At 45.1% G+C, this 60,948-nt stretch overlaps 1 protein-coding gene across 1 annotated transcript; it reads right to left on the bottom strand.

The window, feature by feature from the left end:
- Window positions 1-17,814: 17,814 nt before the first annotated feature.
- CNMD (chondromodulin) lies at window positions 17,815-43,606 on the bottom strand. The gene is made up of 7 exons (XM_041731212.1): window positions 43,424-43,606; window positions 42,359-42,499; window positions 37,147-37,287; window positions 30,427-30,540; window positions 25,534-25,687; window positions 21,756-21,922; window positions 17,815-18,358 (listed from the first exon to the last, which is right to left on the bottom strand). Exons 1-7 carry the CDS (start codon window positions 43,493-43,495, stop codon window positions 18,143-18,145), a joined length of 1,005 nt encoding a protein of 334 aa, XP_041587146.1. The 5' UTR covers window positions 43,496-43,606; the 3' UTR covers window positions 17,815-18,142.
- Window positions 43,607-60,948: the final 17,342 nt, after the last annotated feature.

The following is a 60,948-nucleotide window of genomic DNA, read 5'->3' as shown; positions in this document are numbered from 1 at the left end:
ATCATGACCGGAGCTGAAATCAAGAGTTGGCTGCTTGATCGACTGAGCCACCCAGGCGTACCCCTGTCAGATTATTTTACGTTCATTTAGGCTGAGAGGCTTAAATCCTATACTAAGCCTTTTTGTTACAAGTTAAATCCTATACGATTCAAGATTCTGGTTGAGGAAAATAACAGTTAAAAATTTTTAGTTTAATTTTTAAATTTTATACTTTGAAAGCATGAGTTCATAGAAAAAGTCATTAAATGAGTAGTTATTTTAATTCAGCAGAGCTTAAATATGTAAGTATTAGCAGTATTTTGAAAATAATGAGGTGTACTGGTGGCAGAAGATACACACTGTAGGATATTAAGGGACTTTTTAGAAAGTCTTTGGTTATAATTCCATTTTAATTTAAATGTCAAAACAGCAAAACTGTTAGGATCACACTACTTGTAAACCATGAATCCTGTCCTTTTATTTCCATTAGTGCAGAGTTAGATCATCAATTCTGTTTTCACACCAAAGAATGGAGAGTGTCAACCTTAAAAATAAAATAGCCAGTTATTTTATCAGCAAAATGAGTTTACTCAGGAATAGCTGAAGAAATAGAATTTGGAACATGCAAACTATGGTAGATCATACACGAGTCCAGGAATGAAGAGGAAAGACTTGCTTTTTATAGAGGAAAGGAAGAAGTTGGGAGAGGGAGTTTAAGTGAAAGTTTGTTGGAAGAGGGGGAGAGGGCAGCCCAGGTGGGGGTTGCCCCACCCAGGTGGGCCTCAGCGGTTTAGCGCCGCCTTCAGCCCAGGGCCAGGGCGTGATCCTGGAGACCCAGATCGAGTCCTACGGCAGGCTCCCTGCATGGAGCCGCTTCTCCCTCTGCTTGTGTCTCTGCTCTTTGTGTCTCTCATGAATAAATAAATAAAATCTTAAAAAAAAAAAAAAAAAGAAGAATTTGGGGTTGTGGCAACTTCTCGTTGGCTGACCAGGTCAGGTTTTCTGATTTAATGATTTTGTACCAGGAAGGACCTTTTTTTTTTTTAGGAAGGACCTTTTTTGGTAGACCTGTCCCACGGTGGAGAGAAAGTGCACAGGTGGGAAACCATTTAGGCCACATTTGAGTAAAAAGGAGGGAGAACTCCGGCATTTCCCTCTTAAAGTCTGTATCTTAATACATATTTTAAGCATGGGAGACCATCTCAAAATGTTGAGCTAGTATTACCTTAGTGGGCCTGTCATTTTTACAAAGGGCTGATGGCAACAGGTATAAAGCTTAATAATTCTACAAATCAGAATTAAAAGTAATAACAAATCTGTTTTGTTCAGTGGTTGTAAAACCAGGAGCCCAAACATGAAGGGAACCAGCTGAAGAGAGATCAAAGGGTTTGTTGAGTGGGATTTATTATAGCTGGTGTGCTTATTTCTCTATTTTTATGCAGTTGGATTTGTAACTATAGAGGAATTTATCTGTTGCAACATGTGGTATTGGCAGTCTCACAAACACCTCCTCTTCAGCAAGTACACAGTCAAGGGGCTGTACGATTAGCCAAAACTGCTCTAGCCAATGAGTCAAGTGATTGTTGCTGAGCTGCTCTTGCCTTGGCAGCACAATCGGCTAGTGCTCATGTTGGAGAGATTGCTGATTATGCGATCAGTAGCACTTCCTCTGACCTAAGTGAGAAAGGCTTGCTCTCTATGTAGGCAAATTGGGAATCCTATTTGCTTTCTAGAATTTCCCATTTAAGGTGCCCATGGAGGCTTATTGGGGTGGATTAGTAGAAAGCCTCTCATTTGTTATGAAGAGAAAATAAAACAGTAAGTACAATAAGAGTACATTGTCCTTTCATTGTCTGGCTGTCAAGCATAGGGGCGATTCACCAAAACCTCCACATGTAAAGGAGTAGCTGGGCTTTATATGTAGGACTTCTCATAAGTATTAGTATTTATGGACCACTGGTCAATATAGAAGTGTTTGCATCATGCAGCCAAGACACAAATGCTACATTATATATTGAAAGACGAATGGAGATACATGGGTTTGACAGCAAACCTGCAAATGGTCTAATTTACACTGCTCTCTACTATCTTTCCTATATGTATTTGGTGGAACACATTCTCTCATCCCAGGGTTTGGTTAAATTGAGGCAAGGAATGGTGATAATGTAGATTTAGTATTCCTGTGTGAATATTAAAAGGGACCTGTGGGACAATTCAGGTTTATGGTGGTGTCTGGGATTCCAGCAAGTTTATAGAGTAGAGTAAGGGGTCACTGCTATCATGGACGGATAGTGGTTTCTGATGACAAATCCAGTAATTGAGTGGCTTATCCCTCTTTCAAGGTATTGGGAAATGTCCTTCCATGAAAGAAAGGGAGAAGAAAACAGAACAAGCAGGGGAAGCAGGATTACAGGCCTGGTACAGTCTCATATAAGGAAAGCTGTCATCTGCTTCAGCTCCTGGAAATCTTTACTTTCAGGTCACCAGTTGGTACACAGGTCCAGTTGGGGTTGGATGCTTTCTTTAGATGTGACATGAATCCAAGAGTCTGTTCCCTGGAGTTTGGTGGTAATAAGCATTGGGCTTTTCAAACAGGGTTGAAGAGAGTCTTTCTCGTGTCATTTGCAATAGATTGTATTTCTGAATTCTAAGGAGTGATGCTTGAGATCTTTGTCTCTGTGGAGTGTGCTGTGGAAAGATTGTTCTAGGGCTGGTTATTTTCATCAGAAAATAGACCTTTATGATATTAAAGTATATTTTTCTTAGCTGTGAGTCAAAGAAGCAGGAGCCATGTGCATTGGGTGCTCAGAGATTATCTCAAAGGGTGAGAGTTTCCAGATTCCAAAAGAGATGTGTTCCTGAGATTTTGAAGGACTAATGGCAGTGTTTTTGGCCTGAGTATTTAATGAAAAGAGTTTCTGTAGGGGTTCCTGGGGGGCTTAGTTGGTTAAGCATCTGCTTTCAGCTCAGGTCATGATCCCAGGGTCCTGGGACTGAGCCTCACATCAAGCTTCCTGCTCAGCGGAGAGCCTGCTTTTCCCTCTCTCTCTGATTGTATGCACTCACTCTGTAAAATAAACAGAATTTTTAAATAAAAGTGTCTATAAATTTTGCCAGTTGAGCCTTAATGATGCCATTAGTGCATTTGATTAGCTGAGGATTGAGGGTGATAAGTGCAGTAGAGTGGCTAATGAGCACAGGCCTTTAAAGTCCTTGACCATTGAATTGAGTTCCCTGGCCACTAAGGAGTTCTAAGGGAGTTCCCCACGTAGAGACTATCCTTTTTTAAAAAAAAATTATTTGAAGGAGCACACGCGTGTGAGTTGCTAAGGACAGAGAGAAAAAGAAAATTTCAAGCAGACTCCTTCCTCACTAAGCATGGAGCCTGATGCAGGGCTTAACCTCAGGGCCCTGAGATCATGACCTGAGCCAAAATCAAGAGTCAGACACTTAACCTACTGAGCCACCCAGGTACCCCAAGACCATCTTTCCTAATAGTATTTTAGCCATAGGAAAGGTATTTGCCTGCCTAACAAGGGAAAGCTTTAGTCCAGTGAGAAAACGTACAAACCATGACTAAAACATATGGAGGCAGGGGAGAGGTTGACAAATCCCCTCGCCAAATTTTGAATTGTCCATTGGGCAAGTTAAAGTATCTAGGAGCAGGGTGCCTAGGTGGCTGACTGATCAGGGTTTCATAGTTTTCAGAGTATAGGTCCATCACCTCCTTGGTGAGGTTTATTCCTAAGGATTTTACTCTTTTTTGGTGCAGTTAAATGGACTTTGCTTTCTTAATTTTTCTTTCTGCTGCTTGATTTTTTAGTGTATAGAAATACAACCAGTTTCTGGGTATTGATTTTGTATTCTGCAACCTTACTGAATTTATTATTCTAGTAGTTTTTGAGTGGAGTCTTAGAGTCTTCTATGTGTAATATGTCATCTGCAAATAGTGTCAGTTTCACAACTTCTTACCAATTTTTTTTTTTTCCATGCCTGATTGCTGTGGCTGGGACTTCCAGTACCGTGTTGAATAAAAGTGTCAAGGGTTGATGTCACTGTCTTGGAGGAAAAGCACTCAGTTTTTCACCATTGAGTATGATATTAGCTGTGGGTTTTTCATATATGGCTTTTATTATGTTAGAGATATGTTTCCTTTAAACCCATTTTGTTGAGAATTTTTATCATGAAAGGATGTTGAATTTTGGCAGATGGTTTTCCTGCATCTGTTGAAATGACCGTATGATTTTTATTTTTCATTTTGTTAATGTTACGCATCCTGTTGATTGATTTGAGAATATTGAACCACCCTTTCATCCCTAGAATAAATCCTCCTTGATGTGGTACATGATCTTTTTAGTGTATTGTTGAATGCAGCTTGCTAATAATAATAATGGTTGAGGATTTTTGCATCTGTGTTCATCACAGTTATTATTAGCCTGTATTGGCCTGTAGTTTTTTTGTAGCTTGGTTGTGGTATTAGGCTAACGTTATCCTTACAAGGTGAATTTGGAAGTTTCCTATTTTTGGAATAGCTTGAGGAGAGTTAGGTATTAACTTTAAATATTTGGTAGAATTCACCTGTGAATCTCTCTGGTCCTGGACTTTTATTTGTTGAGAGTTATTGGTTATCACTTCAGTTTTGTAACTAATTAGTCTGTTCATAGTCTGTTCAGTTTTTCTGCTTCCTGATTCAATTTTGGAAGGTTGTATGTTTCTAGGAATTTTCTAGGTCATCCAATTTGTTGACATATAATTTTTTCATAGTATTTTATAGTTCTTTGTATTCCTGTGGTGGTGTTATCTTTCTTGTTTCATTTTTGATTGTTTATTTGGGTCCTCTGTCATTCTTGATCAGTCTAGCTAAAGATTTACCAATTTTATCTTCTCAAAGAACTGGTTCTTAGTTTAATTATCTTTTTTGTTGGTTTTTTTAAATCTCTCATTTGTTTCTGCTCTTATCTTGATCATTTATCTCCTTCCACTAACTTTGAGCTTTGTTTAGCCTTTTTCTAGTTTCTTTAGGTGTAAAGTTAGATTGTTGAGATTTTTTTTTAGTGAAGGAGGCCTGTGTTGCCATAACTTTTCCTTTAGAACTGCTTTCCCTGTGTGCTAGAGATTTTGGACTTGTGTTTTTATTTTCATTTATCTTCATGTATTTTTTAATTTCATCTTTGGTTTCTTGGTTGATCCCTTCATTGTTTAGTAGCATGCTGTTTAATGTGTGCTATGTACATTTGTAAGTTTCAACTTTTTATAATAGTTATGTGTATATTTTATGATAGTAAATGATAAAATAGATTAGTAACTATATTTTATGCATTCACGATACATACTTTGTTCTTAATTTTTTCAGTATTTTTAGGCTATGCAGTTTGTTGTTTTTTCAAATTGTTGCAAATCCTCCTCCCCCCCAATTTTTCCAGTATATTTGTTGAAAAAAAAGTGTGTGTGTGTGAGTGGGCCCACATAGTTCAGGCCTGTGTTGATAAAGGGCCAAGTGTACGTTGAAAATGTTTTGTTTGGTATAGCCACCTTCATTCATTATCTTAACTACATCTTCTAGGTAACTTGATCCAACTTCTACATCCACACATGGTGCTTCACTTTGCACTCGCATGTTATGGGGATTACTTGTTTCCTTAAATCTGAACCAACCTGCTAACTTCAAACTTTTCTGCATCTTCCTCACCCTCAGCATTCATAGAAGTGAAGAGAGTTTTGGGGTCTTGGTCTTGATTAGGTTTTGGCTTAAGGGAATGTGTGGCTGGTTTGATCTTCTGTCTGTAGCACTAAAACTTTTCCTCACATCATCAATAAGGCTATTTTGCTTTCTCATGATTTGTTAATTTCCTTCAAGAACTTTTCCTTTGCATTCACAACTTAGCTGACTGGCATAGGAGTCCTTCCTTCTTTCAACCTGCCTCAGTTTTCAGCATGCCTTCCTTACTAAGGAAATGTTTATTATTTCTAGTTTTTCATTTAAAGTAAGATATGTGACTCTTTACTTGAACACTTAGAAGCCATTGTAGGACTATTGATCTAATTTCAGTCTTGTGTGTCTCAGAGAACAGGGAAAAGACTAAAGAAAAAGAGATGGGTGAATGGCTGGTTGTTGGGCAGTTAGAACATGCACAGTTACCAGTTCACTGCCTTAACTGGGTGTGGTCTGTGGCACTCTAAAACTATTATAATATCAAAGATAACTGATCATGATCTCAGAGTCTTTTTTTTTTTTTTAAGATTTTATTTACTCATGCGAGACACAGAGGCAGAGACATAGGCAGAGGGAGAAGCAGGTTCCTTGCGGGGAGCCTGATCTGGGACTCAGTCTCAGGACCCCAGGATCCCCGGCAAACGCTCAACCACTGAGCCACACAGGCAACCCTAGGATCTCGGTCTTGAGATCAAGCCCTGTGTTGGGCTCTGCTGGGTGTGGACCCTGCTTCAGATTCTTTCCCTTTCCTTCTGTCCCCACTCCCCTTCCTCCTGTTCACATGCACATGCTCAAATAAATAAATAAATAAATAAATAAAATAAATAAATGTCACAGATCACCGTAACAAAAACGATGGCAATGCAAAAGTTTGAAATACTGTGAGAATTTCCAAAATGTGACATAGAGACACAAAGTGAGCAAATGCTATTGGAAAAGTGGAACTAGTAGACTTGCCTGGATGCAAGATTGCCACAGACCATCAATTTTTAAGAAAACAATATCTGTGAAGTACAATAAAACAAGGTATGCCTATATTTGCATATTTAGCTGAGTTGCCCTCAGCTACAGTGCAGGCCTGGATAAAACCGTACAGTTCAGCCTGTCGGGTTAAGGCCAGGCCAGTAGTTTCAAAGGGAGTTGGAAATGCATAGCCAGCATAGTATTACTATTTACACCTTTTAAATAAGCACCATCAGTAAACAATGAAGTTAGGGTTATCCAGAGGAGTTTCCTGTAAGTCTTCATGGAGGGAGTCCATTCATAATCAGTCATGAAAAGTTTTATCAGTGGTGGGGAGGAGAAGGGTAGGATGAAGGTTGTTACAGCAAGGAAGATTTACGCAGTAGTTTCCTTCACCCCCTAATCCCTTATCTACATGGGATGCTTTCCCAGGACCACCAGTGGTCCCCTGAAATAGCAGATACTACAGAACCTTGTATACGTTATGTGTTTTTTTTCTTTGTGTACACACCTGTGATAAAGTTTAAAATACATGAGATTGGAGCACCTGGGTGGTGCAGTTGGTTAAGCACATAAGTTGAAAAGTTTTTTTGCCTAAAACTGTAGGAAGAACATTGTAATTGGAATTTGTTGTCCCTTTTTAACTATCAGAGTGTTGCTGCAGAAACTAATCATTCAGGGATCATCCAGTTGATTTTAATCCTGTGTTTGAGGATCATATTCTATAATTTTGTCATTTATTGTCTGTGCAATTCAAAACAGTTAAGCATATTTTGCTAAGGTCCACATTACTGGTTCTGCTTTATTTTCTGCTTCAGTTTCTTCATCATCTTCTTTTGTAAATGATTTAACACGTTCTTTCACTTCACTTGTTAACACTTCTTTGTGTTCCTTCAACTTACTCATCAAATAGGTTGGCTAGTGGCTAGTCCTAATCCACTAATTTATCCTGCTATGAGAAGGATTTTGTTAATAGTAATGCCTGGGAAGCCTTTAAAATCCCTCATGACTTCATAAGTTCTTCCAGCAGTCATGTACAGCTTCTGGTTTTAATTCATTCTTTGCAGCTTTTATGAATGTTATTATATCAGCAGTAGTGAATGATTTCCAGCATTGCATTATGTCCAGATTAGGGTCTGCTGCATCAGTTGCTGATGGAAGGCAGTCAAATACAAAGCAGGTGTGTGTGGCCTTGAAAAACCTAATGATGTCCTGGTCCAGGGGCTGAAGTGCTGAGGTTATATTTGGAGGTAAGACTACAAACCTCAGCATTTTCATTTACATAGCAAACAGATTCAGGATAGCCAGATGCATTGTCTAGGATTAATAGGACTTTAAATTCCAGCTCTCCCTCTTTTGAGTATTTTTTCACTTCTAAAATGAAGCATTGGAATCATCCTATAAACAAGATGGCCGATCACCCACCCATGCTTTCTGATGATGTTGCCAGAACACAGGCAGAGAACTTTTTGGTTTTGCAAGCACATGGATTCTTTCCTCTGTAGACTACAACTGACTTTATCTATAGGCCCTGCAGCATTGTCACATAGTATAAGAGTTCATCTGTCCTTCCATATTTTAAGCTGTAGTGTCTCTTGCATTTTTATTAATGTAAGTTCTGTTGGCCACCTTCTTTCAGAAGAGCCATTTCATTGCAGTTACAGACTTGCTTTGGATACTATCATAGTTTTCTTAACTTCTTCAACTCCTCTGGGAATTGAAACCACGGGTGAGGGGTACTGCTGTATGAGGAGTTGGTTAGCAAGAGGATTTCATAGGAGGTGAGGCAACTAACTGACAGGAGTTGAGTATGACAAGAATTTAGAAGGGCTTCTATTGAATTAGGGTACAGGACTAGTTAGGAGGGATCCTATGATTATTTCTTCAAGGACCTTGACTAGAAGAACAGTGGTAGGAATGGCTCAGAGGCGTAGGGTGGGGTGTGCTCTTGTGCCACAGCGTCTAGATGTTGGCTATAATAATCTATGGGTCAGTGAGGTTTCCTGTGTTTTGGGATGAGTAACCCAAGGGCATTTCTCTCTCATTATAGAAAAAGGAAAAATAGGAAGTTGATCGTTGATATGTCCAAGGGCAGGGGGATTTATTAGGCATTCATTTAAGACTTTATCTTGCTTTTCACCAAATAATAGGGTCAAGCTTGTTGTTTTTTAGTCACCGGTAGGGGTTGGGCCATTTAATTTTGACAGTGGCCAAGAGACAACCTTTTAATTGGTGCTTAGTTTTGGTTTTTGAGAAGTTCAGGATGCCATGACACCTATTTGGATCTGATTGTAAGCCCCTGTTCCAGAATTTCGGTGCTCTAAATATCAAACTTGAGTTTGAGTGAATTGCAGTTGTTTCTTGGAGACTTCATGTCCCTTTAAGGCTGTAAGTTTTAATAGTTGGATGCTGTTATCCTATGAAGAGGCTTGAGAAAACGGAGAAGCAAGGCATCTACATATTGTAATAGGGTAGAGCTTCTAGGAATTTTATATGATCTATATCAGGTTTTAAGGTTTGTGAGAGGTACAAAGGACTTTGAGTAAAACTTTGAGGCAGTACCGTCCAGGTATATTGTCCTTCCCAAGTAAAAGCAAAGAGATGGTGTCTGGCATTATCCACCAAGATGCTAAAGAAGACAGCCATGGTGAAAAATTTGCTTTCAGCAGGGTTAGAGCCCAATAAAGTATGGAGATTGGGAACAAATGGATGTAAGGGATGACAATACTCTTATGGCTTGGAGGTCCTATACAAATTTCCATCCTGCAACCATTCTTTAAAAAAAAACAAAACAAAACCATAAAATAGGGCTATTGCAGGGACTACTACAGGGGCTAAGGCCGTATAGTATTCCATTGTGGGCCTAAAGAACCTCTTTATAGAGTATTGCTTAATTCTAAGGAGAGGCTTTGAGAAACATATTTGGATATTAATAGGTGCACCGTGGCACTATGCCAATAAGAGTTGAGAGTTTTGCCCATAAGGAGAGTAGTAGTTGGTTCAGTAGGGACAGATGATCAGTGTCCTTGTAATTAGCTCTAGTGCCATTAGAGATGGAACAAATAAAACGTATTGAAAGATCATTGGCTTTGGCTGTTGGTTGCTGCTTTCAAATTCTAGAATACTTCCCGTTTCAGGAGAAATTCCAGCATATTTTTCTTAGAAATATCAGCCCAATCAATAGAGGCAGAAGAACTAAGGAGAGAAGGGTGGATATCTGTTGGCCTGCACAAAAGGGAATAGGTTTAGCGATAGGAACCTGTTGAGTTTTATTGGAGACTATATGAACCGTTTTTATATTCCAGGGCAGGTGCTACTTAATAACAGTGGGGTTGAGCACCCGGTATAGCTTCAGTGTCAGTAAGGACATAGAGACATTTATTCCTAGTCCAGAGAGTAGTTTCTTTAAGATAATTAAGGGGAAGGATTGGGAAAAGCCCCTGTAGTTCCTTGGAGTTCTAACATTGGGGATTAGCAGGGCACTGGCAAAGCTGGCCAGAGGGCTGAAAATGCCTGGAGCACTTAAGCTGTCAAGAGTCTTTCTTTCAGTGTCCTGGCCTTTACAATAATGGTAGAGACCAGGAGAGTTGTGTCTTTATTTAGGGGCCTTCAGTTGTTGGAGCTGAACGTTGAGGATTTTAGTGGTCTTCCTTTTAGTTGAATCATTTAGGTGCGAGTGAGCTGGCTTGCTAAATTAACTGAACCTGGAGTGGACATAGTTTCTCATTCTATCCTGGTCCTTTTAACTAGAAGTGTAAGGTCCTGGTTCATCCCATTAATGAACAGGCTACCAAGTGGATTCAACAACTTAAAGGAAGACTGGAATTTTCTTCAAAAACAATTTGGAGCTGGCTGTCATAATCACACATGGGTTTATTGGGCTTCAGTGTATAGGCTTGAATCTTACTAGTCCATTTGTCTGTCTCACAAGTATGTTCGAGTCAGATCTGTTTGTTATGAAGTCACTATAAATGACTCATTTCTTCCCCCATGTAACAGTTGCTTGGGCCAGGGGCTAGAGGTGGGGTTTCCAACTTTATATCTGCAGTATGTGGTGCGCAGGGAATAGGCCCTCAGAATTTCATTGATGATGGATACATTTGCTTATGGTCTTAGTGCTGCATAGAATGGCCTTATTTTCTTCCATCTTTCTTTAAGTGTCCCCAGTGAAAATGTCAGTACTTTTATGAACCCATTCCGTGCCCTCTCCAGGAATTCTTTGCCACTCTGGCTGTGATGTGGAAGTGCTCAGTTATGCCTCTTAAGGCACCTCTCACAGTCACTGGTTTTAGGGTTAGCTGCAGTTATCTTTTTTACCTGTGTGTCCTTTTCAGTTACAGTGTTGTTTCTGTAGCTTTGGATCATTGATGCAGAGCTCCTTGCCTTTCACATAATAGATAATCAAGTATTAGAACTGTTACTTTTCCCAAGCTAAATTGTTTTTTTAAATTTACTTTTTTTTTTTTTTAAATTTATTTATGATAGTCACAGAGAGAGAGAGAGAGAGAGAGAGAAAGAGAGGCAGAGACATAGGCAGAGGGAGAAGCAGGCTCCATGCACCGGGAGCCCGACGTGGGATTCGATCCCGGGTCTCCAGGATCGCACCCTGGGCCAAAGGCAGGCACCAAACCGCTGCGCCACCCAGGGATCCCTTTAAATTTACTTTGTTTTTTGTATCATGCTCTTGAAATTGATCATTAATTCATCAATATAGATGGAATAGTAATTTTTCAGATTTTTAGCACATAGCTGTGAGAGCTAAATCTAACTTCTTAATTTATCTACATTACTAGAGGGAACAGCAGTTATTACATAAATAAAACCAAGGTGACATCCATGTGTTTTTTGTTTTGCTATTTAATTTTCAGATTTCTTTCCTTTTTCCTGATTTTTTTTAAAACCAAAATATGTTTTCTTAAAGAAGGGACTGAGGTTTACTTTCTAGCTGGTTTAGTCATTCTTCCAGAAGAATCTTGAGCCCAGAGAATTTGAGTAGAGTTAGAGGCAGAGAGGCCAGTGATTTATAAAGCCAGGTATGGACTTTGTTTGGGCATATGGAATGGTCTGGAAACCAAGGGTGAGTCGAGCAATTTCATTTATAAACAATACCAATTTCTGGATACAAAAATCTGAAATACTTACTAGTACATTTTTTTTTTTCTGGAAAACCTCCAAAGAAATTTGGAGATACTGAATAAATACCATGTGACCCTCTTTGGTGGGGGTTGCATATTTTATTTTTTAACAGTGTGAACACCTACCCTTAAGGTCTTTCTGTCAAAAGCTATTCTTTTAAAGTGGGTTTTCACTTTAACATAGGTATTGGAAAAAATCAGTAAGTGAAAAATACATAATTCAAGATACACCCATTTATTAATTCATTGAATGCCAAGTATGTGCCAGAGACTGTTGTAAGCTCTAGTGATACCCTAGGAGGAACCCCAAATTCCCTGCCTTCATGTATCTTTTGCTCATGAGAGAGATAATCAAAATGTATTTTAAATGATGTTCTAAGAAAGAAAACTAAATGTTTGGAAGAAGATAAATTTGAGAGAGAAGATCAAGTAAGAACTCAGCAGGTGACGTTTGCACACAGACTTGAAGGAAGCAAAGGAGGAAACTGTGCAGATACTTGATAAAGTGTACTCTCCACAGAAGGGCTAGCAGATGGGAAGGCCCTGATGCAGGAGTGAATAAGGGGTTGAGATTCCTGATGGGGGAGAAGGGGGAGGGGGGCCCTGGATCCTGCAGGACCTTGCAGGGGAATACAGATGAGATGATGGTTGCCAGGTCAGAGCTTGTTCTAGCTGAATATAAAATCCTGTGTCCTCACTCAAAATTCTACTGCCTGTCATTCTTCTTGAAAATTTTCTTTCTTTTATCAGATGTGCATAGAATCAAGTCATATTTATTTTATAAATCCAATAGGGATTGTTGTGGAGTTTTACTCCAAATATCTGGAAGTAATTGATGTGAATGAATTTCAGTTATGGTATATGACTTAATGGGTTTATGAGAAGCCCTCAGTCTCAGTACACATCTCTGCCCTTTCCTCGTCACATGGTAAATTATAGTAATGTCGCATTTTAGTGTAATCTTTGTTTAGCAAAGCTATTTCTTGTCTGGAATATAAGTATAGTTTATAGCAGAATAGATAAAGAGTCAAAATTGAATTAAATAGAATGGTTGTGAACAGGGACTTAAGGTATGGGGTTTTATGTTTAATAGAATTGGAAAATCAGATCAGCAGGGCATGTTTTTATGGCCCATCTGCCAACACTAGAAATAGCTTTGGTACCTATTACTCCCTTAAACATGTATTTGCATTTCATCCCCTGTCAATATGAAGAGAGAAAACAAAGAAAAATGAAATCAGAATTTTGGAGCTGGAAGGAATCTTAAATACTGTCTGGTCCAAACCTTTGATTTTACAGGTGCATTTTTTGTGGAGTGCATAATACTGTTTTGTTTTTTTTTTTTCATAACAATTCGTTGCTATAGTTCACACACATAATTATTGGTGATAGAATCAGAATCTAACTCACCTGAAACTTTATTTCCCCTAACATGTACTGACCTTCTGACAGTTGCCCAAAATATCAGGCAACTGAAAATTACAGTGTTAGTCAGATATTCTATATAATATATAGCATAGTGGTTCTCAGTGGTGAATGACCCTTATTTGGGAAGCTTATTTTTTAATATGAAGGCTTTCTCGACTTCCCTCCTGAGATTTTGAATCTGTAGATTTGGAATAGGGCTGGGAAAATCCATGTTTTTAATGACATGATGATTTTGAAATGTGAAGGGCACTGCCCTTAAAAAAAAAAAAAACAACTAGTTTCAAGGGGTAAAGAAGTGATGTTAGCACTTACTGTTCTCCAATGCCTTGTTTCCTATAAATTTCAGCAAAGACTAAAAAGCTGCTTGGGTGTTTGTTCCTTTGAAGAATTTCCTTCTTAAATGGATATAAAAGCAGAGGAATGGTGTTCATTGATTGCTTTTGTCCTCTGTCATTAGAACCTTAGGGTCATTATGATAAACTCATTGAATCTATATAACTGTGGTATTGCACATGATGAAAGGAAATCTGTTTCAAAGTGAAACAAATTGAGAATATTTGGACAAGATACTAGCTTATCAGTGCTGAGATATTATTAAAGTCGAGCAAAGAATATTAGAAAATTCAGTATTCATGGAGAGCCATGGCATAGTACTGGTATTTAATGAGGCACTATTTCTTCTTTAGCAACTGGAGTGTTCTCAGATGCTACCCGTCTGATTATGCATGGGTGCTAAGTGAATATTAAAAATTACGGGGCTGGTTGAGTATCATGCATGTTAGGTTGAGTATCATATGTCCTTTGAAGATCTTTTTCCTGTGTAGTTGTATAGCTAACTCAGTAACAGGTAGGAATATGGTTTTAATTGAAAAACCACTTTAAAAGCATTATGTTCTGCTAAAGGAAAGTTCATGCTTGACTAGTTTATTCCAGGTCTTTGGCTATGTCAGTATGAAGCAAATTCATTAATATAAAAATGGATAATAGTCTAGGCTAATGGAATATAACTATTGAAAAGAGAATTTTTTTTTGCAATGAAGTAATCCAAACCTTGGAAGTCTGAAGGACAAGAAGCCACCAAAACCACGTTTGGGGGCTTTTTGTTTTGTTTTTTAAGTCAATTGCAAGTAAATTTACAAATACAGTCTGAGTTTTAAAAATATGTAGAGATTTTATTTTTTTTTCAAGCTATCTCATTGTAATTCAGATTTTTTAGCCATCTGAGAAAAAAGAGGTTGAATTTTCTGGAGTTCTAATTCAGTTGTAGGAATTTGATGTGAAGAGAATTATTGGAAAGGAGCAGGCACAGAGAGAACGAGTCTATGACAGAACATGTGTAAAGTTACTACTAAGCTTATATAAGGAACGTAGCAAGGTATATCTCTTAAAACAAATGGTTTTTAATGATTTGGTGTTTTAATCAAAGGACTTAATTATAGCCTAAGTGGGTATACTATTTCCAGTCCCATTACTGATTTTTATCACTCATATACCCTAATAATGATTGACTCCTATATATTTGATTTTTAAATCTTAATAAAGACAGGGAAAAGATTCAGTAAGCCTAAAAAATCAGCTGCTTGCCAGGTTTAGGTTATCCATGCAATAAATGTATATATAGATGTACTTACTTTTATGAAGTAAGTACCTAAAAACTATGGAAATTGATCACTTTTGAATGTAAACAGTTTAAAAAATCTGTAGTGAGTCCTTTTATTGTTAAAAGTCAGGCAACACTAACTTTTAACCTGTTTGTAAATTTGATTCTGAATACTATACAGGGCTTTTTCAAGGTGTAACCTGTATATGCATATGAGATATGAGCATGCATATATGTACAAAAGCCCTTCAGAAGGAGTTCACCTTCCTTTTATAAACACCAAAACTTAACTGTGCCTGTAAAATGTTTTTGCTAACGTTTGCATCATTGACTCAAATTTACACCTTCATGTTTGAGGTATGCTACTTAGGACTATCTATGCATGTAGACTTTTGCCAACTCCCTTTTCCCCCCTCAGTAGGCAGTTAACTCTAACAAATATTGTAATCCTTTCTATAAAATGTTCATAAAACATCAGCATATTCAGCTTATACAGAAATTAATTTTCCTCCCCACACAAGGAATTTCTATTTTGTAAGAATGTAGCTTGTATTTCAGAGTGCAATAAAATATGGTGTAAGAAATAAACTGTTGAATGGGTTAAGTGATTCTTCTGAATGTATTAACTTTTCTAGTGTCAATTATTTGAGGTGGTGGTGGAGAAGGTATAAGGATGAGGTTTTAACAAATTTTTAAAATTGCAGTGGACTTACGTTGGCCTATTTTAGTGAGATATGTTAATGTAACATAGAAACTATCGGAACCCAGCATGAGACCATATCTTCATTTTCTTTGTTCTTATGCAGCAGCAACTATCACATTTAAGGCTATCTGGGTCAGATGAGGAGCTTGAAAATTGACATGTGATGTCCATAGGATTAGTTTACAGCTGAGAATTAATGAGTTACCCATAAAATAATAAAATGTCACATATATATAATGTATACATACACAATGGACACACAGTCAAGATTCAGAACAGCAGACTGGGCTATATTTACAGCTTTTAGATTGGCCTGATTAAAGATAATCTGGGGATTAGTACCAATTTGTGAATAGTTTATATTCTGCAGTGTCTTCTTTCACTAAATCGTCTTCCTTTGTACACTGGATTGTTCTCTTTCACAGTAAGCTTTTAGTTTTCTCCATTGAACATAATTTGAGTTGGTCATTTCTACCTTTAATCCAACCTTGAATCTCCCCTATGCCCTTAAAACATCAGTATTTTTTCTGTTGAGTTGACTTCCTTGGGTATTTCTTTTTTTTTCCCCCCTTGGGTATTTCTTGACATAACATAACTCTGTTTAGACTATTCACTTCCTATATTTCTGTTTAATTATGGCACTTAGAGAAGGGAGCACCTTTTCAAGAGACCACCTCCTCCCCAAGACATCTTTTGCTCCTTACTAAGTCTGGCACCTGCTCAGTTCTCTGAAGCAAGCTACCAAGGGTGATCCATCTAAAAATGGAGAACACCTCCCTCCATGCCAGCAACCTTTCATGGTTTCCTATCCCTTATCCACCAAGTAAGTTCAAAGTTAACCTGCAATATAAGATTTCTTCTATCTGCATTTCCATTTTAATATGTTCTACCTCGACCTGAATGCTTCGTTTGCCTGATGATATCACGCATTTTCACACCTTTACAGAAGTCCTCCCTCTGCCTGGAATGTCCTTCCTCTGTCACCTTTTCCCGGCTAACTCCTGTTTATCCTTGAAAACTTATCAAAGGCATTCTCTGCTTTCAAGAAGCCCAAAGCTCTCATCTTTGTCAAGGCTTTTTGTGTACTGAGTCCTGCTTATCTGCGTCTCTCTGAGACCACAAGCTCTTCTGGGCTGGGATCACTGAGGCTTCTTGGTGGGATTTTTCTTCCTTTTTATTTCGTTCTAGAATCAAGTGTACAGGTTGCTGGAGAGTGCAGTTGGAGATGGTAGGCCAGAACCATTGACACATATTTGCTTAGTTAATAGAATAACAACTGTTTTAAAGACTAAACATGTAAAATTCTATCTGTGCCTGAGAACAGTGTGACCATTAAATGTATAATTCTGCATGTGTCTTTCCTTCATTTTCATGCAGAGACCTAACTCCCTGTATATTCTATTAAATGCAGACATACGAATGTTCATCAGATAACCAGGTTTAAGTAACTGTGTAAGACTTTACCAACTTAAATTGGCAAGTACTAGATGTACAGTAATAAGGTTTATTTAGGGAACTGTAGTGAGATCATGGTATCCAAACTGTTCTGTAATCTCTCCGAATCATTGCCTTGTTTTGGAAAACTTTTATTTTCCTTAAGAAAGTTCTTGGTCTCTCAAAACTAAAATGTCAGTACGAAATACCTGCTCCTTTTCCTGATATTTCAGTTTCTAACGACAGTCCTTGTTCCTAAGAGATTTTATGTCATTCGAAATAAATAAGCCATTCCTCTCAGCCAGATCTGCCAGGCATCACCGTCAGTCCTATTACTATGAGAGTAACTTACTGGTAATTGGACGACATCAACAGCCTGATTTGTACTACAAAGGTAGATCTCACTCTGCTGCTTCATACCCGGTGACCACTTACTGAAGACAGATTGAAAAGGGTGTGAAGACCTGCTTTTCAGAATGTCAATGAAAGTCCTCCTTTCCCACAAGCCCGACTCATCTTGGACTTCATTTTCACCTCTTTATCCTAATGCTCTTTTCCGTGATGGGACTCCTGACACAGGGCAGCCACCTATTAGTCACATGCCAGCACAGACTATAATAAATTTCCTGTGAGCTACCACCTTGAAGTTTATAATGCTTGCTCTCAGGTAAATCCCATCATATGTCCCATTGTACTTTTTTGTTTGTGTTTTTATCTGGGAACCTGGGGACACATTTGCAAGACTGAGAAGAACAATGAAGGTTAAGAACAATGGAAGAATTCTGTACAAATAACCAGAAACACCTTAATTACTTCAGTGACTTGATTAAAAAGAACTCAAGTGTACAATTGAGATCTCTGACATTGTGATTTTTTTCATGTTTATTTCAAAGTAGCTTGGAAAGTTAGTCTTGTAAGTAGGCCTTATTGGCAAAGCAAAGCAAATTAAAAATAGCCAGTAATAAAGGGATTGTTAGGGCATTTTAGACTTAAACTACCCTTTCAGTACATTTGCACATTCTGGATGAAGTTCTGTAAAGCAATTGAGAGCTGTTAAAAATATCTTGAATAGCATCGCTGAAATTGAGTATAAAATACTTTGTTGTCCCTTCAGCATCAAGATGCCTCATACTCTGGTTGTCTCTTGAGTTTTTATGATACAAGCACTGGGTATACGAACTGAGCTTTCACACCATACCCAAGATGCGGGCCACCCACCAGCTACAAGGCATGACAACTCTGCAGGCTGATCGGCAACCTTGATAATTATAAGGCCATGGGTAGTAGCCCCCCAGGGGTTCACAGATCTTCTGGCAATGAGTGTAGCTCCGTCTGCATTCTATACAGCAGATTCCTTCGTGATCCAGTCTAGGGTCAAATGTCATGCTTTCCCCTTCCTGCTGCTGTGAAATAAAAGGTAATTATTTGTGTTTTCTTCATAATGAGAATTCTGTAGCATGCACATTATTTTAAAATAAGAACCTGAATATTTCACTGGCACAGGAAATCAGCATACTTTTCTCTAAGAGGTTTTCAATCGTAGAACCTAGTAATTCAGAATTCCTTCTAAAACATCAAGGAACCTTCCATCTGTCACGGGCAGGAAGGTCTTGTCTTTTGTTTTTTGTTTTTGTATTTTTTAATGTTATGTAGTTTCTCCATGCCTTTAATGAGCCATGGTTCCCACTCAGTAGTGACTCAACTTGTTATAAATAGGCAAAGGAGGAAACCTTATTCAAAAGTAGCATTTTTGCCACTGCTAACTTAAGTCTGTGGAACACTGGTGCCATTTTATACTAACGGCCTCCAGGGCTCTTGGCTCACCCTTTGAAACTCATTGATCTAAGCAAACAGATTGTTACAACAGTTGCACTGGCTGAAAACATCATTTAGATTATCTGCCTTCATTTCAATCTTGAGGGGTCTGTAACGCTCAGGAAAAGGTACCATATATAATGTCTAAAAATTCAAGACCTTAAACTTTGCTTTCTACTTTCTATGTGCCATTATTATAATTACATAGTCATAGATGTAGTAAAAATCACACAACCCCCATTTTCACTGCTTGAGATACCCCAATACTGGAAGGAACTTGCCCTCTGCTAAATGTATGTATCTGGTTTTCCTTTTCATAGATTTCTAGGGGGTATAGATTCTGTATTCTCTCTAATATGCTACTGAATTACACTGCCAAGAAGCCCTTGATGTATATTCTTTATTCACTTGAGTCTCTTTCCTTGGGGAAGTTGAGCCTGGGGAGGTGAAACACCAAACATAGGTTAGGCTTGAGCAAAGTGAACCTCACAACCCTATCATCTTTTGTGGTATACAAAACCTTAACTTTTTGCGGGGGAGGGTAGGGTTTTGTGGTTTTTTTTGGGGGGGGGATATCAAAAATACTGGAAAGGGGAGACAATTGTGTACTGAATGTCATCTAGTTTTGACAGTTGTTAACCTTTTGTCAGATTTGTTTGACTTTTTCCTTTCTGGAAATATTTTACATTTTGAGGCGACTTTAAAGAGAACGGGAGGTATTGTGACATTTCAACCATAAATACGTTAGAGTGCACCTCTAAATAATGTTTTGCCTACACAACTATGATGCCATTACCAAACCTAACTAAATTAACAATTCCTTAACACCATCTGATAGAGTTTACGTTCAAATTTTATCGTCAGAATATTTGCCTTACTCTCCTAAACGATTTTTTTTTTTATTCTTCAGACTCTTTCTGTTTGTGTTCCCTTATCTCTTGAACTTGGTTCATCTGGGACAGCAAAAAGAAAACCACCTTTTTAATTGTAGCTGACTCGTCCGGGGCAGAAAGAGTCAAAAGCCTGTCGGTTTAGGCATTTCCTCATTTGAGGGTTCAAAAAAGGTTGGTTAGGATCTGAAAGTTGGGAGGAAATCTCAGGTTGTTGCCCTAGGATAGTTCCTTAAAGGAACATGTGAAAGGACTGAGATCATGGGAGATGTTTTTTCTTAAAGCTGAGCGTGAAATAAAGGAAAACCTGATAAAATTGGAGTTTTTCAAGGAAAACGGGTCACTCAAGTCTGGAAGCTAGGCAGATAAAGTCACATCCTGCCCTTCTGTGAAGGGCTTTTGCCCTCTCCCTTGAACCAGATTTAGTTAACCCAGTTACCAGGGGAATAAACTATATTAAATTTTTCTGTTTGCCTATTCAGATTTTATTTATTATTTGAGCTTTAGGGAATGAAGAAGTACTGTGGTGCCCTGAATTTTCCAGTAAGCCTCTGGTCATTTAAAAAAATACATCTGCTCTAAATCTTTCTAAAATGTTAGTCTAAAATCATAGACTAGAAGACAAATTTGCAACATGTGAAATAGTATAGGACTGAATGGGCTACATAGGAAAAAATATGCAAATGAATTGCCTGTCTGAAAAGATGCTCAAGCTTACACATAATTAAAGACCAGCAAGATGAAACGATGAGAAGATACACTTTTACGACCAGGAAACTGGTAGAGATTTTGATAATGAGTTGGTGTAATTCCTTGGGAGGAGACCATTTGGCATCCTCCATTAAATAATGTAAAATTCCCATCTCCTTTGACCCAGTAGACCCATACATCTGTATTTATGCTAAAAATATATTCCCACATGTGTACAAAAAGTATAAGACTAATAACTGAACAAGGTAATGCCTACTGTGTGCCAAGCGCTGTGCTAAGAGCTTTGTCGGCATTACTCATTTACTCCTTCCCTCTGGGGCATGTATGAGGTTATATACTATTAACAGTATCTTACTAAAAGAACAAAAGGGTAATAATCTACATGTCCGTCAAAGTGGAACTAGTTAAATTTCTGCACATCTACCCCCACAATGGAATACGATGTGGCCATTAAAGTGAATGAGGTAGATCTATGTAGGAGATCCAGAACAATCTCCAAGAGGTTGTAACTGGAAAGAAAGCAAGATACAGAACTGGTGTATGCTCTCATGTTAAAAACGTGTATGTTCACGTGGTACACTTTGTTGTGCAAAGAAAACTGGGCAAATATCTACTGTTAATACATTGCTCTGGGGAAGGTGTCTGAGGTGGAAGAGAAACACACCTCATTATACACCCTTCTAGATTTAAAAATATATATATATGCATGTATTATTTTTTCATTTAAAACACCAGTTGCAAAAGTTTATTCTTTTGTTCCCTGCACTTCTAGTAATGGTAAATAATATTTTGTTGAAGACTTGAGATGTTTTTAGAACGTTAGTGCCATCCTTAAAAACACCCAGCTCCCAGTGTTTCAGTCCAAAGTGTTTTATCTGTGTAAGTCTGTCTCTCACCTGGACTGAGAGCCCCTGAGGGCAGAAGTTAACTCCTGCCTGTGTTCGATGCACAGGGTATGGGAGAGAGCAGGTTCTCAATAAATGTCTGTTGAATGAATGAATGAAGTGGCTATAGAGGGGGTAAAGAGAATACTTTCAATTCTGTGTGCTGTCCCCTGGACACGTTCTTGGAAACATTTTTTTTGAATAATCCAGTTCCTCGTGTGGATTTGTCTTTATGGATTTGCCCGTGCCTCAAAAAAAAAGAGCACAGAAAACAACTTTGTGTAGGGTTACAACCAAAACGGATTTCACACTACAGAGACCATGCTTAAGTGTCACCCTCCTTTTATAAACTTTGTGACAAATCAAGATGTACTTTTAAAGTAACTGAGTAAAAATCTAAGTTGAATACTAAGTGCTCATTTGAAACTTCAAGTAGAAATAACCACCACTTCAATGTTAGGTTCAAGGGATTCATCAGTTGTGACAACATTGGTACGTACGTGGTAAGGGTTGTCTGGATTGAAGGGTTCTGAATCCTCTTGAACACTGGGTCTGGTTTCATTATTTGGTCCTCCAGGGCCTGGGTTGCCCCGTGGTCCACTGCGTGGTCGTCTTGTAGTAGTTGTAACAATTTTTCTTGCCAATTCTCTTCTTTCTCTCTGGATTTCTGAAAAAAAAAACAACAACTACTGTACATTCATTTGGATAATTAAGGAAGTACTATGTTTATCAGGGTAAGAGCATAAAAGGGTGTCAAAACACATTCTTATCCAAATACTGAAATTTGTATTGACGATTTTTTAAAAATAATAAAGCATGTTTCAGTGAAAGTCTTGGGTTAGTAGTTAAACATACAGAAAACCAAAATTTGGTTTTATAAGTCCTAACAGACAGATACTGTGAGATAGCTGACAAAAACCCATTCTCAATCCTCTGTTTCCTACCAGCCTCTACTGGAGGGGCTGAGAAAGTAAAATACCACTTGCTTGCCTAGCCTCCCTTGCAATCAAGAGAGACCAGATGGAACATTTCTGGCCAGTGCGATGTAAGCAGAATATATTGGTGCAGTTTCTAGGAAAGCTTTTGCTTTCTTGGGGAGAGAAGACCAATACAGCTTTTTTTCTCTCTTGTCTTCTTTTCTTGAACATAGATAAATCTCGGTTACGAGAGGCAATTTGTGACCAGAAGGGATAGGCACAAAGATGATAAACTAGCATGCTGTGGGTAGCAAAACGGACAACGAGAAAGAGCCTTGCTGATACGGCTGAGTAGCTGATAATGCCAGGAACCCACCTCCAGATGTGTGACCATATTTATTGACCAGCCTGTATTTATTGAAACCCCTGACGGTCAGGTATGGTTACTTGCCGGCCTGAACATTTCTTGTTTTTTTTTAGTAAGCTCCACACCCAACAGGGGGCTTGAACTCACAACCCTGAGATCAAGTCACGTGCTCCGCCAGCTGAGCCAGTGAGGCCTCAGCCCTGTGCATTCTTTATGGATTGACCATAGATGTCTAAAGCCTTATAATTTTCAGGGGATTAAAAATCGTATGGTGGAATAGAGAAAGCAGATGCTTGTATACATGAGGGCGTCACGGCTCAGGAGGGCCAAGAGACTTGGCCAAGATCACAGGTTGGGTGGCAGAGTCAGGAGCCGAGCGGGCCCTGTCTGGCTCCCGGCCAGTGCTCTGGTTCATCACACCACTGCCACCCGTGGCTGCCGAATGACGAACATGGGAAGTGCCACACGGTGCGTGGGCTTCAGTGTCTCAGGCTCATTTTCTTCATCTGTCAAATGGGGATGATGTATCCAATTGGCAGAGGAGTGATGGAGCCCAGCGTTGTGTCTGAGGGTTTTGGCACAGCATTTGGCCTCTGATCGCTCGTGTTGGGTGGCGAGGACTGCGTCATCCCAGGCTATTTCTGAGGCCCTGGATGTGCTCTACGGCCACGGAGAGCGTCCACGGATCATTCTTTAGGTTTCTGAGCTGCCGGCCGGAGAGGCCTCAGAGCCCTGGATTCAAATCTCAGCACCCCTTCTTGTAACTAACCGAGTGACCTCTGGCAAGTTCTTCCATCCCGGGGAGCCTTGGTTTCTTCATCTACAAAACGGGACTAGTTCACAGCCGATGCGTGGACGGGTGCTAAGGAGTGGCCGAGGGCCGGCCGCGGGGCTCTGGCGCAGTGGCCGGCGGGTGGCACGCACAGCTCCGCGGCCACCAGCCCGGCCCTGCCCTCGCCCTGCGCCGGACACACACGGGACGTCCAGGACCTGCCAGCCCGAGGACCCGAGGCCAGAGGCTGCTGGAGCCTGGAGTTGGGGGGCTTCTAGGAGAACGGGGTGGGGGGCACCGAGCATCCTCAGAGGGGGGTTTATTTTCTTGATCTTTGTCAAATGCGACTGCATTTACGAGAGACGGAGCAAAAACGCTTCATGCTTGAGGTGTGTCCTCTCCCACTGCGCCCAGCCCCACGGTTACTGAACCCTCTCCGGCCCCGGGGGCGTCCGGGTGGTTTCCACTTCTCTGGTGCTGGACGTCCCGGGTCATCCTGGGCTGGGGGTTGTGATGACTGAATAGTTAAGATGCGGTCACGCTGTGGGCGCTGAGGGGCCAAGCTGCACCCCGGATGTAGGGAGCACACCCTTTCCCGAAGGGTGGAGGCACTCCCTGTAAGACGAGCACCGTCTTCCCTCCCCACCCCGCCCTCTTGGCCCTGCTCTTGTCCGAAGCGTCTGCTTTCCTACCGTACGATTTTCTCATCTTAATTTAGTGTTTATTAACTGCCTCCCCCTTGCTGCAGTGTACACCCCCCGAGGGCAGGGGTTCTCTCATCTGTTCTGCACCAATGCACCCCGACTACCTAGAACAGGTAAGTGGTGCATAATAAGCCTTCAATAAATGAACGAACTCTCTGGGCAAGAGGCTTGTCCTCAAACAGAAGGCGAGGAGAGAGCGCTCCACATGGTGGCAGAGTCAGAGGCTTTTTGTCCTCGACTGCACAAGGTGACAGGTATTGCAGAAGTAGTTCCTGGGGGCTGGAAAGCAAGAAGGCCCCATTCCACGTGGAGGCGGGTGAGGGATCAAAAGCCAGCACTTGACAGAAGGCCACAGAACTGAGTTGCCAGCACCCACTGGAGCAAGAGCATGGATGGCAAGAGGGACAGTCCTTTCGGCAGCCCCCCGCCCCCAGCCCCTACAGTGGAGACAGACACTGCTCATGCTACTCCTCCTTCCTAGGCCGGCTTGTGGCCTCAGGATCCTTCTCAGCTCTTCCAGAAAGCCACTGCCGGTGGCCTAGAAGTTGGATCTCACTTGCTTTGCCTGAGTCAGAAAGTAAACCACCTCATCCAGGCTCTGGGACATAATGAGACTTGTGATCCGTAGGAATAAACTAGTAGTGACAGAAACAGAAGCCTGGACTTTCTAAGCCCGCTGAGTTACTTTTTGTTTTGGGTTTTGTTTTGTTTTTAATTGTGCTAAAATATACATAAAATTTAGCACCATCACCATTTTTAACTGTACAGTTGAGTGGCATCACGTGCATTCACGTGGCTGTGCAGGTGTCTAGCTGCACAGCTTCTTTCATCTTGCAAAACTAACTGCACCTTTTCCGTAATCACTGCCCGTTGCCCCCTCCAAGCCTGGGGGTTTCAATGCTGGTATTTTATTTCCATGCTCCTCCCTCTCTGTCCAATAAAACCTTCCAGAAAACATACATTTCTATCTGAGCCGTGCTGGGAGAAAGGCCTTCCTTCCACGCTTGAGCCAGAGCCACAGAGTAGGCCACTGGGGGCTGGGGTGACCGTGGTGAGGAGTGAAAGGACCCCTGGGGACAGAGTAACTCTGGGAAAGGGTTGGCCCTCGGGTCCACAGCCAGCTCCCAGGTGTGCTCCAACCTAGCCCTGAACCCCAGGGGCCCTTCATTTCTTTTCACCCGGCTTGGAAGCCGATGCTCGAGCCTCAACCTTGAAGAATCTCAACCTATGGCCACAGCGGCTTTCGGCTGTCCCATAATTCTGGGTGTGAGCATCACAAAGATTCAGCAGTACGACACCGTCTTAGTCCCTCGATTCTGTGCCATAGGAATGAAAAGTAAAATTGGAAAGTGCAAATGGATGAAAGCAGAAAGAAGGGGAAGTGTCCTAAATAAAAACGGCAGGGAAGGCAGGATGCAGGGGGACCCACCCTGATGGGCTCCCACTGTGGAGGGGCTCCCAGAAGCTCACGCAAACGGGGAGCCTCCCCAGCAGCAGTAAGAGAATTTAAAATGTCACCTCTTGGATACGTTGGCTTCAGCCAGAAAATAGGAAGGTCGCCACAGAGTTCTAAGATCCTAGAACTCAAGAAGCTGTTGTCCTTCACAGGCTGGTCTACAGCCACCCAGATGAGAGAATTTTCTTCGTATTTAACTGGCATGATCTTGCCTTCCTGCAAACAAGTAAAAATGAAATGCACTGAGCAAAGGAGACAGTGACACATGCTGCGTATTCAAAGTGCTGGTACAAGATGATTCCGCCTAATAAAAACTTAATGAGAATCGTGTGTGGGTGTGGGGGGGAATGTAGAGGGTGGGGTGTGTATGTTGGGGGATGTGGGGTTGTGGGATGTGTGTGTGTGTGGTGTGCAGGGTGGGTGTGGGGGTGTGGGAGGTGGGCGTGGGGGTGTGTATGTGTAGAGGAGTATGTAAGGTAGTGGGACGTGTGTGTGGTGTGGGGAGGGTATGTAGGGTGTGGGGTGCGTGGAGGGGTGTGTATGTGTAGGAGGTATGTGAGGTTGTGGGATGTGGTGTGGGGTGGGGAAGGTATGTAGGGTGTGGGGTGGGTGTGGGAGTGTATGTGTAGGGGGTACGTGAGGTTGAGTGTGTATATGGGTGTGTGTGTAGTGTGGTGCCTGTGGGGATTTGGGGTGCGTGAGGTATGTGTGTGGGGTATGTAGGGTGTGTGTGTGTGTATGTGTAGGGGGGCATGTGTGGGGTTGTGGGGCATGTAGTGGTGCGTAGTGTTGGGGGGGGTAGTGTGTGGCAGGGTGTGTGTCTTTGTAGCTCTCTTCACAATACTGTCTTGGCCCCTTTTGTCGCCCTGCCTTTGGATAACTGAAACGTGTGAATACTGAATGTCCTGAGTGGAAGTGAAAATTACTTGATAACCAACTTTCAGACTTAGGTTAATCTGATGTTTTTGATCAAAGATTTTTTTGAGGAAAAGCAATTGAATGGACTCTGAAATCCTATAAAGGAGAGAGGAGCCCTTCATTTGAAGTGAAAAATCCTTTGGGGTTTTGTTCTGCAGCTTCCAAACAACAATGGAAAAAAGCAAGTGATTGGTTCTTTAATGTCTTCAGTTCAAAGTATTATTTAACATAAACCATTTCTACATTTCCCAGCTATAACAAAACACACTTCAGATGTTCCTCGCATCAAGCACACCACTGAGATTTCAAAGCTAAACCCCGGATTTTCTTCTACAGCAAGATGCTGAGAACTGTCTGATGGCCCAGGAGACAAATTTATTTTGCCAGGTTGTTCCTTTCATATATTTATTAGTTTGCAATAGGTTGGAGAAATTAAAATGTTTTCTCCATGTTTTTAGCTAAAAGCAGCCCTTCAGTTATACTTTCTCCCCCAGGTTTATGGCTGCATTTAAACAACTCCAAGGTATTGGAGGAAGCTACCACTCAGGTAATCCAGTTATTTACCTTAAATTAAATGGCTCCATCCAGGAAATGAATGCTCTTTGGGTACAGCAGCTTTTTAAAGTTACACAAACTGATGAAAAATTGATAAGAACAAGTGGTGCCTCCATCTACTCCATCATAATCTGAAGTGGGGGGGATCCCTGGGTGGCTCAGTGGTTTGGCGCCTGTTCAGCCCAGGGCGTGATCCTGGAGCCCCAGGATCAAGGCCCACATCGGGCTTCCTGCATGGAGCCTGCTTCTACCTCTGTCTGTGTCTCTGCCTCTCTCTCTCTCTCTGTGTCTCTCATGAATAAATAAAATCTTAAATAATAATAATAATAATCTGAAGTGGGCAGTCATCAGGGGGAAGCAAGAGTGGAGAATGCAAACATCGCATCCTACAAACTAGGAACGTGAGATCCCCGCCCAGTTTGCCTCCCCTGCCCTTGCCACGAGGTCCTGCTCCCGTGCGAGGCCGCAGTGTCCCTGCCTCCAGGACCCGAGCTCTCAGACTCTCCAGCAGCCAGGGGTGCCCGTGCGACCGGTTCTAGACTATGTGGTGGGCCCTGAACCAGGTCAGGTGGCTGAGAGGCCTTCGACTGTCCCGATTAAAGGGAAGTCACAGTTGGAAGGCACTGCTCAACCTCCTCCTGACTCCCTTACTTACGGGTGATGTTTGGAGCTGGAAGAAAGAACCAAAAATAAAAAATAATAAAAAAATTTAAAAAATAAAATCAGCGTTGCAGCCCCCTCCCTCCACATGGCCTACTATGGAGAAAAACGAAGCCTGCTGGGTTAAGTCACTCGGAGTGTAGTTTTCTGCACATTCTCGATTTATGCAGACACATTGCCTGAATCTGGCTTTGTCCACCAGAGGATCCACCAAGCACAACCCAACCAACGAAAACAGGGCAAATAATTCACCTCTATGGTCTAAGAAAAGAACCAGACGCAGACAGAGCTCCAAAATGCTAAGCTGTTCATCACAGTGAGTTATTTCTATATTCCAATAATTGTGTTGAATCGTTATTTGAAATAGTGAAAAACTGAAGACGGCTGAAGCATTCGAGAACAAAAGACTTTTAAAATTGTAACCGTCTGATGACATGTAATATATCCACTACAGTCTACACTTGAGAAGAACTAAAGTGAAGATAGTAAGAACGTAGACCAATCTAACTTCAATTATGCAAAGAATATCGCACACACCCGCACATGAAAATGATTCACCAAGACATTAACGTTAACATTAACACCTGTGGGTTAAGCGATTGTGGGGGATTTTCTTCTCTGTTCTTTTTTATGTAGTTCCCAAATTTCCTATACTGACCAAGTATTGGTTTTGAAAAGCAGAAGAAGCAGCAGCAGCGGAAAAAGAAAAAAAAAAAAACTTGTTTTCTAAAAACCCTGGAAATGTTCTACAAACTTCTGATGAGGTCTCGGTGAGCTCCGGGTGGAGAGCTGGCCCTCCTGGAAGGCAGGAAGGGAGAGTTGGTTTCTTCGTGCATTTAACAGAGGAAAATCTAAAGGATTCTGCTTTGCAGAAATTGAGCGCTAGGACAGGAACAAAACGGAAACGCAGTAAGAGAAGCTCAAGGCTCAGAACGAAGGTCTTGGGCTCATCTTGAGGGTCCCTACGGGTGGGGTCACACTGGGAGCCCGAGTGGCACAGCTCAGGAGAACAGACTGTCACATGGTGGAGCAAGGACGGTCTGGAAGCCATGTCCCCCGGAGGAACGTTTGGGGAGACCTGGGAGCAGAGGAGAAAGCTGGGGACAGGGCAGCCAGCTTCAAACACTCACAGGTTAATCTTTTAGCTTTTGTTTTGCTTTGTTTTGAGACACCTGCGGCTGCTGCTGCTCCTATGACAGCAAACAATTAGGCAGTTTCCAGGCCGGCACCTTTGCTTCCCCTTATTTTTCCTCCTTTCCTCCGTCCTTAAGGGAGCTGAGGCCTGCTTTACCTCCCTCTCGGGGACACAGGAAGGGCCCTAAGCTGATCATAATGGAATTAGTCGTTTATAGCAGCAGCCAGGTAGTCATTATCTAGTAGGTCCCAGGGCCTCGGGGACAGGATGCAGACCCCCAGTGTGCAGGTGACAAAACTCAGGTTGGAAGAATCGAAACCACGTCCATAGCAAGTGGCAGAGCTGGGATTTGAACCCCGTGTTTTCCTTTTTTTTTTTTTTTTAAAGATTTTTATTTATTTATTCATGAAAGACAGAGGGAGAGAGAGAGGCAGAGACATAGGCAGAGGGAGAAGCAGGCTCCATGCAGGGAGCCCGACGCGGGACTCGATCCCGGGACTCCAGGATCACGCCCTGAGCCAAAGGCAGGTGCTCAACCGCTGAGCACCCAGGCGTCCCATAAACCCCGTGTTTTCCTAACTGCAAAGTCTATCTTCCTCCCGCTGCCCCTGCCACAGCTCAAAGGGAAGACGACAATGCATGTGACCACTTCGTAAGGCCTAGAGCATCACGTGAGTGTAAGCTATTAGATGTGTCTCGAGAACTCTGTGCAATTCTTAAAGTGAATTTTTATAAAATCAAGCTCAAAGGTAAGTTGTGACCAATAAATGGAAGAAGCAGGCTTTTTAAAAAAAACAACAACAAACCAAACTCACAAGTCTTGACACGTAGAACAGGAATGAATACGTGTAAAGCAGCTGCCCTGGGCTGAGCTGGAGCCAAGGGGAAGAAAGCGCAGGGCCCAGAGTGGGGCACAAGCGCTCGCACTGGTGCCCGGGAGGGGAGCACCCCATCGCTGCTTTTCTACAAGGGGCGGGTGGGGTGATCAGCGGTTGGGTGATTTTCAGGAGAATTCCCTCCTCTACTGAGTGGAACTGAGGCAAGAAAGCTCCTGGCGGGGGGATGGGGGGGCCTTTTAATGAAGATTTTGTCACGAGATGTCCTTTACAGTGTTCTCAGCACTAACCAGCTCCTTCAATGTTAGGGGAGCGAGGGCCATGTGAAGACCGAGCCCCTCTGTGCACTTTTACAGGTTGCCCGACACTGTAAGGCACCCCACGTGCAGATCTCTGCGGACCGACCAGTAGGACCCAAACAGTTTCCATTCCTTTGGCAGAGAAGGAAGGGAACCCAGGTTCTGGCCGCGGACCCATGTGGGCACTGGAGCCGGCAAGGGCTGCGGGGTGGGTGCTGTCCCCCAGCCGGGCGCTGTCCTGGAGCCGGGTGCTGTCCCCCGAGCCAGGTGCTGTCCCCCAGCTGGGTGCTGTCCCCCAGCCGGCTGCTGTCCCCCAACCGGGTGCTGTCCCCCAGTCAGGTGCTGTCCCCCAACCGGGTGCTGTCCCCCCAGCCAGTCGCTGTCCCCCAGTCGGGTGCTGTCTCCCAACTGGGTGTTGTTCCCCAAGCCGGGCGCTGTCCCCCCAGCCGGGTGCTGTCCCCCAGCCAGGCGCTGTCCCCCCAGCCGGTCGCTGTCCCCCAGTCGGGTGCTGTCCCCCAGCCAGGTCGCTGCCCGCAGGCCCGAGGTACCCACCAGTTCGGAGGAGATGCTCTGCTTGGTCGCCGTGCCCACCTCCGGAACGCGCGCCTTCACCTGCGCTTTGATGTAGCACTTTGCTCCTCCGGCAAAACGGATCCCGGTGATGCCCTGGGAGAGAAAAGTGTACCCGCCCGTCTGTCCGCGTGGCCGTTGCTTCAGCACCCGCGGGCACGGGCCGGCCTGGGAACGAGATGCACAGACCGGGCGGCTGCCCGCGGGGAGTGGACCGCGGAGCTGCATTTCCCAGAAAGAGAACTCGGAGGCGAGGTCAGGGCCCGCCAAGCACTAGCGAGAAGCCGAAGCAGAGCCCGGGGCAGGAGGGCCAGAGGGTGGTGGCCGGGGACGCCCTGCCAGGGGCACGGGAGCCGAGGCGGACCCTGGCAGGCCCGGGAGCGATGCCGCCTTGTCCGCGCAGCCTCCCCTGACCCTCCCGGGCCAAGCAGCCTCCTCCTCCCGTGACCCTCTGGAAGGCTCCCCCCGCCCCAGCATCCCCCTTAGTGTCATTCTCTCATCGGACACTTAGCCTTCTGTCCCCATGTGGCTGCTCCTCGGCAAGGTTCTGTCCCTACTCAGTTATAGGCCTCTTGACATCGGTACCTGAATCTTTTGCTTTTAGGGTCATCCCATAAAGGTTCTCAAAACCTGTGGGTGGGTCCAGGGGTGCTTGGGTGGCTCAGTCAGATAAGCGTCTGCCTTCGGCTCAGGTCCTAATCCCAGGGTCCTGGGATCCAGTCGGCATCGGGGCTCCCGGCACAGTGGGGAGCCTGCTTCTCCCTCTCCCTCTGCCTGCCGCTCCCCCTGCTTGTGCCCCCCCACCTCCATCGAATGAATAGATAAGATCCTTAAAAAAAAAAAAAGATGCGGGCTCCATTCATTAATTCCATGAATTCAGATTTTACCTAAGTCACCAAGTGGGGGAAACTGTAAAGCTTCCTACAACACCAGGGGTGGACCTTTGTTCCCAGGCCTTACCCGAGGACTTGGATGCTTTGTTTTTGTCACCTATGAGACACAAACAGTGTCTCCTCCGTCAGCCCAGGGACCAGCCTCGAGGGAACCGTCAGCCTCAGGGCTCCAGGCACGGCGGAGGGCTCGGCCCCAATGCTGCGGCAGGTGCATCGGGTATGACAGTCCTTTCTGTCCCAGGAGTGTTTCCTTTCCCCCCTGCTGGTGTATTTCCTGATGAGCGAGGGGCCGAAAACGGTATGAAAAGGCCTCCAGACTGTACGCCATGACAACACGCACCAACAGAAACCCAAACACCTCGGCGTGTGCATCCTCTGCTCAGCTGAGACAAATGCCAGGGGGACACAGGGCTGGTTCTAGCATCACTGCCGCACAGCGGTGGTGGGAGGGCAGAGAAAAGCATTCAGAAACCTCCGGGTCCTGGCTCAGGACTCAGCCCCCTTCAGTAAAGAGCCGAGGACACTCGGGGCAGGTTGGACCATCTGTAGCCTGAGAGCCAGCAGCCCTACAACAGCTGGGGTGGGGGTGGGGGGAGTGCGGAGAAGGCAAGGCTCCCTCTTCCCGAAGCTCCTCTGGCTCTGCCTGGTGGCCTAGCTGGCCGTGTGCACATGTGTGACACAGGTGTCCTGGCATCACCTCTCACCCAGAGAGAGGTTGGTAGCAATATCCTCGCTTTCTCCAGGGGGATGGACTCACTAGGCACCAAAACCAGCCAGAGAGATTTTGAAGCCATAGATGCCTGGGGATCCCCAACTAATTGGCCTGGGGGCAGTGCCCAGACACGGGCATGCTTCAAAGCCAGGGCAGAGGACCAGCCGTGCAGGGACAAAAGACCTTATTCAGGGTGACACAGTGTTTAGATGACTGAAATAGGCTGCCACAGACTGAATGGTATTGTTCACGTCACCCAAACTCCTGTGTTGAAACCTACCCCACCCCCAAAGGGATGGTAGCTAGAGGTAGGGCCTTTGGGAGGTGATGGGGTCATGAAGGCAAGAGCCCTCGAGAATGGGATTAGTGCCCTCCTCGAAGGGACCCCAGAGAGCTCCCTCGCCCCTTCTGCCTCGTGAGGACAGAGTGTGAAGATGGGCCCACTAGGAGCCAGAAGCAGGCCCTCAATAGACGCTCATCTGCAGGTGCCTCGACCTTGGACTGCCCAGCCTCCAGCCCTGCGAGAGGTTTCTGGTGTTTAAGAATAATCACCCCGTTGCTGGGAATCTGTTACAGCACCTTGCGTGGGCTAAGACACGCAGCTTTCCAGTCCCAGTCTCTTCTGCACCAGCAGCTCACAAATTCTCAGTTGCATCAAAATCACCTGGAGGACTCGATAAACTTAAAGGCTGTTGGGTGCTACCTCCGGAGTTTCTGACATGGTGGGTCTGGAGTGGGGGCTCCACTTTGCATTTCCCACAGCTCTTAGGTGCTGCTGCCGCTGGTGGCCCAAGGAACACAGTTTGAGAACCACTGCTCCCTGCTCTCTCCGGAAGGCCAACTGCTCTTGTTCCGCACGTAAATCTAGGCCTCACGGTTTGAAAACCAGAAGGCAGTGGGGGTCGGGCGGCAAGGGGAGATGACTGCCACCCCCAAGCGGTATGTTCTCTTTACTTGGAACCCTCATATCCTGTAAATGTGAGTTACAAGGGAGGAAACACCCTATAACACCCTATAACCATTACCGTTTCCCCAAAGGACAGAGCTGATTCTATTGAAGGATTCACAGCCCCGAATGTGAATCTAGTATTGAGTTAGCTCTGACAGTCTACACGCTGCGAAGAGAACTGAAACCCCCACAGGAACGGGTCCCGTGGGAAGGAATTCACACATATTAACCACCTTGTCTGGCTACAAATCCATATCAAGCAGCCAGACATATTAAGAGATTAAGTGGAGGGAATGGAAAAGCATAGGAAAGCCACGCAAACCTCCTGTTTTTGCAAACAAACAAGGCCTTAGGAGCTGGTGGTAATGAAGAAATCTGCTACCAGAGATAATGAGCGCAGGGTCCAAGGCTCTAGCATGTTTTAAAATAAGAATCAGGTGATTTCATTTTAGCTGCACATTTTTTCTGTCTAGAGGATCTCATGGATTTCTGTGGCTTTATGGTGTTGTTGTTGTTTTTTTTTTTTTTAAGATTTTATATTTATTCATGAGATAGAGGCAGACACAGGCAGAGGGAGAAGCAGACTCCATGAAGGGCCCAACATAGGACTCGATCCCGGGTCTCCAGGATCAGGCCCTGGGCTGAAGGCGGCGCTAAACCCCTGAGCCACCGGATTTCTGTGGCTTTAGACCAGAAGTTTCCAACAAGGGGTCCTTCCCCTAAGAGGGCACTTTAGAAATCTTTCAAGGAGTGTTTGGTCACAAAGACTAGGGCTCTCCTGGCCTTCCATGAGCAGGGCCCAAGGGTGCGGGGCTCCGGAGAGCCTGGGGAGGTTCTGGCCCCTGGGGCCTGGCTGGAAAACTGGGTTGTATCTGTGCCTAGCATCTAACACCCACTTACGTATCAACGTAATGTGACTTCTGGCATAGCTTCAACGCACGATGACATTCTTTTTTTTTCTCTTTTTAAGATTTTATTATTTATTTGAGAGAGAAAGAGAGAGAGAGAACACAGAGGGATAGGGAGAGGGAGAAGCAGACTCCCCACTGAGCAGGGAGCCCGATGTAGGGCTGGATCCCAGGACCCCAAGATCATGACCTGAGCCAAAGGCAGATGCTTAACTGACTGAGCCACCCAGGTGCCCCTCTATTTTTCCTTTTTTTAAAAATTTTCATTTTTGGAGGGAGGGTTATATTGATTTTTGAAGTCACTAACTTATGTACCAGGTAGGTCACACTATTTTTTTCTCCAGCTTTTTAAATTAAAATGTGCATATATACACAAAGTTAAAAGAATTGTGTAGTGAACACTTGTATATATCCACCACGTTATTCTATCTTAATTTCTAACCAGGCTTTATGTTATTTAAATGAGTTATTAGACCAGAGAGGTTTGGCTTAACCCAATAGCACTGATGCTTTCTAGAACGTAACTCTGAACAAACCCCTTTTTTGTATTCCTTGGGGTTCCGACAAAAGACCTTCCTTGACCCACCTCTAGCCAGGCTCCTCTAAATCCTCCTTTTGACTGGGCCCCAACCATGGGCTCTACTTTGGCCAATTTATTCCAGTTTCAGCAAGAATCCTGCTGAGTCTGCCTTGGTCTGCCCATCCTCTATGTCTGACCACTCAAGCTTGCCTTGAGCAAAAATCCCGTTGGTTCACTTTAGTAAAGCACTACTCTCTCTCTTAGCAATTTTCTATGCACCAATACCCCGACCCTACTCCTTAGCTATAAATCCCCACTTCTGATCGAATTCAGAGTTGAACTCAATCTCTCTCCCCTACTGTAAAACCCCACTCTAGTAGCACCCCCCCCTTGGATAGGGTCTGCTGTCTCTTCTTTACCAAGTGGCCTGAATAATCTTTTCTTTCTTTTTTTTTTTTTTAATCTTTTCTTTTATGGTAGAGGGCCTAGAGCCTTTTGTTCAATGCTCTTCCCTCTCAGGAGGGTTTTTTCCCCCATTGGCTCTACTAAAATCTTGATGGGGTCCTAGGTTAATAGGGGAGACCGTTCGCCGTTCACTATTCAGAGCCTTTCCTAACCTGGCCCCACTCCCCCTCCCCTTTTCCACCTTCCACCACACTGGGCTACTCAGAACTCAGCAGGCCCTGTGCATTTGTATTCAGTTTTCCTCTCTGAGTCCGGAAAGCCCTGCCTCTATGTCTCTGCGAGTTGAAACCCTAATCATTCTTCAGGACCCGACTCAACGGTCACCACCTCTGTAAAACCTGCTCCAATCTCCAAATTGTCAGCAACTGCCCCCTTTGGGTTCCACAGCGCTCTGTTCCTAGCTCTGTTGCAGCACGCTTCCCGGGCTGACCCGAAGTCACGTCTGCATGGAATGTCTGCCTCCCGAGGGAGGGAACAGGTGTCAGTTATCTTTGCATCCTCCATGCTTAGCACTCTCCCTTGCACACAGTAGGTCCTGACACCCACCTCTTGAATTTGACCGATGGTGTAAAACACAGGAGAAAGTAATAGCGTGGGGACCACAATGGCTGATGCATGTGTTTTCAAAAGTCGAGGCTTGTTTAAACTCGTAACAGGTTCTATCCATCAAAAAAATGTCCTACTCACCAATTCTGACTTAGAGAAATGTGGAAGCTATCAAAGAGAATTGATCAGTTTGTAAAATATTTGTGGCCCTGTTGGCCTATGAGGACAAAACACAATCAATACCATTATTAACCAAAGGATTATAAAACAGAAATATAGGCTTGGGATTAAAGTATTTTAAAAGTATATTCCTGATTCGTGCACATTTGAGAGAGATGGATCTTATTCACCTGTGTAGCTACCTTTGCATATCTTGATATCGTGACACATCATAGGTGTTCAATTCTGTTCTGGATTAAATGATATGTGTGTGTGGGTGGGTGGGGGGGGGTCACGTTTTGTCGTCTTACATTGAACGGTACAAAGAAAAAATGCTTTTACTTTGTCCTGGGTCTGGCAGTAAAAGCCTTTAATAGGTCCAGAGAAATGATCTTTGTGCACTGACCAGAACCGTTTGCAAAGCCCCGATTAATCGGAGTGCAGCTGGTCACATGCAGGGCTGCAGGGCCTACCCCCACCCCACCCGCCCTTGGGAGAGCCCATTCCGAACACAGCCCGTCCTTGTCATCAGCAAGGAAGACCTAACATCACCAAGGCTCTCTGGAAGGTTAGCATCTGTTTGGTATTCAATAGGACTTGTGAAATGCATTTTGGCATCAGCAAGGGGAGCTCTTTCACTCAAATGAAAAGCATCTCCACTTTTCCCCATCAATCGGAGCAAGGCAGGTCGATGAGATGTTTGTAGGCCAATAAACTATCAGAAGAGACATTATTTTCAAGTGCCTTTTTTCATTATCAAGTCTCACCTACTCCATCTACAGATTTAACAGGAGAACACAAACAGGGATGCCTTTTCCTCATCTTAGAACATGAGGAGAATAAGATATGTATGTGGCCAACCGGAAAGAGGGCCTGGAGTGCCACTGTCTTGCAGAGGTACCCCGAAGCACAGATGCGTAGCTTGAGGGCTCAGAGGTGCCTATAAATTGAACTTTTGAAAACAGACGTGTTCACCCTTTTCAAAGGAGACTCGAATGTTTTATCTGTAATTGGCCACGGTCAGGAGACCTAGGATTAAGATAGGGGAATTTCTTCATGCTCATTTTCCGGAATCAATGGGAAATCTGAAGAACTGAGAAAAGTGCATAAACAGGTCCCACCTGTTGTTGACGAGCTTGTTAGACCATTACAATTTCGCCTCCCCTCTGCAAGTTCACATTTCAGACCTCGGAACATTTTGGGATGTTTTGAGCATTTTATTCACCGTGTTACAGAAAGCTGCTTGGAAAGAAATAGCGCTCTGGAGTCCTTCTGCCAAGACTTTATATAGTTCCAAGTACCTGTTCTTTTCAGTGCCAAGGTGTTGGGTTTTTTTTTTTTTTTTCCATTCTGGAAATGGAAAGGACAAACCGTGGTCCTTTCTCAGAGAGAGAATATGCTGCATAATGTATGTTGAACTAGAGGCACCATGACGGCCATAAAGAACAGTTACCGCTTGGTTGTGTGTGAGACATGTTGCTTCTCCCTGGATTAGGAAAGTCTTCCAGGCTTGCCTGGCTAAGCCCTCTAAATGCATGAAATATACTTACGTTCTGGAAATCATTAACTTCAATTGCTTCTTCAGCTCCACTTCCCATTTTAAAGGTCTCCAGGTTGTTCCCAGTATCTATTTCCATTGACCCATCTTGTAATTTCCCATTGATACTCATGGTATAATGGACGTTGTAAATCTGGAAGGGAACATAGGAGTCAGTGAGGCTTTCCTTTGAGAGCGATGCAGGGCTTATCTTTAGACCTGCAGTAGACACATTTGTTAAGAGACACACCAAATCATCGTTCATAGTTATATATTTGTATATGAGGACTTCATCCGTACACCAGTCACTTAGTACAATGAGTTCTTTAAAAATACCTTAAAAGCAAAAGCTTTGGTGATCTCTGATACTTATTCAAGTAGCTCAGGGATTTGCCATCCTGGCTGTGCATACAAGTATGTGAGTAGAAGCTCTAGCTCCAGGGCATGCGTGACCCGCCTGGATGAACCAAATCAGAACCTGTGGGGATGGGGCTTGGACACAGATCTTTCTCTTCCTAGGTCAGTTCTACTGACTCTGACTTGGCGGTCAGAGTTGAGAGCCATTGATGGATGAACGGTTAACCGGGCTGTGAACTCAACAAGTCTGCAGTGGCACGTCGATTTGAGAGGTTTTTAAAAACCCCGCTGGTTAAGGTTGGGCCTAGGGTATGGTATATAGTCAGGACTACAGACGGGGCTGGGATATGCCTGATGTAGAGCAGTCTTTGTAGAGAGCAAGGTCAATGTGCACATCTGTTTCGCCTCAGTGTGGGAGTTAGTCATTTTAATGATTGTGTGGACAGGCATATGGTGGTGTAGGGCATATTGTTATGAGCCGTGTAGGGGAAGAAGGGAGGGAGACTTGGCATCCGAGGAGAGCACTGGCCCAAGAATCAGCAAAACCAGTGGCCACACCACTTAGCCCCGGGTCTTGAGAGTTGCCTTGGGTGTAAAATGAAGAAGCTCGCCCTCAGAGATGGTTTTCATTTATGTTCTTAGAGCTCTGAGGTTTCAGAGGTGGCCCAGAGGGGAGGGTGACAGGGCAGGTGGGACTGTGACATCACCCTTTCTTTCCTGTCCACCTACAGTTTGACCAGAGTGGCTCTGCTTGTTTATGTTTTATGTGTTGGATTTCTGAATAAAAGCTCCCTCTTTTTAGTATATGTGCTACTGAAGCGAGCACTCTTTTCCTTTTTAAAGATTTTATTTATTTACGAGAGACAGAGAGAGAGAGAGAGAGAGAGAGAGAGAGAGAGGCAGAGACCCAGGCAGAGGGAGAAGCAGGCTCCATGCACCGGGAGCCCGATGTGGGACTCGATCCCAGGACCCCGGGATCACACCCTGAGCTGAAGGCAGATGCTCAACCACTGAGCCACCCAGGTGCCCCTTCTGAGTAAAATCTTAAGAGGAACTTTGTGAAATATATGGTTTTTAGTTTACCACTAAATTAGATCATCCAAAGGGCTCTCTTATTGTAGACATCTTGTTAGTGCTCTAACTAAAAAAATCACACACTGCTCCTGCCCAGGGTGCTATTGCCCTGCTCGAACTTTCTCTGTATTGTAGGGTAGTAGGTGGGTCTTCCCTTCTCTTTCTTTTTCTGACTTAGAAGCATATATATATGCGTGTGTGTGCGTGTTCTTATAGCTTATATAACATATACATATCTTATATATAATATATATAAGATATAAAATCTTTAAAGAGGAAGGACTGAGAACTGATGCGAAACACTTGCTACTTCGTTGTCAGGTCAGTAGGTCAGAACTGCAAATAGCTCAGGTTCCATTCAAGTCTGATTTTTCTCCCTCATTATGAAGAAAGACCGCTACGTGGACAAACACGGGAAGAAGTATCTCATTACTGGGTCATTGCTTGAGGAAAACTCATTGTCACCAGACCCTCGGAGCACAATTTTACTTTACCAGCAGAGACGTAGAAATGGCTTTGCGGGCCAGTCCCCTTTCGGGCCGCAAACAGCCTTTGCTCAGTGGAACAGAAGACACTGGCGCACTATTTCAGCCAACATCTCTCAGTGCTCTGCTTTCCCTCCCAAATGTGGGTTCCTGCAGTATTTTGCCCCCCCCCCCAGGCTTGCCTGATCAGAAGAACCCCTTTTAGGGGTTCGGATTGAGCTGGAGGCTGGAGCACGGCCCACCAGTCTGTTTTGACTTTGCATCCCAGGTGGTCCTCATGATCAGATCAGCCCAGTTGGGGAAACCTGTTTTCTTTGGCCGAGCCAAGTGCCTTCTGCAGGTAAGGCTGAGAAAGCGGGCTCTGTTCTGTCCCAGTGCTTTCTGGGCAGCCACTGTTTGCAAGGGCTGGGTATGACCGGCAGTGGGAACAGAGCAGACCACGTCTGCGTGAGTTCCTGCTGGCACAAGCATCCTTCACTCGTGCAATAGGAGGCTGTGTGTGTGAGAGAGAAACCACTGCACGTAAGCTTTTACTAGGAAGGCGATGCAAAATTTCAGGAATGAACCGTCTCCAATTTCTTTGCAGGTCTTAAGGAGACAAAATTATAACACTAGCAGAGCGGCTTGTGGTCCTAATGTTACTTTCCACCACACCGCCCCCTTGCCACCTCTGCACCAGCAGAAGCTCCCGGACTGGGCATGGCTATCGGGTCCTTTGTGATGTAGCTTTAGCCCATCCCACAGAAGGAGCATACTGCAAGGCCCAGCGGTGAGAGGTCTGTGCCCTCCTGGTGTGAATGGTGGGAGAGCAAACCAAAGTGACTTCCAAGGTACTGGGCCCTGAGCTCAGGAGGCGGGCCGGGTGGAGCAGTGATCACACTGCCTGCTCTGGGCCAATGGAGCTATTGGCACCCAAGGCGATATTCTAAGTACTACGGAGTTTATTATTTGCCAAAATTCTGCTCAGTGTGGTGCCTTTTACAGCCAGGAATATTTGCTAATGAGTTTCTAATGAAGCCTGGGTTCTGTAAGATTAATGACATAATGCTTGGGACTATATTTTGAAAAATCAGTCTGAGAATAAAGGCCCCGAGCACTGACCTCATCCCCTCATCCCACAGGGCAGGGCTGTCCGCCACTTCTCATTGGTGGGACCTTCCCCATAGTTCGAAGCCTGTCCCATTTACAATCACGCAGGTGGGACATGGCCTCAATATTTCAGCCCCGTCACTTGTCCCCCCAATTATCAGCACTCTGATGCTCCCTAGTCCTCCAGCCTGTCCTGAGGGGATTTACCCTTGTGAAAGGGAGAGGAGGTGATTGACAGCCCATTCCCCTCTATAAACAAATACAGAAGAACAGAGGAATGGATACCCCCAAAGAGTGGGGAGTCCATTTGGTGGGAGACATCTTTTTGTTCGAGACTTATGTGGATTGTTATCCCTGAAGACAAGTGTAAATAGTACACCTGTGCATGTACAATGCCGAGATGGTGCCACATGTACCCTATTTAGTATTTTAGTGATTTGTTCTTCCGACTTAAGTAATCTAGAGCAGCACCAAATATTTTGGGAGTAAAAATAAAAAAAAAGATACCATGATTTTATTCATCCTTCTGCCTGTCCAGGAAATAGAAATAACTTTGATTCTTGGCAAACAATTCAGTATTCCTCTGTAGTCTTAGGATTTAACACTGCTGCTCTCTTGAACCAGACCCTTGTGGCAAAGTACAAGGTGCAAAGAGGGAACCCCACTTTGTCAGCAGGATCATTCAGTCTCTCTTTCTTTTTAGAAGCTTGCCCGTTAGTTGTGGAATAATTAAATATCAAATGGTATTCATTTTAATATAGAAGTTAGTATACATTAAATGTATACATTTAATATAGAAGTTAGTATACATTAAATGTATACATTTAATATACATCATGTCTAAAATCCCTACCCTTCCCCCCCAAAAAAAGCAAAGCTATTTTTATCTCCAAATGACCTGTACCCCTGAGGTTTTTGTCATCTAAAAGATAGCATTTACATTCGAATACCAGACAATTTCCCAAGGATGGCAATCTCAACCCTGCTATTAATGGAGATGTAGATCTTGAAATTGTTCTTCTGCTCAGATCTGCTGCTTTCAAACATGAGCATCTGGCCTAACTTCTATATTTAAAATACAAATACATTAAGGCACTTTTCAAATATACACAAAATACTGTGCAGTTCTGATCTTACAAATCGATGCTTGTAAATTTGATATAGTCTCTAAAACAGACTCAGTGCTAAATGGCATGATTATCTACAGTAGGCATTTGAGTTAAAAATACAAATTATGCAGTGACTGCAGAAGATGTGATGTGTAAAATGGTTGAATTGCTTTCAGCACCATTTTCTCTAAGTACTGGAATTCGTTCATGCTTTGAATTTCATGGTGGGAGAGAGGGGGAGTGACAAACAGCAGTCGCAGATCCTCTGAGGGTAGTGATTAAGAAAAAGCCCTTTGTGTGTATCCAGGAGATGGAATTCTTTTCCATTAGCCCAAAGCAGCTTACACCAGGCCTGGCAATGGTCATCAAGATAAAAATGCCCCACCTCCTTACCTAGGTGAACCAAATCCAGAGTGCTCAGAGAACGCCCTGGAAACCCACCCAGTCAAGTCAGAAGCGCTTTTTCCACTCCTTGAGAGCTGGGGTTGCTTTACAACCAATAGTCACACACAAGGAAAGTAGGACAGCAGTTAGTGAAACATTTACCATTAAATCACACGTGACTAGGCCAGCATTGATTTTTTTTTAAAAAAAGAGATTTGCCACCTTTAAGGAAGTCAGACTATTTCTTTGCCTTGGGGCAGGAGAGAAGGGAAAGGCCTCAGCCATCACCCAGTCCCCTTTCTTCCCCCGGGATGAGGCCCGAGAGGAGAGGCCTCACCCGCAGCCCCTCGAGGGTCCCCCTGTATCGTAGCTTTAGCTCCCCCGCAAGCGCAGGGCCGGGAGCCCCAGGGAGGAACCTCCCTCGAGCGCCCGAGCTGCCTCTTCCCGCTCCTCCAGGCGGGAGGGACTCTCCCTGCAAACCCGGACTTGCTTTCCCACGAAGTTGCCAAGAGCAGAAAGGCGCGCGGTGGTGCTGGATGGAGGGAGGGGGGAGGAGGTGCCCCGGGGTGGGGGTAGGGATGGGGCGGGGGGAGAGTCTGCAGGGGCGAGAGGGGACCCCCCACCCCCACCCCGGGCACCAGCGCCCTGGCCCCCCCACCCCCGCCCCGGGGGGACCTCCCCGGCCTGCGCACCCCGCCTGGGGGCCGCACCCGCCCTCCCGACTCACGTGATTGTCGCTCCCCTTCCAGAAGTAGAAGGCCCCGATGGCCCCGAAGAGCAGCAGCACCGCCCCCGAGATGAGGACCACGGCTCCGACCTTGAGCAGCCGCGCGGGGCTGGAGGGCTTCACGGTCACCGTGGCGTAGGCCTGCGGGCCGGGCGGGGGCGGGGGGATGGACCGGGGGGCCGTCAGGTCTGCGCCCCGCACCCGGCCTGGGGGGATGGGGATGGGGATGGGGATGGGGATGGGGATGGGGATGGGGATGGGGAGCGGCCCCTCTCGCCGCGCTCCCTCCCGCGGGGCCCCGCTCCTCGGGCGCCGCTGGGTGATGCGCAAACTTCTGGCGGAGCAGAAGGGAAGGGGAAGGGAGAGGGGTCTGCGGGTCCCGAGCCCCCCACCCTCACCCCTGCACACGCGTAGGTGGGGGCACCCACCTCCCACCTTCCGAGGTGCGAATCCTGACCCCGGCAGGGATCCAGGCGCCCCCTCCTGAGTCCCGTCCCCACCCGTCTGCAGGTCCCGAGCCCCCACCCCATCCCCCACACGCGCAGGTGGGGGCACCCACCTCCCACCTTCCGAGGTGCAAATCCTGACCCCGGCAGGGACCCAGGCGCTCCCTCCTGAGTCCCGTCCCCACCCGTCTGCAGGTTCCGAGCCCCCACCCCATCCCCCACACGCACAAGGGGGGGCTCCCACCTCCCACCTTCCGAGGTGCAAATCCTGACCCCGGCAGGGACCCAGGCGCCCCCTCCTGAGTCCCGTCCCCACCCGTCTGCAGGTCCCGAGCCCCCCACCCCATCCCCCACACGCGCAGGTGGGGGCACCCACCTCCCACCTTCCGAGGTGCAAATCCTGACCCCGGCAGGGACCCAGGCGCCCCCTCCTGAGTCCCGTCCCCACCCGTCTGCAGGTCCCGAGCCCCCACCCCATCCCCCACACGCACAAGGGGGGGCTCCCACCTCCCACCTTCCGAGGCGCAAATCCCGACCCGGCAGGGACCCAGGCGCCGAGGCCGGGCCCCTTGTGTGGCCGGAGCGCGCAGCGGGACCGGGGATCCCCAGCCCGACTCACCGGGGGGCTGCAAAACTCGACGTCGTCGGGCCCCACGAGGGCGATGGGAACTTTGTCGCAGTTTTCGGTCATGGTCGTGGCGCGGGGAGCAGGCAGCGGGAGGCTCGGCGCGCCCGGGCTCTGTCCTGCTGCCCCGACGGCGACGGCCGGGCTCAGCGCCTGCAGGGCCAGCCCAGCCGGCCCACCCCTTCCCGCGCCTCACCTCTCCTCCCTCCCCCCCCCAGAGGCCCGGGAGCTCGTCCTGCATTCCCTACGCTCCCTCTTCCCGCCCTCCCGGCCTCCTGCCCCTCACCCCCACCCCAGAGCACCCCGAGTGGGTCCCGGTCCACGGAGGATGCTGAGTCCTGGGACCCCCAAATGTGAAAATGCCAGGACTCTTCCTATCATCCAAGTCTCTCTCTCAGAGCACTCTGCTGTGACACCTGGCTGGGGACCCACTTCCTGCCTCTGTCTGTGCATTGGGAGCTGGTGGTGGAAGGGGACAGAGTGGAGGGCAGGTCTGGCATTGCTGGGGGGGCACCCGGGGCCTAGAGCATAGAGCATAGAGCAGGGCCAACGAGGTGGCCCTTGCCACCCCTGACTCCAGAAGATCTAGGAGGAGGGTACAGGGGTAGCAAAAGGCAAAGCCAAGCAGAAGGGTCGAGAGGGAAGGAGTTGGGGAGACCAATATAAGAATGCAGTGCGTGGCCAGCGGTGTAAGTCAAACAAATCAAGGGCAGCACACACGCCCCTCAAAGATGTTATGTCCAAAGAAATAACTAAAACATATATTTTTTTAAAAGAGCAGAATGCAGAGAGTATTTATTCACTTTTGGAAATGCCATCTGTCAGCACCGGGAGGACATAGTACCTCTTCTGGAGCCAGGCTTCGTTACTTCATACGGAGATCCAGCTTTGTGCAGAGGCTTCTGTGGGGGAGTCAGCCTGCATGTGAGGGTGCCCGGGAGGAACCCAGGTTTCCTGAGCAGGAGGAAGTGTTCCAGGATGGGGTGCCAGACAGGGAGGCTGGGTGATGAACACGGGGCAGTGCGGCCTAGGAGGCGGGAACGGAACAAGCACCCACAGAAGAATCTGTAGGACTTGGCAGCTGCTGGGCTGGGGAGACACAGGGCCTCCCGTTTTTTGCTGTGGGTATGGGACCTGGTTAGGACCCTTATGGAAAGTAAGTTAGTTCCAAAATGCAACATATGATTGCATTTCCGTGGATTTATCCCACAGACGCACTCACAGGGGTGGAAAAATCCTATATATGCAAGGATACTCATCGCAGCGTGTTCATTAGAACAAAGGACCAGAAGCATCTTGGGTGTGCACAGCAGAGAACTGATGGTACATCCTCACGGAGGGCTCTTGGCAGCTATTTAAAGGAAGGGAGCAGCTTTGGATTTCCTGATGTAGAAATCCAAACACATTTTACGTGAAAAAATAAAGCAAAGGATGGAAAATGTGCATAAGTGCCTTCATTTGTATAAAAAAATGCAAACAAGAATCTGCGTACGCATATGCTCTCTGGAAAGATACGTGAGATGCGGACAGTGGGGGTTGCCTCTGAGGAGAGCTGTGTGGCTTGGAGACACCACGGAAGGAAGAGACTTCACCGTGTGCCTTCTGGAAGGTTTTGAATTCTGTATTGTGAGCGCTTGTTGACTCTAAACATTAGTGAATAAAATAATGACGGTGAGGTGGGGAGGAAGCACATGCAACACATGGAGATAATTCTTTCAAGAACTTTGGTCTTGAGAGGAAAAAGAAAGTAGGAGGCTAGATCAAGGGAATCCGAGGATCAAGGAAGTTCTCCCTGCTACCCCACCACTTCCCACCAATCCCTCTAGGACTGGAGAGACCTTTGAAGGCCACAGGGAAAGAGGCCCTGGAAAGATGGGGGAGGAGCCGGTGGAGCCAGGGCAAGCAAGAAGACAAAGGGACCCGTAGGAGTAAGCGACCATAGGGATGCTCTGGGGACATCTGGGCTCTGAGGGGAGGCACCCTGAGGGATGAGTAAGGAGTTGGGGGGAAATGCAGGTTTCTATCTCATTCGGGCCACAAAGGGTGGTGGGTGGTGGGCGGGGAGCCCAGTGGCATCCTCGGGGCACCTGCTGTTATTAAAGTGGCATATTTTCAACAATTTTAAAGTCCTATGTTTACACGAAGTTGGTCAACAGTGATAAGGAGATGGGAGAAGGAGCAGCACACCAGGAGGGCTATGGAGAAGGGGATCAAAGGGGTGCCCATTTCATGGATCTGCTCCCCTCTGCCCCTCTCCTGATGGACCTGAACTTAGGCTCGTTCAGGTTAGAACCCCACTCTGTCCTGTGCCAGGTCTGGGGACACGACCATGAGCCAGCGAGACAGGACCTGAGCTCTTGAGTTGCTTATAGCGGAGGGGAAAAGACAATCATTAAGCAGGTAATCACAAAATAATGGTTTAATTGCATTTGTGATAAACAATATGAGCGAAAAGCACGGGGTACCTAAGACCAAACAGCATCTAATCTATGCTGGGTGAGGAAGGCGGCTTTTAAGCTGAGAACTGAAAGACAAATAGGAATTTTCCAGATGGAGATGAGGGTAGGGTGTGGGAACTGTGGAGAGACAGCGTGTCACCATGAGGTGGCGAAGAGTTTGCCTTATGAAAGGAAAAGTGTGGATTGCAGAGAATGAGAGAAAGAAAGGCAGGCTTGGGCGAGCCAGTGAGGTCTGCTAGGGCCTGTTAAGGATTTTGAATGTTTCCCTCTTAGTATTGGGAAAGAATTTTATTAAACATTTATTTACTTATTTGGAGAGAGAGTCTTAAGCAGACTCAGTGCTGAGTGTGGAGCTGGATGTAGGGCTCGATCTCAGGATCCTGAGATCATGACCTGAGCCGAAACCAAGAGTCAGACGCTCTACCAACTGCACCACCCAGGTGCCTCAGGGATTTGCATTTTAAAAACATCGTTTGGGCATCCGAGTGAGACATTGGTGGTCGGAACTAAAACAGCCATAAATGATGGAGCTGGGAAGGAAGGAAGGAATAGAGATTTGTTTCACAGGTAGAATCAAGCAACTCTGGAGGTTGAAGAGTTTGAGGTGCAGGAGAGAGGGAGGTGTCAAGTTGACCCTCACATTTCCAGCACAAAAAACTAAGTAGCTGTAGGCAGCATTGGCTGGGTTTAGGTCCCGTTAAGTTTGAGAGCTATGAAAACTCAAGGGGACATGTACTTAGCGTCAGTAGAGAGGCAGAGAGAGCCATGTGCCGAGGTGGACAGGCGGGGGGCCCGAGCAGGGCTTGGAAAGGATGGGGGAAATACGATAGCCTTTGTACAAGAAATGCAAAACTGAATTTACAAAAGCAATGATCCTTTGGGGCTGGATGACAAGGCTCTCCCCTGGCAGTGACCAAACTCAGAGCAGAAGAGAGGATGATAGACGATGTTGGGAGAAATTGGGTGGATTAGCGAGAGTTCTCCAGAGAAACAGAACCCATCAGATACCTACAGGTGTATAGAAAGGGATCGTTATTTGGACCATCTCGAGATTGGTTTGCACAATCATGGAGGCTGAGAAGTGCCTTTATCTTCTGTCTACAAATTGGGGGCCCAGGGAAGCAGGTGGTATAAATCCCATTTGGAGTCCCGAAGGCTGGAGAACCCTGAGCGCAGATGTCCAAGGGTGGGCAGAAGATGGGTGTCTCAGTTCAAGTTCCATCCACCTGTTTGTTCTATTTTGGCCTCAACAGATTGGACGACGCCCACCCACCCACCCACGTTGGTGAGGGTGGCTCTTTACTCAGTCTCCCCATTCAAATGCTGATCTCTTATGTAAATGCCCTCACAGGCACACGCAGGAATGCTTCCCAGCCACTTGGGCATCCCTAAACTCAGTCAAGTTGACGCATAAAATTATCCATCACAACGTGCTGATGAACTAGATAGAGTCGTGGTGGTGGCGGGTGGGGGGATCCTTTCACAGTGTGTACGTGTATCAAATCACCACAATGTAGACTTTATTTTTTATTTATTTGTTTTTCACAAAGCAAGTTTTAAATATTCTATGGTTTTATGTGTCAACTATACCTCAGTAAAGCTGGAAAAAAGTTAACTGTCACGTTAGGTGTTAAAGATGGCCCTAGGCAGGGCAGAGGGGCAGGGCCCAGGCCATCGTAGGGTGTGGGCTGGGAGGGGAGGTCTGAGAAGTAGGGAAGGGCTGGTGACCTCAGAGGAGAGGGGAGAGCTTCCATGATGGTGCTAGCCTGAGGGGCAGGAGATGGAGGAGCTCCAGAAATAGGAAGAGAGAACCAGAGACGGAGAAGCTTCCAGAGTGTAGACTGGTTCCACGCGGGGACACGATCTAGAGTGTCAGGCTAGTGACGAGGCTGGTTGGGGGTGATGGCTTCCAGGATTTGAGGCTGTTGAGGTCGGGGCATCAGCATCAGGGCGGGTTTTGAAGTAGCCAGTAGGCCTGGTAGGGATGTGGCAAAGGAAAACGGTGAGGGCTCTGCAGGGGTGGTTGAGGAACATAGGAGAATGTTCCACACGGAGCTCCCTAGCCAGGGCTGAGGGAGTGACAAAGGTGGTATGAATGGATGTGTGAACCTCAGAAGAAAAGACTGTTCCAAGAACATGGTGAGAGCAAGTCCTGGAAGGGGCGGTGGAGAACCAGAAACCCCTCTTGTGTGCGGGGAATGGAGGCCCAGGAGAGGGACGGAGAGTGGCCCAGAGCTCCAGGATCAGGACTGTTATTGTAGCTGCTTTCACACGCAGCTTTCTGTCACTTCTTTCTGTTCACTCTGGGATTTTGGAGGAGAAGGCGAGCAGCTTAGGGACAAGTAGTCAGAGATAAAAGAGAGGATCCCACAGAGCCACTAACACAGAAGTACTCCGCACGGGCAGCAGGAGTCCCTCTAGAATTTTCTGATGGGACGCTCCCCAACTTGGGGAGACGAAGAGGACATCGATGTAAAGCTATCATGGCATGAACAGTTGACTTGTGCATTATTCCAGTCCCTACGTCCCTTGCTTCCCAACCGACTGGCTCATGGGTCCTATTTGTTTCTCCCTTCCCGCTTTCTGCCATCCAGCCAGTCCGGAGTTAACAGAGCAAATATTTTCATATCAGTGTAGCAAAAATCCTTGCGTCGATGGTAGCTGCCCTGCAGAAGAAAAACAACCCATCCTCTTCCAGTGCTAAACACTAGGGATTAAGTCATTATCTGCCTTTGGGGATTATCAAAGGGGGTTCCTTCCTTTTAGCTGAGCCAGTTTTGAGCCGTTCAAATGTGTGTCAGTCCACACAGATAGGCTAATTTTCCAGTTATCCTTACCTGCTCATGCCTGCGCTGCCTCCTTCTCCTCAGTTAAATGGCAAAGTGGAGAGAAAGTGCACAGGCCGTGGGGATGCAGGACCTGCTCCTGCCTCTTGCCAAGTGGCCACGTCCTGGCTTGTTGACTCCACCTCGGCCTTCTGTCCTCATGGACTGAAATCCATCTCCGTGGAGCTTTATGTGGCAGTCCTCCCTGGGAGGGCGTGGGAACGTCCTCCCCATCCACCTGCCTCCCTCCGACCCTGCCCTTTTGGACCATCTCGAGATCAGCCCTTCTCAAGTGTGACTCATCCCCCTTCCCACCTCTGCTGAGGAGGACCCCACAGTGGTGGGTGGTCCCAGCAAAGTCGAAACTCCTGTAATGCATATGAGATGCTCTGGCCTTTTGCCTCCCCCCTCTCCAGGGGGCATCGTTGCCCATATTTGGGGTTTGTTTTCTCTGCGAGACTGTAAGCTTCTGAGAGATCAGGACCGGACCGTGTCTTACTCACCGTTGTTCATTTGACAGATGCATCGTTAATGAATGAATGAAAGGAAAAGCGGTGCAAGGGCCATCGAAAACATTTGCCAGGTCATGGTGCAGAAGACCTTGCTGAAAAGGCTCGTGCTCCTCATTAATTGCTTGTTGCAGGATTACGAATGATCAGTCACCTTATGGTATAAGCTACTCATGTGTTTGGTGGCCATTGTTTTTTAGGGAAAAAAAATCAGAGGATTTTTGCCTTGCTCCCAGAGAGAAAAGGTAGTCTGAGAAATGTAGTTCTCAGTGGGTTCTGAGTTTTGGAGTACCTCAGAGATTTGGGGGTGGTGGTGATGACCTAGAACAAGAACTATCAGAACTGGCTCAGAAAATTGGGGACCTATGATCACAGATCCCAAGAATCACAGAAAAGTTGGCACCTGAGCCGTACGACCTTGTGTGGCGGTTATTTTGTGAATTCCTAATCCCTCTTCTAAGGCAGCAAGTTTCTGCCTTGCTTTGCTCCGAGTTACACATCTTTGGACCCTTCTAATGTTTGGTACGGTGTGTTGGACACAGTAGGTCATTGAGAAAAGTTTATTGATTGGCTAAATAAGGACTAGGTCATCTCCTCTGCGTCACACATGATTGCTCAGGGGAATGGAGACAAAATATTCAGGAACTTCTAGATTGTGCACAACGGAACAATTACCACTTGAACGCACTGGGATTTACCTGATCATCCCTACGCCCCCCAAAAGAACAGTTCATCCAATTAACAGTTTATCCAACATGACTATGACTTTAAGGTATTTTGCCTTGGAATCACTAAGGAAAATGGGCCACGTTGATAATTTTCAAGTCCCATCTGTATGGATCTTTATGGTTTTTTTTTTTTTTTCCTGTCCAGATACCCTTTTCTATCACTTGTGGGAAATTCTTTCTAAGAATAGGGGCTGAGAAAATAGGGAAAGCCAGTACATTCTTTTCGCTGAAAGTCATAAAAATAGGAATGGAGAGAAATGAAGATGGGGGCATTCTGAAGGGGTATTAGGTCTGCCTCCTCTTTATCATTGCTGAATAGCTATTGCGCGTCAACCCACAGTGGGCACAGTAAGTGGGTAGGATCCCGGCACAGCAAGTTAATCCATATGCAAACACAGTGACCCCAATTGCTTTGCAATAGACAGCCACATGGCCCGTGCCCTTAAAATACATCATTTGGGCAGCTGCCAGCGGGCTGATTTATCCCAGCTGGCCAGAAGCAGCCCCGAGATCATCAGTGCCTTTGTTAATTGGGAGAGAGGGGCAGAGGAATCAAGATATTCCTGGGCACCAAGCATTCATTAGCCACCTGGCCTTCCTAAATTATGATCCTGCCATGATTTTCCCAGTGCTTCAACTGAAATTTTAATATTTGGGACGTATTAATAACTCGGAACATGTCATTTCCTAAATAAGCAATGCCCTTCTGGACTCACTGGAGAAGGAAGCCCAGAGAATGGATGGTTAAGCAGCATAGATATTGACTACCCAGTGGAATGGGCAGTGGGGGGGGGGGGGGTGACCCTGCAGGTTCTATCCGCAGCAGCGAATACAAACAGAGGGGATGTATGAATGGACCTCTGGGTTAATGCCCTTGATTTCTATTCATTTGTTCTATTCATATAGTTACCTTACCAGGACCAGCCCCAGGAAAGCTAATGGTTCTGGAGCACTTATTCTGCGCAACCACCGTGCCATGTAAGTTCACCATGCACTCCTCAGAGCCCCCCGCACAGGACCCTATTCCCATCCCACGGTGATGGATGCTTCACAAGGGCAGGGGCTTGGCCTGTCTTGTTCACCTTTTAATCTTTAGCACCTAGAACAGTTTCTGGCATCTTGTAGCTACTCAATAAAATCTTTGATGACCTAATGAGTCTTCATTTTAGACAAGGCAATTGAGGTGTGACACACTTAATAGTAACCTGTTCATGTCGTGGAGCTTTAGAAAGTGGCAGAGCCGGGGCTCATTACCTTTGTTCACCGTCCTCAGGCATCCTCTGGTTCTGAGCACTCCAAGTTCTATCAACCTCCAGTTTATGTCTGTTCCTGTCACTGGTCTGTTCTCCGTTGCTATGGACTGAACGTTGTGTCCCCCTCACATTCAGATGGTGAAGTCCCAACCCCCCAGTGTGATGGCATTTGGAAGTAGGGGCTTTGGGAGGTAATTAGGTTTGGATAAAGTCATGCAGGTAGGGCTCCCATGATGGGATTAGTGCCCTGTAAAAGGAGGAAGAGACACCAAAGCTCACTCTCTCCACCTTATGAAGACACGGCAAGAGGTGGCTGGCTGTCTGCAAGGAAGAGACAGGGGCCTTACCAGGAACTGAATCTGCCAGCAACTTGATCTTGGCTTCTCCAGCCTCTAGAGCTTTCTGAGATAAATGTCTGCTGTTTAACCCACCTCGTCTTTGGTGTTTTGTTATGGCAGCCCAAGTAGACTAAGACAGTTCTTCAAGCACACTCCTTAAAATTTACTTGTCCCATGTCCCATTCATTTAAGGCTTTGCTTTCTACCAGTCAGCAACAGCTGGTGATGTGATTAACTTCCTACCCCCAGGCTTCTGCTCCCCAACCCACCCAACATCTGTGTAGTAGAGTTTACAAAGAAATTCACATATGTGACTTCACCTAATACTCAAAAGCAACTTGAGAAGCAGGTAGGACAGTCCTTATTACCCCCACTTTAGAGCTAAGTGAAGTGAGGCTTGGCAAGATCAAGTGACTTACCACGACCACACAGCAAGGACTGGCACTCTGTCCTCTGACTCCCTAGCCCAGCGCTCTATCCTCAGCGCCACATTATAGAAAATGTCACAGTGCGTCATTCATTCAGGAGCAGGTTGCCTTGTGCCGGGAAGGCTGATGGAGAGGCAGGATGTCAGCTTCAGTGAAGGACTCTCTCTGGAGGCATTTTGGGCAGGTGAGCTCAGAGATCCTGGAGCGCTTCAATTGACTCCAAGTTAGCAGGTATCTATCTTTCCTACCCCTGAGCCTGGGGCAGGATCATTCTTCTGAAAATCTCCAAAGAGCTGGCCGACAGGTGCACCTGTCTAATCCACACATCTCACTGACCTTCATGCCCTGACCATCTGAGAAGGGTCACCTGCATTTGCCCCTTTCCGGCCATCCCCACTCCACCTGCCATGCATACTTTGGAGCCTCATGCCATCCTGCCTGGCCTATTGCTGGGGTCTCCCATCCAGACCCCTGGTATGTCTCTACTCTGTCCAGGCCACTTCCCATGTTGAGGACAAAGTGATCTTCCTGAATAACAAATCCAGTGACCCCAGCGTCCTGCTTAAAAACCTGTGTTCAGACAGTGTATGTAGGAGGCGTATGTCGTAGGTTTAACAAGGGAAGGACAACGAAAACATTTTTAAGAAAACTTTATCTGGGGGAAAGACTTGAAAATTATTTTACTCTTCTTAAAAAATTCTCTATTTTCTTTTAGAAAGTATGCTCAGGGGATCCCTGGGTGGCGCAGCGGTTTGGCGCCTGCGTTTGGCCCAGGGCGCGATCCTGGAGACCCGGGATCGAGTCCCACGTCAGGCTCCCGGTGCATGGAGCCTGCTTCTCCCTCTGCCTGTGTCTCTGCCTCTCGCTCTCTCTCTCTGTGTGACTATCATAAATAAAAAAATTAAAAAAAAAAGAAAGTATGCTCATTGAGTGCAGAATTTTATCTATTTATGACACAAAGTTGTTGGACACCTTTAATACATTAACACATGAAGGAACAGCCACACCTGATGTCAATTCTCCTAAGGATGTGGATCTTTTGCATGTCATAAAAGTCAAAACAGAGGCCACTCGCACCGACTTTATTTTTTAAAGAGTGTGCTAATTTTTTTTTTTTTTTGAGTGTGCTAATTTTTGACTCCAAGGAAATAATCCAAAGGAAGGGGGGCAAGTCAATAAAAATCAAGATGATCATTGTGGAGTAATTTATAATGCAGAAAAACTAGAAACAAGAGTAGTCAAGTAAATTATGTTGTGTCAATTTGATGGGCTATCGTACAGTCGCTAAAAATTATAATTATGCAGACTGCGCAGCAACAGCAAATGCCTATGATATAATGTCAAGCGCGTAAAGCAGAAGAGCAAATTGCACGTATACTTGATTACAGCTCTAAAAATCATGTTTACATGTGGGCAAGGACTAGCAGGAAGCGGGAAGAATGAAAACAGATTAGTTCGTCTGGTCTGATCGTGAGGGATTCCTCGTCTTTTGCAATTGGTGTTTTTCATGTCGTTTGTGCAGTTTTGGAAGGATGTCGTTTGGCCCTTTCTGGGACCACCCTCGAGAGCGTGGGTCCCGGGAAGATGCATCAAGAGCGACAAGGCCTGCAGTCCCTCCCTGCAGGGTCTCTCCTGGGGGCCTGGTTCTGCTGGTGGGAATACTCTGATCCAACCTGAGCATGGCTCTTTGCACAAATGGTCCCAAACACAGTGTCGCTGCGGAAACTCAACCGCCGGATGAATATTGATACATAAATGCCATCACCTCCACAACGATTCACCACTTTTTTTTTTTTTCTCATTTAAAAACAATGCAAGCCCAGGCTGGGAAACCGTTTACCTGGACAGCAAGCTGCAGAAGGAATTGCTGATTAGGGCAGAAGTTTGAACCGGATGATCTCAAAGACCTGTTGAAGCTATGAGTGTCACCCACAATCAGTGTGACTTTTATAGACACATCGTCGAGGTTCTAGGATGTTCACATGCTGTTTCCTGCTCTGGGGATGATGCAGCACATCATTTAGAATAGGGCACCTTGGGGATCCCTGGGTGGCTCAGCAGTTGAGCACCTCCCTTTGGCCCAGGGTGTGATCCTAGAGTCCAGGGATCCTGGAGTCCCACATGGGGCTCCCTACAGGGAGCCTGCTTCTCCCTCTGCCTGTGTCTCTGTGTCTCTCAGGAATAAATAAATAAAATCTTAAAAAAATAAATAATAAAATAGGGCACCTTGGAGTGGGTAGGCTAGGCTCTGCAGTTCAGTAGCCCTGGGGGTCAAATCCCATGTTTCCCACTGATAAGCTCCATATCTGTAGGTGGGGTACTTGTTCTCTCTCTGGACCTCAGTTTGGTCATCTGTAAACTTGGGACATCAGAACCTGTCCCCGAAGGTTGCTGAGAGCCGGGAGATGAGCGGGCAGGTAGTAGGTGCTGAATTAAAGGGGAAGGAACTGGGGACACACGATCGATGGTAACAGACCGGAGCAAGCTGGTGGGCTTTCACACACACGGAAGCACACGGAAAGTGAGTTTTAAGTAGGGATTTAAAGGAGCAGATCCAGAGCATGAGAAACTGAAAACTGCTGATAACATATGCTGCAGTGCAAAGAAAAGCTGGGAGTTACTGCCAATTTACAGATGGCGAAAATACCGTTTCTCCAGGGAGCAGCTGTAACAGAAGCAAACGTGAGCAATCAAGAGGCTCCTACATTTTGATTTAATTGCCAAAAAAAAAAAAAAAAATCAAATGCATAATCTGAAAATCACCATAGGCACCTCTCTACCTTCTCTCTCTTAAGTCGAGATCTCTTTCTTAACTAGATCAGCCTTTCATGCTGCAATTCAAAGAGCAGCTTCCCTAATAAGCTGGCTTCTCGGATTTATGCCAGCCACATGTATCATGTGAACTATTTTCTGTTTTAAAGCCCCAGCAATTCTCTTGGGACCAAGATTTTCACTGACATTGAGACTCAGTATTAATTCAAAGACTATTTTGCTAGTTGCATCAGAATTCGATAACTAAAACAGAAAAATCTTGGACTCTTGCAAACCAGTATTAAGTTTTCTTTCTTTCTTTCTTTCTTTCTTTCTTTCTTTCTTTCTTTCTTTCTTTCTTTCTTTCTTCTTTCTTTCTTCCTCTTTCTTTCTTCTTTCTTTCCTTTCTTCCTTTCTTCTTTCTGCCTTTACTTTGTTTAGGAAAGTAAAAATATCAAAAGGAGAAGTAGTACTTAGTATTTATGCAAAACTTAAAAAGCAGTGAACCATTTTGATTTCTCAAAAGTATAGCCTGGACACACAAGAAAATTCTAATATTTCAGGAATGTGGAAACTAAACTAATGAGCATGTCGCGTGGAAAGATTAAACACAGTGCACGGTATTTTCAGAGTCAACACAAAACCCACTGGGCGTTTATGGCATCTGAACACTGGTTTTATGAAAGCCACTAAGCCAAGTTCGGTGCTGGAGCTGCAGCCGGACAGACATACTATTCACATCGTTTAGGGGTTTGTGTGGAAACGGCTTACGGATTTTTCTGGCACCCTTGTCTTTCAACTCAGATGAATGAAGCACTACTGTTTGGTTCTTTTTTTTTTTTTTTTTTTTTTACTGTTTGGTTCTGAGGAAACTGTCATCAAAAAGTTGTCACCAGCGCTGTTTCTCACTGCGTGAAGGGGTGCAAGAAACGGCAGTCTTTAAATTTTGCTTGAGAAATGAAAATACGCTAGACACCAAAATCAGTGCCACATTAAGGTTAGCTTTGAATGAAAAAATAAGAAAAGGAACCAATTGCTAAGTTAAGACTAATAACTTCTGGGCTTTGTTAGTAGATCCACTCCGGTCTCCTCTGCGGCACCTGATTTAGATTACCGTGAAGGGAGGTGGTGTCTGGGGCACACAGACACCTGGACATTTTGTAGGTGGCCACTTAGTGTCGCGTTGTTTGCTATTATTTCACCTATATTTTTCCAGGTACGTTGGCTTGGTTCAGGCCTTGGTGGTGGCACGCCAAGACACGCTTAGCTCTTCCAAAGCCACGGCCTTTCTTGGGTAGGTCTACCGTGCCAAATATCGTGCTATCCATGGACATGGTAAGACTTCTGCAGGTTCTCAGGAATCCTGTATTTGTAAACCAGTTTATATTGACTATCGGGTAGACTGTTCCTGAAAGAATCAGCATAGGGGCCCAAGGTCTCTAAGGCTTTCAAAGTATCTGGCTCAGCAATTGCCAGTCAAGGAGGAGGAGGAGGATTTATTTCTTTATCTTCTTTAAGGGCAGATTATTAGCCAGAAGGCACAATTGCTTTGTGGTCAATAGACCTGGGTTGAGTTCAAGTTGGGAAGAGGGTGAGATTGGGATCTGGGTCTTGTATGGATCATGTCAGCACCCAGGAAAGCTTTCTCACCTCTCAGAGCCTCAGACTGCTTGAGAAATGAGCCCCGTAGTAGCATTATTCTCACGGGACTGTTAGGAGGCTTCCAAGGGGTCTGTTGTTTGCAAAGGTGCCTTGTATCTTCTAAAGTAGGGAACTGAGTCAGCCGTTGTTTCTGCTAATTGTGGGACCTTGGACAAATCTTTTAGCTTTCCTGAGCCTTAGTTTCCTTCTGTCCTTCTTTTCCTTCCTTCTTTCCTTCTTAAACTGGGGTAATGGCAGGCTTATTCACTCCCGAAAGGTATTATTTATTGTAAAGCTCAAACTGAAACAATGTGAAAAAAAAAAACCAAAACCTCGGCATATGGCAAAAGACTGTTATTTCAGCAACTCAGAAAAATTAATTTTAAGATATTCAAGTGAAATGCCTTGAGTGTTATCCACTTTGGGATTATTTAATGATTTCTTTTTTTTTAAAGATTTAATTAATTTATTCATGAAAGACACAGAGAGGGAGGTAGACACAAAGACAGAGGGAGAAGCAGGTTCCTCGTGGAGAGTCCGATGCGGGACTTGATCCCAGGACCTCGGGATCACAACCTGAGCTGAAGGCAGATGCCCAACCACTGAACCACCCAGGTGCCCCTGATTTAATTATTTCTATTGCTTGTTGAATGTTGCCATTTGTTTTTGTTCGATCTACAGGTGGTTTCCAATATTCTAGTAATCTCCTAGGTGGTTTACGGCATGAATGCCATTTGGTGGCTTAAGAAAATAGTGTTCTCCTGTTACCATGGAGTTGTTTCCAACTATTCCCAGGACGACTGCCTCTTTCCCCTTTGGGGAGGTATGTGTCCCCCCCCCCTCCTGTTTCCCAATCTCTCTATTGTCTGCTTCAGCACCTGGAGCCGACCCTAATTCCCTCATTGTGCTTTTGGAAGAGGTGATCTCTGCTAGAAGTTAGGCCTTGGTTATACAGGACCTTTGCAGAGCAGGAAGGGAGCCTCAGAGGCACTCTGGTTGGAAACTGAGGTGTTGAGAACATGTAGACGGAGAAATAAAATTTAAGAAATTATATAAATCTGCATCTTTGAAGAAAATTCTCTTCTCACTGTGCAGCAACACTGTAGCCTTTGAGGCATTGTATTGAGTGCTTTCTGAGGCTTTTCAGTACCGCTGTGTGATAGGCACTGTTCGCCTAAGAGCCAATGTTTTTTGAAAGTTTCTGTCATTGCCTTTATTCGAAGACGGTTGGTTCAGCCAGCTGAATATATACTGTTTCTCTAGAAAAAAGCCCCAAGACAGGCACTGTTGACATTATCTTTTGCAATTTCAAAAAAAACATTCCTTGGTGAAAGGCAGTCTTGTTCCTATCCCAAGATCTATCAATATTGGCTCCCAAGCTGGTCTTTGCGTTTCTGAGAGGATGTGAGGTACGCTTGTCAGCGTCCCTGCAGAGCCCTCCTGAGCAGGTCCTTCCCTAGTCAAATGGGGACAAAAGATTTCTTTTCCAGGGGATTTTGACTTCCAAAGAATGACGGGAGGTTAAAGGGCCATATGAGCTGGTATGGCCGACTCAAGGACTGACCTATTTTTCACATTTCTGTGTGCAAAACTCCCAAATGGAAAGCAGAACATGGCCAATTTAATTGAAAATTGAGAATGTGAAGTGGTAGAAAGAACTAAGTCTTTCTGAAAAGTAAAATAATAACCCAAAGAAAGCAGACAGTAAAACTTGTTAGCTACCCAAGAAGTGAGAGGAAGGGATGGCCCAGGTAAAGATCTATGTGTGTGCGTGTGTGTGCATATGTGTACTCGCGTGTGCACATAAAATGCAGTTGGTATTGATAGACGAGAGGCAGAGCAGCGTGATGGTTAGAAGGCCAGGTAGTCTTGGGTTGAATCATAATCCCTCAAATGGCTTAACTTCTTTGAGTCTTAGTTTTTTTTTTTTTTTTTCATCTGCAGGTGGGAAAAACAATAGTACCTACTTCATGGGGGTAGCCATGAAGATTAAGTAAAATATAAGGTATATAAAATACAGCAAATCCCTTGTGTAGAGCAAGCCCTCAGTAAGTACTAGCTCTTTTATAATTCTCATGTATTTCCTGTGAATATAAGCACTATAAAGACAAAATGAATAGTCATCCATTGTTTTTTGGGAGAGCTTTGAGATTGGGGTTTCCTCCATCTACTGTCATAGAAGGAAAATGTGTGTCCTTCAGTTCTAAACATTTTTCTTGTATTTTTTTGGGCATCACTATCTCTCTGCTTTCACTTTTTAGAATATCTTTTGAATGACCATTTATCTTTCAGATTTTATTTTCCATGAAAAGATTTTAGTTTCTGTGAGGTTTTCACAACTTTATCTTCTACTGCTTTTGCTCTGCTGTCCTATTTCTCGTTCTCAAATGGTTTTTAAAAATAGGTGTCTGCAGGCAGAGGGAGAGGCAGGCTCCATGCAGGGAGCTCAACCTGGGATATGATCCCGGGTCTCCAGTGCTGCCTTCAGCCCAGGGCGTGATCCTGGAGACCTGGGATCGAGTCCCACATCGGTCTCCCAGCATGGAGCCTGCCTCTCCCTCTGCCTGCATCTCTCTCTGCCTCTCTCTGTGTCTCTCATGGATAAATAAATAAAATCTTTAAAAAAAATAAATAAAAGATGAATGGAAAAAAAAATAGGTGTCTGGGTGGCTCAGTTGGCTGAGTGATCAACTTGTGGCTTTCTGCTTGGGCCGTGAATTCTTGGTTGTGGGATCAAGCCCTGGGCAGGGGACTCTGCCTTGAGCTCTGAACTCAGTGGAGAGTCTGCCTAAGATTCTCTCTTTCCCTCTCCACCTCCCCCTACTCTTGTGCATGCTCTCTCTCTCTCAAGATAAAATAAATACATATTTTTAAAAATAGCATTTTTCCTAGTTTCATTGATATGATATCTTCCCTTCTATCTTTAGGGGTATTAACTACAGTTTTTAAAGAAGCTTTCTTCTATCCCTGCATTGTCTATTTCTTCCAGGTTTCTTTGTCCTATGTATGGCTTCTGGTTCCTCTTTCCTTGTAGTGGTTTTCCTCACTTGTCTAAGATCCTTGGCCATCATTGATATCTAAGTGTGAGACCCTGAAAAGCTAAATGGAAGCTCTGTGTGCATGGGAATGACTGAGAACTGGTATGGTCAACAGGTGGGGACTTGCCTTTTTGTTGGATATGTACAAATATTTTTTTCCGTAGGTCCTTCCTTAGGTCCTAGTAGTTTTCTCAGAAGGAACCCTCTATCTACTCTTAGGTTCAGAGTTTCAATTAAGTTCTAGGAGCAAGAAGAGAAGGGGACAGAAGATTCTCCATTCAGCTTGTAGTATTTTATTTTTATTTTAAATTTAAATTTAAATTTTTTTTGAGAGAGAGAGAGAGAACATGCACATGAGCTTGAAGCTGGGCGGGGGCAGAGGAAGAGGGAGAGAGAATCTCAAGCAGACTCACCGAGTATAGAGCAGAGTCAAGGCTCAATTCCACCACCCTGAGATCAAGAGGAAACCAAAAGTGGAATGCTCAGCTGACCGAGCCACTCGGGCATCCTATTTTAATGTTTATTGTAGCATAATTGACATACAATATTATTTTAGTTTCAGGTGTACAACATAGAAATGATCACCATGGTAAGTCCAGTTGACACCGGTCACCAGACAGTTTTTACAGTATTACTGACTCTATCTCCTGTGTTGTGCATAATATCCCCACGTCTTATTGATATTACGACTGGAAGATTGTACCTCTTAATTCCTTTTACCTTCTTTGCCCCTCCCCTTACTGAAGATCTCTAAGAGAGTGAAGGGATCCTGACCCTTCCCCTCTGGCAACCACCAATTTGTTCTCTGTATCTATGAGTCTGTGCAGGATTTTCTTTAATTCTTCTTTTCTTGGATGCAGCTCATCTTGCCCTCACCTGTGCCTAAGCCCCAGACTCCAGCACCTGGCTTACTGATCCTCTCCAAGTGAACCTCATCTCCTACCTGGCAGGGTAAGGTCGATGGGGCAGGCACCTGGGACGCAGACCTCCTCACATGGACCTTCTGTTAGCCCTCCTCTTTTCAGCCCTGCTTTGTGCCTCTGCTTTCAGGAGAACCTAGTGTTATTAATTCCTGAGCCTTTTGGGGTCCTGGGCTATACATAGGTTTGCCTCTGGTTGCCTTCCCCTGCAGGCACTTGGATTCAGCTTTCTTTGTTGCCTTTTTCCCCAAACAGTTTCCATTTACAAAATGTTACTGACATTTCTCATCTGTTTAGTCTTCTCCTGTTTGTTGTTTGTTTGTATATTTTTAGCTCTTTAATTCTTTTGCTGTCATTTTACCAGGTTTTGGGAGGAAAGAGAGATAAACAACTGTGTTTATTTAATCAGGTATCCAGTGGAATTTTAACAATATATAGACACCCAGGCTCCATCCTTAAAGAATCTCATTAGAAGGCATCAGGTAGGATCTGGGCATTCCTATATTTTGGGGGCTCCCAGTAGGGTGATGGGGTGAGCTAACTTCATGGCCCACTGAGCCCCAATGGGATGTGGCTTTGAATACTTTCCTTATGCACAGTTGACTTCTCTCCTTGCTAGAAGCACAGCA

This window comes from Vulpes lagopus, chromosome 16 (genome assembly GCF_018345385.1).
Source record: "Vulpes lagopus strain Blue_001 chromosome 16, ASM1834538v1, whole genome shotgun sequence".
Classification (NCBI taxonomy): domain Eukaryota; kingdom Metazoa; phylum Chordata; class Mammalia; order Carnivora; family Canidae; genus Vulpes; species Vulpes lagopus.
The sequence above is the reverse complement of the archived record's forward strand: the minus strand, read 5'-3'. Positions and strand labels throughout refer to the sequence as shown.

Excerpts from the sequence above, each read along its gene's own strand:
- CNMD (XM_041731212.1), bottom strand. The coding sequence starts at position 43,495 with ATGACCGAAAACTGCGACAAAGTTCCCATCGCCCTCGTGGGGCCCGAC. Across the intron at positions 30,541-37,146 it reads AAGTTAATGATTTCCAGAAC|GGCATCACCGGGATCCGTTT; the intron begins GTAAGTATATTT and ends TTTCTCTCCCAG. Across the intron at positions 21,923-25,533 it reads GAAGCCAACGTATCCAAGAG|AAATCCAGAGAGAAAGAAGA; the intron begins GTGACATTTTAA and ends TTTTTTTTTCAG.